The 70,900-nt window shown below is 43.3% G+C and overlaps 2 protein-coding genes and 1 long non-coding RNA gene across 8 annotated transcripts; 2 read left to right on the forward strand and 1 right to left on the reverse strand.

Moving 5' to 3' along the window:
• Positions 1-30,234: 30,234 nt before the first annotated feature.
• LOC136524629 (uncharacterized) lies at positions 30,235-34,719 on the forward strand. Its single transcript, XM_066517917.1, has 9 exons — positions 30,235-30,327; positions 30,425-30,492; positions 30,976-31,104; positions 31,216-31,281; positions 32,425-32,487; positions 33,053-33,115; positions 33,923-34,044; positions 34,126-34,287; positions 34,382-34,719. The coding sequence occupies exons 1-9, from the start codon at positions 30,235-30,237 to the stop codon at positions 34,399-34,401; spliced, it is 786 nt and encodes a 261-aa protein (XP_066374014.1). The 3' UTR covers positions 34,402-34,719.
• Positions 34,720-35,073: 354 nt separating this feature from the next.
• On the reverse strand, positions 35,074-40,588 carry LOC136522237 (protein APEM9-like). 6 transcript variants are annotated; one of them, XR_010775822.1, is made up of 4 exons: positions 40,165-40,582; positions 39,792-40,071; positions 35,353-36,499; positions 35,074-35,211 (listed from the first exon to the last, which is right to left on the reverse strand). XR_010775822.1 is itself a non-coding variant. In XM_066516041.1 (4 exons), exons 2-4 carry the CDS (start codon positions 40,209-40,211, stop codon positions 36,251-36,253), a joined length of 576 nt encoding a protein of 191 aa, XP_066372138.1. In that variant the 5' UTR covers positions 40,212-40,362; positions 40,503-40,542; the 3' UTR covers positions 35,097-36,250. The 6 variants fall into 6 exon arrangements, 5 of the variants coding, with proteins under 5 accessions (XP_066372138.1, XP_066372137.1, XP_066372140.1 ...); XM_066516041.1 differs by having other exon boundaries at positions 35,097-36,499; positions 40,165-40,362; positions 40,503-40,542; XM_066516043.1 differs by lacking the exons at positions 35,074-35,211; positions 39,792-40,071; positions 40,165-40,582 and adding exons at positions 37,116-37,205; positions 37,434-37,533; positions 38,846-39,769 and having other exon boundaries at positions 36,364-36,499.
• A 25,710-nt stretch (positions 40,589-66,298) lies between these two features.
• LOC136522239 (uncharacterized) lies at positions 66,299-68,786 on the forward strand. The gene is made up of 4 exons (XR_010775823.1): positions 66,299-66,698; positions 67,347-67,421; positions 67,587-67,652; positions 67,733-68,786. It is a non-coding gene; the product is annotated as an uncharacterized lncRNA (long non-coding RNA).
• Positions 68,787-70,900: the final 2,114 nt, after the last annotated feature.

Raw genomic sequence — 70,900 nt, forward strand, 5'->3', positions numbered from 1 at the left:
GTTTCGGGTGTTAGCTTCTGGCTACCCTCATCGGCGGGCTCAAGCGTCTTTTTAGCTATTTTGCTCTCGGCCGGGATGCTCAGGCATGTTTTCAGCCATTTTGCTTTTTGTTTCGGGTGTTAGCTTCTAGCTACCCTCATCGGTGGGCTCAAGCGTCTTTTCAGCTATTTTGCTCTCGGCCGGGATGCTCAGGCATGTTTTCAGCCATTTTGCTTTTTTGTTTCAGGAAAACAACTCGTTGAAAGTCATGACAAGACATGCTGTGGATGAATATCGTCTTTATTGATCATGAATATAAACTAATACATATGTTGTTGAAGAATATTGTCCTTCGTTGATTGTGAACGTTGGTCCCTTGTGGCTTGCATATCTGTTTTTTCTTGAGTTGTTTTTACGCGTAGAATCTTCTGAGCTGGCTGATGTGCCATGTATTGCTGACTTCTCTTCCATCTTCGGTTATTAACTTGTATGTGCCTAGTCTGGTGACTTTTGTGACAATGAACGGTCCTTCCCATGGACTGAGTAGCTTATGTCGTCCGTCAGTCTTTTGTATCCTTCTTAGCACTAAGTCTCCAACTTGTAATGATCGAGGATGGGTACTCTTGTTGTAGTGTCGTCTTAAACCTTGTAGGTATCTAGCTGACTGGAGGGTAGCATTTACTCTGACTTCTTCTGAGCTGTCGAGTTCTAATCTTCTTGTGTGTTCTGCTTCTCCTTCATCGTATTGTTCTATCTTTGGTGATGTCCAGATCAAGTCGGCAGGTAGTACGGCCTCTGACCCGTAAACTAGGAAGAAGGGTGAGTAGCCTGTTGCTCTGCTTATTTGAGTTCGTAGCCCCCATACTACTTTAGGTAATTCTTCAATCCATTTAGACCCATAGTCTACTAGTTCTTCGTATAACCTTGGTTTTAATCCGGCTAGTATGAGTCCATTAGCCCTTTCTACTTGTCCGTTGGCTTCTAGATGTGCAACAGACGCATAGTCTATACTGAAACCACAGTCTTGTGCCTAGCTTTTGAATTCTGTAGCTGTGAAGGGGGAGCCTAGATCCGTGATGATGCGATTGGGCATGCCGAAGCGGTGCATAATGTCTTGGATGAACTCGACTGCTTTGGCTGCGCTGTATTCGTGAGTGGTTTGTATTCAATCCACTTGGTGAACTTGTCAATTGCTACAAATATGTACTCGAAGCTGCCTTTTGCTTTCTTCAGAGGTCCTACTTGATCCAGCCCCCAGCAGGAAAAAGTCCAAGCGAGTGGGATGCAGATAAGATTGTGAGCTGGCACATGGGCTTGTCTTGCAAACATTTGGCAACCTTTGCATTTTCTGACAAGTTCTTCTACGTCTTTCAAAGCTGTTGGCCAGTAAAATCTGGTGCGGAATGCTTTGCCAACCAGTGTTCTTGAAGCGGTATGATTTCCACAGCAACCTGAGTGTATTTCGTCTAGGATTTCTTTGCCTTCTTCAAATGAAACACATTTTAGGAGTACTCCTGATGATGCTGCTCTTCTGTAAAGTCTATCTCCTACTAGAACGTAGTTTTTGCTTCTACGAACAACTTAGGTGGCTTCTGCTTTATCTGCTGGCAATTTATTTTCTTTGATATAGTCGATGAAAACTTGGCTCCATGAAGTATTGATTACCAAGATCTGAACGCTTTTAGCCTGAATTTCAGGGGTTGTCTCACCGGGTTGTTTGATAGAGGGAACTGATAGCTCTTCTATGAATACGTCGGGTGGAACCTTTGCTCTGTCTGATCTGAGCTTGGCGAGGACATCTGCTGCAATGTTGGAATCGCGCAGGACGTGTAGAATTTCTAATCCTTGGAAATGTTTTTCAAGTTTCCGTATTTCAGCACAGTAAGCACCCATGTTTTCTTTGGTGCAATCCCAATCTTTATTGACTTGGTTGATGACTACTGCTGAATCGCCGTATACGAGTAATCTCTTTATTCCGAGGGTAATTGCCACTCGTAACCCATGGATGAGGGCTTCATATTCTGCTTCGTTATTTGTAGCTTGCCACAATATCTGAAGGATGTACTTGAGTTGTTTTCCTTCTAGAGAAATGAGGAGAACGCCTGCGCCGGCTCCGCCTAGTTTGAGTGACCCATCAAAGTACATCTTCCAGTGGTCAAGGATTGTATCTGATAAAGGCTGTTGAATCTCTGTCCACTCAGCCACAAAATCAGCAAGGGCTTGAGATTTGATTGCTTTCCACGGGGTGAAATCGATGTTAAGAGCTCCGAGTTCAACTGCCCACTTTGATATGCGTCCCGTCGCATCTTTGTTGTGTAAGATGTCTCCGAGCGGGAAGTCTGTCACCACTGTGATCCGGTGGCTTTCAAAATAGTGGCAAAGCTTGCATGAAGTGATTAATAGGGCGTAGAGTAGTTTTTGTACATGCGGGTACCGTATTTTTGATTCAGATAATACTTCGCTGATGTAGTATACGGGTCGTTGTACTTTATACATGCGTCCTTCTTCTTCTCTTTCTACGACTGTTGCCGTGCTGACCATAGTAGTAGTCGCCGCAATGTATAGTATCATATCTTCGTCTTTCCTTGGGGGTGTGAGAATTGGTGAGGATGTGAGGTATGCCTTAAGTTTCTTGAAAGCTTCATCGGCCTCTTTTGTCCACTCAAACTTGTCTGTCTTCTTTAGTAGTTTAAAGAAAGGTAACCCCTTTTCACCGAGTTTTGATATGAAATGGTTGAGGGCTGCCATGCATCCTGTTAGTTTCTGCACATCTTTGATACTTCTAGGTGGGCCCATTTCTGTTATAGCTCGAATTTGCTTGGTGCTGGCTTCAATCCCACGCCGACTGACCAAAAATCCGAGTAGTTGTCCTAATGGAACTCCGAATACACATTTATTTGGGTTCAACTTCCATCTCCATCTCTTCAAGTTTTCAAAGGTTTGCTTTAAATTTTCAATCAGAGTGTCTGGGTTCTTTGTTTTTACCACTACATCATCCACGTATGCCTCCGCATTTTCACCGATTTGATCCCCAAGGCAAGTTTGGATAGCTCTTTGGTATGTGGCGCCAGCGTTCTTTAGTCTAAACGACATGGTCTTGTAACAGTAAGCACCGAACGGAGTGATGAAAGACGTCTTGCTCTAGTCTTGTTCTTTTAATGCGATCTGGTGATACCCTGAATAGCAATCAAGAAAGGATAATAGTGCAACCTGCTGTTGAGTTGACTATCTAGTCAATGCGTGGTAGCCCGAACGGATCTTTTGGGCAATGTTTGTTGAGATCTGTGTAGTCGACGCACATGCGCCACTCGTCCGTGTTCTTCTTTTGCATAAGGACCGGGTTTGCTAGCCAGTCTGGATGAAGGATTTCTCTGATGAATCCGGCTGCCATTAGTTTTGTGATTTCCTTTTTAATCGCTGCCTTTTTGTCAGGTGAGAATCGTTGTAGCCGTTGCTTTATAGGCTTGGAGCTTTCATTAACATCAATTCTGTGCTCAGCCAACTCTCTTGGGACACCTGGCATGTCGGCTGGCTTCCAAGCGAAGATATCTTTGTTGTCCCGAAGAAAGTTGGTGAGCGTGAGTTCCTATTTTGCCAAGAGGTGAGCACTGATGGTTGCTGTCTTGGAGGTATCGCCAGTACCTAGGTCGATCTGCTTGACGTCGGCTTCTTTCGATGGCGTGATGATGCTGGGCTTTTTAGCTGGTATTTCTAATTCTTCTTGGCTCATCTCTGTAGCAATTGTGGCTATTTCTTTTCTACTTTGATCATCTTGTGCTTTGGCTGCAATCTGGATTGCTTGAACATCGCAGTCAAAAGCGCGTTTCAAGTCACTTCGGAGGGAAAGTACTCCATTAGGTCCTGGCATCTTGAGCAGCAAATACGGGTAATGCGGTATCGCCATGAATTTTGCTAGTGCCGGTCGTCTGAGAATTGCGTGGTATGATGACTCAAAGTCCGCCACCTCAAATTTGATGAATTCTGTACGGTAGTTTGAGGGTGTTCCAAAAGTGACTGGTAGAGTAATTTGTCCAAGCGGCATGGCTGCTTTGCTGGGTACTATTCTGTAAAAAGGTGTGCTTGTTGGTGTGATCATCCCGGCGAGTTGTGGTCCCATCTTTCTTAGTGTTTCCGAAAAGATGATGTTGAGTCTGGCTCCCCGGTCGATTAGTACTTTGGTGATAGTCATACCGGCAATAGTTGGGTCTAGAACTAGTGGGTAATGGCCTGCGTTCCCTACACTAGTCCATTGGTCTTCTCTTGAAAATTAGATTGGATATTGTGACCAATTGAGATATCTTGGTGTAGCCGGTTCTGCTGTCATGATAGTCCGCAGTGCTAGTTTTTCTTGATGTTTGCTTCTGCAATCTGGAGCCCCTGAGAAGATCATTGCTACCGTTCCCCTGGGTTTTTGGAATCCTTTGTCCTCGTGATTGTCTTCATCTTTTTTCTGATTGTCCTCTTTGGTGTTCTCCTTACTATCTTTTCTTATGTATCGATCATTGAAAGTGTAGCAATTTCTGATGGTGTGCCTCCCATTAGGGTGCAATGGGCAACGTATGTTTTCAATGTCATCATATCTTCTGGGTTTGGAAAACTTCTTTGATTTGTCAGCCATTGCCTTGTCTGGTCTACGTTTTCTTTCTTGATGTATACTATTTCAATGATTTTGCTTGTCCGGGTTGTCCTGGTTGCTTCTATCCGGGAACCTCTCTCGTGTTTTTTCTTCTGCAGTAATCATCTTTTCCACTGTTCGCCTGAATTCTTCATTGTTTCTCGGATTTTCTTTGCAGAAATCTTGAAATTGCCACCTAGCCATGATTCCATGAGAGAAAGCTTCAATTACTTCTCGTTCGGTGATGTCATGCACTTGAGCCCGTAGTTCGCCAAATCATCGATAGTAATTTCTGAGACTTTCGCCTCCCTTTTGCTTGAGTCCTTTCAATTCTACATGAGTGATTGGGTGTGTAATGATTCCTGCGAAATTTTCACAAAAAGCTCTTTGCAAGTCCTCCCAATTTCTGATAGATCCTGGATTTAATTTGTCGAACCATTGGAGGGGCATAGTTTCTAGTGCCATGGGAAAGAATAGGGTTTTAATATCGTCGTCTCCTCCGGCTAGTTCAATTGATTGTGAATATATTATGAGCCATTGCCTTGGTTCAGTTTTGCCATCATACTTGGAGTGATTAGACGGTTTGAATTTGTGAGGTAATCGTACTGATGCAAGCCTATTCGCAAAACAGGGGAATCTGTCGTGCGTTCTGGCTTCTTTGAATTCGGATTCGGCACCTCCTTCTGGCCAAGCGTTGTTTTGATGGGAATAAGTCTGCGAGGCTGTCTGGGTAGGCACCCTACTCCTGGTCTTCCTTGGTTGTTCAAATTGGTGGCCTTGATTATGTTCCTTCCTACTTTCTCCGTTATGGCTTCCACCTGGCCCAAGTCTTTCGAAAGCGGACTTCTTTTGATTTTGATCTTCTTGCCTGTGGGTTGTTGACCTGGCGGGCAGTCTCGATCGGGCTCTCTCTTCATGCATTCTTGGGATCGTCGATCGAAGCAAGTCCTGGAGCTGTTCATACTTCTCTCTAGGATGCGAAGTTGCCCTGAGTTCTTCTAATGCTTCTCGAATCTTATCGTAAGGCGTATTTGTCGTGCGTCTTTCTTCGACTTCTTGTTGTGATTTTCTTCTGTCGTATTCAGCCAAATCTGACTCGTATCTGATCCAGGCTTCCCTGTGCTGCCTAGCACGGTGTTGGCGCCCTTGCTTCAACTTGTTTTTCCTTTCTCTAGCCTGTTTCTGACTCTCGGTTTCTCCATCGTAGCCTATGAGTACTTCCCATGCGTGAGCCATTCTGTTATTGGTGTTAGTCTTCATACTATCGGAGTTGCTGATGACTTTAGTAGACGCCTCGATGTCGCAGATCGAGTCTCCTTCTTGGTAAGGTAGAATAGTTGTTGTTGTTGTGCCGACTAGTTGGGTTCCGCTATCTTCAGGAACAGAACCTGGCCAGTGGATGATACAGTCTTGCGATGTTATCATTAGCACGAGACCCTCCTAGGCTCCTGTCAGTGGTATCCCAAGCATTGGATTGAAAGACCTTTTGAACTGTCCCTGATAGGATTTTGCCGTGTTGTCGAGCCCAAATAGAAAAGAACTCAATTTTTTGAAAGAACTCTGAGGGTAATCTGAGTTGTTTTGGGTTGTACTCTGGAATCCTGCCAAAAAAGAACTCGGTTTCTTAAAAGCACTCGAATAAGACTTCACCTTGGACATGGAACTTGAGTTTGAGTCGGATGCGCGTAGTCGTGAAATCTTATTCGAATCGGATATTATGAGCTGCGCGAATCTTCTGGTGAGCTGATCTGTCGTAGTTGTCGAAATAGGAAATTCTTCATGATGATCCGGATCTTTGAGGAGATGGCTTTGAAGCTTGCCATAGTTATCCGCCTCACAGATCCATGAGCCGAAGATGAAAGTTGATCACGTCGGGAAGATCATGTTATCGAGGTCCATCGAGCTCTCGGATGCAAAGTCGTCGAAAACCCCTACCTGGCGCGCCAGCTGTCGATGTTTTACCACCGATAGCCTGCCACGGGGGTACCCAGGGCAGTATTGTTCGGGCTTCAGCGTATTGCAAAACTCGACGGTGAACGCAAGAGACAAACAATTTATCCTGGTTCGGACCCTCGATCGTTGATCGAGTAACAGCCCTACGTCCAGTTGGCATTAGCCTTTGCGTTGGATTGATCGTGAAGAGTTGTGTTGTACCCTTGTTCTTCTTTCGTCCAGGAGCCCTGCCCTCCTTTATATAGTCAGGAGGCCAGAGTCCTAGTCGGTTTACAATGAAAGTTCCTAGTAGGATTACTGAATAGTACTACTACTAGGATTACAAGGGAAGAATCCTAGTTAGACTAGATCTTCTCTCTCCTTTGTGGGATATCTTGTGGGTCCCGTATCGACAAGTTCCTAGTAGGATTATAGAATAATACTACTTCTAAGATTACATGGGAAGAATCCTAGTTAGACTAGATCTTTTCCCTCCCTTGTGGGGTATCCCATGGGTCCCACACCGACAAGCCCCCAAGCACTTCATGGTTGAGCTCTGGAAGCCTCGTCTTGTTCCATTAGGTCTTGTCGAGCAGGAACAAGCGTCGTCTGAGTGCTTTCTTGAGTGAAACCATGTAGCGCTTCATGAGTTCTTCGCGTGGAGTGTACCTTTTTGAAGAAAAAAGTACTCCCATTTAGGTGTAGCCCCCTGAGCCTCTTGCTGTTTGGCACAAGGAGCTGGAGGGTCTTCTCTTGAAATCGCTCTGATTCTTCATCGAAGGGCTCCTGAGCATATACCCAGGGTTCTTTGTCAAAAGGAGCTCGGATATAGCTATGTACGGGTTCTTTTTGTCGTGTGGCCTTGAAGTGGTCTGTTTTGAAGAAGTCTTCTGAGTGATGTGCATTTTTTAAGGAAAAAGTACACTCACTGAGTGTAGCCCCTGAGCCTCTTGCTATTTGGAACAAAAAGTTGGAGGGTCTTGAATCTTATGTTTTTTTGAAAAACTGTTGTCTTGAGGAAGTCTTCTGAGTGATGTGCGCTTTTTTAAAGGAAAAAGTGCACTCATTGAGTGTAGCCCCCGAGCCTCTTGCTAGTTTCTTTTATCCAAAAAGAACTTGGATACAGGTTCTTGGCATGTTCTCTAGTAGTCTGCTGTTGTCAGATGTAGTTGTATGGTGGTGGTTGATAATAAATGTTGTTTGTTTATGAGTTGCATAGTGTTGGTATATTCTTCCGAATATGCTCAGTTCTTGATACTGCTCCTTCACGCCTAAGTCCTCTTTCATTGAATTCTATCTTTTCACTGTGTCCTTTGTTAGGTTTATTCCATTGGTGCTCCCGGTCCATGTGCACCGCTTCTTTGGCCTATAAATATCCTTCTTGTGTGTTGTTTTGATTCATCGAGTGTTTTGTTGCGTGGTCTGAAATTTTTGTAGTCATGAATATGGTAGTTTGTGAAGTAGAGCAGCCTCCGGGCGTATTTTGTAGTTCTTGTGTATCTTGCTATAGCTGGAGTGAGTCTTGTGATAGGGATTAGAGGTAGACTAATCCCGCAGCAGCATTGTACTTGGAAGTACGTGGCAGTAGTTGGAGGGAGTCTTATGACGTGGGATACGTTCCTTCATGTGGTAGTTCTGGGTTGATCCTCGTCGCCTACCCTGAGATTGTCCGGTGCAGATCAACACCATATCCAGGATCACATCGGACTTGGGTAGACAGATGCCTATCGGCCTTCTCTGCTCCATGTTGTCCCGCCATGCTACTGATTTCCGCCTTGGATGCACTGCGTCCGTCCTTTGAAGAAAACAGTGTAGCCGAGTGCGGTTTGTTCTACCAAGTAGCAATTTAGAACACGTAGTCGTTCCAGAGCCTAGTTGTGTTCGGGTTCCTCTTTGCTACATTGCTTGTCGTAGTACCGAGTTCAGTTGGGTCTTGTAAGATGTGTAATCTTCTATTTTTTGAAACCATTTATAATGGAAAGAATCTTGTCTTTTGAGTTGTCATTCTTTATTCTCCTGATGTCCCAGTTGTTTATGAGATTCCTAAGTTCTTTCTATAAGGATCGGGTTGTTGCGTTCCTTGTGAGGTAACCCTTCTTTGCTTCATGGTTGATGAGTTCTTTTTGTAGCAATATGATAACTCCACCGTGGTGTTGGATGGATAAGTCTGAAATCTGCCCATTGAACTATACCGTTGTGTGGATTTGTGCCATCCGTCATTTTAGCTGTGTTAGTAAATGGACCGTTGCGTCCTCATGCCATGTTAAAATGGGCATGGTGGGCCATGTTTTTACTGGTGTAAAATCTATTTAAGGGCCTTTCCTCTTCTTTTTCTTTACTGCCCTGATTTTCCCTTGAAACCCTAGTCTTCAAGCTTCCGCCACCACCATTGTTGCCGTCATCTGAGCGCTGCCGTTCGAATCATCATTGCCTCCTAGTTCTTTGTTGCTCTCGCTAGTATATGGGTAGGAAGAAATCAGCGAGCAAGTCCCAAGCAACCTTTGTAGACGAGGAGGCATCACTTTCTATGATTGAGAATCAAGAGTTTATGGCCATGAGGGCTGCTTAGAAGATTTGGCTAGCTTCGATGATGACTGAAGATCAGCTTCGCGAGCTTGTTAGCGATGGTCTAATTTAGAGCAAGGACATTGCTGATTGGAGAGCTCCAGGCGAGCATCGGGTCCCTACTCCAGGTCCTGGTGACATTATTCTTTTCGTCTCCATTATCCATGTCGGACTCTGCCTTCCTGCTTCTGCTTTTCTTCACCGATTTCTCAACTATTTTGGGATTAGCCTGAACCATCTTGCTTCCAATGCTATCCTTCATCTTTCTGTTTTCGTTCATCTTTGTGAAACTTTCCTTGGAATTCCTCCTTCTCTTTCTCTCTTTTGTTACTTCTTTCGTCTGAAGCCACAACCCCGCCGCGATGACACCAATGTTCTTGGTGGCTGCGGGATTCAGTTTCGCTAGGGTCTTAAGAGCAAATTCTTTGACTATAACCTGGTTGATTTTGTGAGGGATTGGCATGCCGACTGGTTTTATGCCGCCAATTTGATTCCTTCTCTTTTCATTCATTCTGGATCTGGTCCCTTGGTTAATGACCGATGGGAAAAGAACCCCCTGACAATGGATGAGAGCCAAGCGATCAAGCTGTTTCTTGAGAGGATATATACTCTGAAGCAGCATGGCTTAACCGGCTTTGGTATCGTCTCTAGTTTTCTTTGCTGTTGTGTTTAGCCTCTGAAGGAGCGGGAGAATTTTGGGTTTGAGTACTCTGGGTGGAGGACCCTTCTCGTATGGTCCCTGCCCTTGAGTTAACTGATGAGGAGGTGCTCAAGTGTCTTCAGAAGATGCTGAAAGGAGTAAGCGTCGTCCCGCTTGCTGTCCTTGAGTATAGTGCTAACAACCCGCCTCTTGCTGTGAGTTGTTTTTTCTTATGTGGGTACTTTTTATATTTCTTTTATTGTCTCCACTTTTTGCTTAGTCTTCCTTATCTTGTTGTTTTACTCTTTTATAGGAATTGGGGCGTAATTTCGCTGATCTGATTCCCATTGATGATTGCTCTGCAAATGTGGAGGCTAGGGATAGTCTTGCTGGGGCATCCTTGACCAGTAAGTTTTAAACCACCACAATATTTCCTGGCGTTTCTTCAGCAAACCTTGATGTATATGTAGAGTATGTTCCTCGTCCAGTTCCTCGAGCTCCTCGTACTATCGGAAAGAGGGGGCGAGCAGATAGTTCTTCTTCTGCTCTATCTGCTGCCAAGAAGTCTCGCCAGTCGAGTACTCATCCAGGTACTCTAGTTGTAGCTAGCATGCTCTTAGGTGAGCATATTAATACGCTCTGTCCTTTCGTTGTTTGTTTTTAACTTTGGCCGAGTACTTTTGTCCTTTTTTAGCTGGTGCTATGGTGGCCTTGGTCGAGAGTGAGGAAGAAGAGGATGACGATGCCGCCCTTGTTACTCATCGGTGAGTTGTTTTCTTGTTTTCCTGTTGTTGAACCCCTCTTTTTGTTTTGACTTTGGTCTTGTTCTCTTGTAGTAAGCGGTCATCGGGTTCGAGTTCTTCTGGGGCTCTAGTACTGGCCGTGCTGCTCCTATCACAAGGTGGCGGTGATGTTTTTGCCGCTATAGTTCCCCCTCTTAGGTCCTCTGTTGGTTTTCTGAAGAAGAGGGTAGCTGAGTGAGTGATTCCTTGTTATGCTTCTTTGCTTCTGTTTTCTTTTTCCTGACTCATATTCTTATCGTTGAGTTTTCTTATCATCTTGTAGACCCTTGCCTTCTCTTACTCCTTAGCCGCCCTCTTGTTAGTCCTCTGGTGCACCCCCGCGTACTGAGTCAAAGGACTCGGAAAGTATGGTTGGTGAGGTGGCTGTGAGGGATATGGGCCCCCTGGTGATCATGCTACTTCGGATCTGCTAACTTGTGGGTGACCATGGCCATGGGGGTGTATCCATCTGAGGAGGTAGCCGAGGCTTCCTAGGATATGGCCCTAGTTTTGCCTTCTTTGCCTGCGCCGGCTTCTCCTTCTGCCTCTCTTGGTACCGGTGCTCCGCGTTTGGATGATGATGTGTTGCATCAATTTGATGCTACTCATCAGTTGTCAGAGCTGACCACTGCCTGGGGACCTTGGCGACCTTTGTGACTTCTTTTGGGGAAAAGCTCCAGGTAAGTTTTTCTGAAGTTCTTTCTTTGGATGTTCGTCTTTCTTCTGTCCTTATGTCTTGTTTTTCTCTCTTTTTGCTTAGTCTTTTTCTCATGATCATACCAGCTTCTTTTTCTCGTCTGAAACCGAGAAAAAGTTATCTTCTGAGGTGAGTACCCTAAAGGCAGAGCTTGACCTCTGTTGGGCCGAGTTGGAGACCGAGCGTCAGACGCATCAGGAGGAGGAGAAGGCTCTCCGTGCCTAGGTGGTTGAGGTAGAAAAGCAGAGGGATGCAGCTACCTAGGAGGCCTTGAAAAATGTGGAGGCCATGAGGAAAGAGTGCACTAGTATTGCGAGTTCTTTTTTGTTTCCTTTTGTATTCAAATTTGCCTTTCTGCTGACTTGTTTTTTGTTGTCTGGTCTAGCTCTTCGAGTTGAAAAGCAGAAGCTCTCGGAGGGTATCGAGGAGATGAAAACACTTGTTCATACTAACCACAATAGGTCTGAGGAGGTAATTACTCGAGCTGAAGAAGAACTCGTGCTTGCTAAGTTGATTAGGCGTGGAGCTAACAGGGATCTTGTGCAGGCCCAAAAAACTATCGAAATCTTGTCTGGCAAGTTGGCAACAGCTACTAAGAACTGGAATGCTTTATGGAAATCCTTTCGGTTAGTAGCCGGTCTTCCCTAGACTTTAGTGGATGATGGTCAATCTTGGGCTCAGTTTATTCCCTAAGTGCTGACCCATTTCCAGGAGTTCGTGAAGAGGTGCGCCCAACTGTGTACCAGAAATGTTATTGCCTAGGTCCAAGTTCTTTCTCTGGAGTTTCCTTTATCCAAGGTTGCTGATGAAGCTGAGAGTCAAGAATATCTAGATGCTGTTGAGAAGGTGGAGCCTAAGGTCGAAGATTTAGCCAGGAGGATTGTTGATAATCTTAACATTGATATTTCTTCTCCTAATGATAATGCTTGATGTAATTGACCTTTGTACTCCAGCTTCTGTAATAGAACACTAAACTTCTTTTTGAATGAAGATTGAATGAAGATTCTTTATTTTTTTGTTGATGTCTTCTTTGCCTGTATTTCTTCATCTTGTAAACAACCCAGTTTAGGTAGATCGTTGTCTTGACAAACTTTCTTGATCTGTTGAGTGCTTTTCTGGCTTTTGTTTGTGCCATGTAAACAACTCGGTATATGTAGATTGTTGTCTTAACAAACTTTGTGTTCTTGTTAGTACTTAAAAGACTTAGGACCGGCGATCTCAAGTATCTTTAGCTTCTTCTTTTCGGCTTAACTCAGGATGTGGTCAGCATCTGGTCCTTTCCCTGGTTGCAAAAACATCCTAGGATCGACAAGCCCCCGAGCACTTCCTAGTTGAGTTATGGAGCCTCGTCTTGTTCCTTCAGGTCCTGTCGAGTAGGTACAAGCGTTATCTGAGTGCTTTCCTGAGCGAAACCATGTAGCGCTTCTTGGGATCTTCTGATTGTAGCCCCCGAGCCTCTTGCTATTTGGAACAAGGAACTGGAGGGTCTTGTCTTGAAATTGCTCTGATTTATTCTCAGGCTTAGTTTTAGTCATTTTGCTTTTTGGTTCGGGTGTTAGCTTATTAGCTACCCTTATCGGTGGGCTCAAGCATCTTTTCAGCTCTTTTGCTCTCGACCGATATGCTTAGGCGTATTTTCAGCCATTTTGCTTTTTGGTTCGGGTGTTAGCTTATTAGCTACCCTCATCGGCAGGCTCAAACATCTTTTTAGCTCTTTTGCTCTCGGCCAGTATGCTCAGGCGTATTTTCAACCATTTTGCTTTTTGGTTCGGGTGTTAGCTTATTAGCTACCCTCATCAGCGGGCTCAAGCATCTTTTCAGCTCTTTTGCTCTCGGCCGGTATGCTCAGGCGTATTTTTAGCCATTTTGCTTTTTGGTTTGGGTGTTAGCTTATTAGCTACCCTCATTGACAGGTTCAAGCATCTTTTCAGCTCTTTTGCTCTCGGCCGGTATGCTCAGGCGTATTTTCAGTCATTTTGCTTTTTGGTTCGGGTGTTAGCTTATTAGCTACCCTCATCGGCGGGCTCAAGCATCTTTTCAGCTCTTTTGCTCTCGTCCGGTATGCTCATTCGAAACAACTCGGGGAAAGCCATAATAAGACATATGTTGTCGAGAAAGAACCATCTTTATTGATCATGAACATTGATAAGTCATAATAGTACATATGTTGTCGAGGAGCACCATCTTTATTGATCATGAACATTGATCTCTTGTGGCTTGTATATATATTCTTCCTTGAGTTGTTTTCATGCGTAGAATCTTCTTAGCTGGCTGATGTGCCATGTATTGTTGACTTCTTTTTCGTCTTCAGTTATCAACTTGTATGTGCCTAGTCCGGTGACTTTTGTGACGATAAAAGGACCTTCCCATGGACTGAGTAGTTTATGGCGTCCGTCAGTTTTTTGTATTCTTCTTAGTACTAGGTCTCCGACTTATAGTGATCGAGGCTGTGTATTCTTGTTGTAGTGGCGTCTTAATCCTTGGAGGTATCTTGCTGATTGAAGGGTAGTGTTTACTCTGATTTCTTCTGTACTGTCGAGTTCTAATCTTCGGGTGTGTTCTACTTCTCCTTCGTCATATTGTTCTATCCTTGGTGACATTCAGATCAAGTCGGCAGGTAGTATGGCTTCTGATCTGTAAACTAGGAAGAAAGGTGAGTATCCGGTGGTTCTGCTTATTTGAGTTCGTAGCCCCCATATGACCTTGGGTAATTCTTCAATCCATTTTGATCCATAGTCCACTAGTTCTTCATACAATCTTGGTTTTAATCCGGCTAGTATGAGTCCATTAGCCCTTTCTACCTGTCTGTTGGCCTCTGGATGTGCGACTGATGCATAATCTATGCTGAAGCCATAGTCCTATGCCCAACTTTGGAATTCTATGGCTGTGAAGGGAGAACCCAAATCTGTGATGATTCGATTGGGCATACCGAAGCGGTGCATAATGTCTTAGATGAACTCGACTGCTTTGGCTGCGCTGTATTTTTTGAGTGGTTTGTATTCAATCCACTTGGTGAACTTGTCAATTGCTATGAAGATGTACTCGAAACCGCCTTTTGCTTTCTTGAGAGGTCCTACTTGATCTAGCCCCCAGCAGGAGAAGGGCCAAGCGGGTGGGATGCAGATGAGATTGTGTGCTGGCACATGAGCTTGTCTTGCGAACATTTGACAACCTTTGCATTTTCTGACAAGTTCTTCTGCGTCTTTCAAAGCGGTTGGCCAGTAGAACCCGGTATAGAATGCCTTGCTGACCAGTGTTCTTGAGGCGGTAAGATTTCCACAGCAACCAGAGTGTATTTTGTCTAGGATCTCTTTGCCCTCTTCAAATGAGACACATTTTAGGAGTACTCCTGATGACGCGGCTCTTCTGTAGAGCTTGTCCCCTACTAGGACATAGTTCTTGCTTCTGCGAACAACTCGGGCAGCTTCCTCTTTATCCGCTGGCAACTTATTCTCTTTGATGTAATCAATAAAAACCTGGGTCCATGAAGTGGTGATTACTAAAATCTGGGTGCCTTTAGCTGAGATTTCAGGGGTTATCTCACCGGGTTATTTGATAGAGGGAGCTGATAACTCCTCTATGAATACACCGGGTGGGACCTTCGCCCTATCCGATCCAAGCTTGGCGAGGACAGTCTGCCGCAATATTAGAATCGCGCAGGATATGTAGAATTTCTAATCCTTGAAAATGTTTTTCTAGCTTTCGTATTTCAGCATAGTAAGTGCCCATGTTTTCTTTGGTGCAGTCCTAATCTTTGTTGACTTGATTGATGACTACTGCCGAATCGCCGTATACGAGTAAACGCTTGATTCCGAGGGTAATTGCCACTCGTAGCCCGTGGATGAGGGCTTCGTATTCTGCTTCATTGTTTGTAGCTTGCCATAATATCTGAAGGACATACTTGAGTTGTTTTCCATCTAGAGAAATGAGGAGAACGCCTATACCGGTTCCGCCTAGCTTGAGTGATCCATCAAAGTACATCTTCCAATGATCAAGGATGGTATTTGACATAGGTTATTGAATTTCTGTCCACTCGGCAACAAAATCGGCCAGGGCTTGAGATTTAATTGCCTTCCGTGGGGTGAAATCGATATTGAAAGCACCAAGTTCAACTGCCCACTTAGATATGCGCCCTGTTGCGTCTCTATTATGTAGGATGTCTCCAAGTGGGAAATCTGTCACCACGGTAATCTTGTGGCTTTCAAAATAGTGGCGAAGCTTGCGTGAAGTGATCAAGAGGGCATAGAGTAGTTTTTGCACATGCAGGTACTAGATTTTTTATTCTGATAGTACTTCACTGATGTAGTATATGGGGCATTGTACTTTATATACACGCCCTTCTTCTTCTCTTTCTACGACAATAGCTGTGCTAATCACAGTAGAAGTTGCCGCAATGTACAATATCATGTCTTCGTATTTCTTTGGAGGTGTGAGAATGGCGAGGAGGTGAGGTATGCCTTGAGCTTCTTGAAAGCTTCATTGGCTTCTTCTGTCCACTCGAACTTGTCTGTCTTCTTTAGTAGTTTAAAGAAAGGTAACCCTTTTTCGCCCAGTCTTGATATGAAACAATTGAGGGCCGCCATACAGCCTGTTAGTTTGTGCACATCTTTGACACTTCGAGGAGGGCCCATCTCTGAGATGGCTCGAATTTGCTTGGCACTGGCTTTGATTCCACGATGACTGACCAAGAATCCGAGTAGTTGTCCCGAAGGAACTCGGAATACACACTTGTTTGGGTTCAATTTCCACCTCCATCTTTTCAGGTTTTCGAATGTTTGCTTTAAGTCTTCAATTAGTGTATCCAGGTTCTTTGTCTTTACTACTACGTCATCCACGTATGCCTCTATGTCTTCGCCGATCTGATCACCAAGGCACGTTTGGATAGCTCTTTGGTAAGTGGCACCAGCATTCTTGAGTCCAAATGACATGGTTTTGTAGCAGTAGGCACCGAATGGAGTGATGAAAGATGTCTTGCTCTAGTCTTGTTCCTTTAATGCGATCTGGTGATATCCTAAATAGCAATCAAGGAAGGATAATAGGGTAGGTCTTGCTGTTGAATCAACTATCTGATCAATGCGTGGTAGCCCGAACAGATCTTTCGGGTAGTGTTTGTTGAGATCTGTGTAGTCGACACACATGCGCCACTCGTCCGTATTCTTTTTCTGTACTAGAACAGGGTTTGCTAGCCAATCTAGATGGAGGATTTCTTTGATGAATCCGGCTGCCATTAGCTTTATGATTTCTTTTTTAATTGATGCCTTCTTGTTGGGTGAGAATCGTCGTAGTCGTTGCTTCATAGGCTTGGAGCCTTCATTGATATCAATTATGTGCTCAGCCAACTCTCTTAGGACACCTGGCATGTCGGTAGGCTTCCAAGCGAAGATATCTTTGTTGTCCCAAAGAAAGTTGGTGAGCGCGAGTTCCTGATTTTGCCAAGAGGTGGGCACTGATGGTTGCCATTTTGGAGGGATCACCGGTGCCTAGGTCGATTTGCTTGACGTCGTCTTCTTTTGGTGGTGCGAGGATGCTGGGTTTTTTAGCCGATATCTCTAGCTCTTCTAGGCTCATTTCTGCTGCTGATAGTGGCAATTTCTTTTCTTCCAGTCGGCTGGCTTGTGCTTTTGCTACAATTTGGATTGCCTGAACATCGCAGTCAAAAGTGCGCTTCAAATCACTCCAAAGAGAAAGGACACCATTAGGCCCTAGCATCTTAAGCAACAGGTATGGATAATGCGGTATCGCTATGAATTTTGCTAGTGCTGGGCGCCCGAGGATTGCAGTGATATGATGAATCGAAGTCTGTAACTTCAAACTTGATGAACTCTATACGGTAGTTCAAGGGAGTCCCAAAAGTAATTGGTAGAGTGATTTGTCCAAGTGGCATAGCTGCCTTGCTAGGTACTATTCCATAAAAAGGGGTGCTTGTTGGTGTAATCATCTCGTCGAGTTGTAGTCCCATCTTCCTTAGTGTCTCTGAAAAGATAATGTTGAGTCCGGCTCCCACATCAATTAGTACTTCAGTGACAGTCATGCCAGTGATAGTTGGATCTAGAACCAGTGGGTAATGGCCCGCGTTTCCTATGCTAGTCCATTGGTCTTCTCTTGAAAATTGGATTGGATATTGTGACCAATTGAGATATCTTGGAGTAGCCGGTTCTGCTGCCATGATGGTTCATAGAGCTAGCTTTTCTTGATGTTTACTTCTGGAATCTAGGGCTCCAGCGAAGATTACTGCTACTGTCCCCCTGGATTTTTGGAATCCTTTGCCTTCATGGTTGTCTTCATCCTTTTTCTGATTGTCTTCCTTAGTGTTTACCTTATTATCTTTTCTCGTGTATCGCTCGTTGAAAGTGTAGCAATTTCCAAGTGGTGTGATTTCCTTTAGGATGCAAAATGCAACATATGTTTTCAATATTGTCATACTCTCTGGGTTTGGAAAACTTTCTTGATTTATCAGCCATCACCACGGTGTTGTCAAGTCCACTGTTTTCTTTCCTGATGTCTGACATTTCGATGATTTCGCTTGTTCGGGTAGTCTTGATTGTTTTTATCCGGGAACCTTTCTCGTGTCTTTTCCTCTACAGTAATCATCTTTTCTACCGTGTGTCTGAATTCTTCATTGCTTCTCGGGTTTTCTTTGCAGAAGTCTTGAAATTGCCACCTAGCCATAATTCCGTGAGAGAAAGCTTCGATTACTTCCTGTTCTGTGATGTCATGTACTTGAGCACGTAGTTCGCCAAATCGTCGATAGTAATTTCTGAGAGTTTCGCCTCCTTTCTGCTTGAGTTCTTTTAATTCTGCGTGGGTGATGGGGTGCGTGATGATCCCCGTGAAATTTCCACAAAAAACTCTTTGCAAGTCTTCCCAATTTCTGATTGACCCTAGGATTTAATTTGTAGAACTATTGGAGGGGCATGGTTTCCAATGCCATGGGAAAGAATAATGTCTTGATATCGTCGTCTCCTCTGGCTAGTTCAATCAATTGCTAGTAAATCCTGAGCCACTGCCTTGGTTCGGTCTTGCCATCATACTTGGAGTGGTTGGACGGCTTGAACTTGTGAGGCAGTCGTATTGAAGCAAGTCTGTTTGCAAAATAGGGGAATCTATCATGCGTTCTGGCTTCTATGTATTCTGATTCAGCACCCCCTTCTTGCCAACTGTTGTCTTGGTGAGAGTAGTTTCGTGTGGCTAGTCCAAGTAGGTGCTTTACTTCTGTCCTTTCTTGGTTGTTCGACTCGGTCATTTTGACTATGGTTTCTTCTACTTTCTCTGTTATGACTTCCACTTGGTCCAAGTCTCTCGAAAGCGGACTTCCTTTGATTTTGATCTTCCTGCTCATGAGATGTTGACCTGGCAGGTAGTCTTGAGCGGGTCCTTCCATCATGCGTCCTTAGGACTGTTGATCGGAGAAAGTCCCGGAGCTGTTCTTGTTTTTCACTGGGATGTGAAGTCGCCCTGAGTTCTTCTAGTGCTTCTCGGATCTTATCGTAGGGTGTATTCACCGCTCGTCCTTCTTCGACCTCTCACTCTGATTTTCTTCTATTGTACTCGGCTAGATCTGACTCATATCCGATCCAAGCTTCCTTGCACTGCCTAGCACGACTGTTGACGTCCTTGTTTCAATTTGTTCTTTCTCTCTCTGGCTTGCCTCTGACTCTCGATCTCACCATCGTGCCCCTAGGTAAAGGGTGATATGTTGGACTTAGATTTATCCGATGACCTAACGTCGGGCGCTTCTGGGGGGACCAATGGTGATCGAGGCCGGCGAACCATGAATACTTCTCGTGCGTGAATTGCTCCGCTATCGGCGTTGGTTTCCACACTGTCGGAGTAGTTGATAACCTTAGTAGAGGCTTCAAGGTCGCAGATTGAGTCTCCTTCTTGGTAGGGTAGAATTGCTGTTGTCATATTGTCGACTAGTTGGGTGCCGCTATCCTTAGGAACGAAACCTGGCCAGTGGACGATGCAGTCTTGAGATGTTATAGTTAACACGAGACCTTCCTGGGCTCCTTTCAGTGGCATTCTAAGCACCGGATCGAGGAATCCTTCGAGCCGTGTTTGATAAGACGTTGCCATGTTGTGGAGTCCGAACGAAAAAGGACCCGACTTCTTGAAAAGACTCTGAGTGTACTCTGAGTTGTATTCTTGATAGGCCAAGGCCGCGTTCTTAAGCCCCATCAGAAAAGAACTCGGTTTCTCGAAAGAACTCAGGTAAGACTCCATTTCGGATGCGGAGCCTGAGTTTGAGTCGGATGCGCAAAGTCACGAAATCTAAGTTGGATCGGACATCGCAAGCTACGCGAATCTTCCAGCAAGTTGATCTGTCGTAGTCGCCGAAATAGAATGGTCTTCATGGTGATCCGAATTTTTGAGGAGACGGCTTTGGAGCTTGCCATTATCACCTGGCTCGTAGATCCATGAACCAAAGATGAAGGTTGATCCCATCGAGAAGATCATGTTGTCGAGGTCCGTCGAGCTCTCGGATACAAAGTCGCCGAAAGCCCCTACCTAGCGCACCAGCTATCGATGTTTCACCACTGATAGCCTACCACGGGGGTACCCAGGGTAGTTTTGTTCAGGCTTCAGCGTATGCAAAACTCGATGGTAAACGCAAGAGACAGTTGATTTATCCTGGTTTAGGCCCTCGACCGTGATCGAGTAATAGCCCTACGTCCAGTCGGCGTTAGCCTTTGCGTTGGATTGATTGTGAAGTGTTGTGTTGTTCAAAATCCTATCTCTAGGAACCCTGCCCTCCTTTAAATAGTTAGGAGGTCAGAATCCTAGTCGGTTTACAATGAGAGTTCCTAGTAGGATAACAGAATAATACTACTTCTAAGATTACATGGGAAGAATCCTAGTTAGACTAGATCTTCTCCCTCCCTTGCGGGGTATCCCGTGGGTCCCGCACCGACACTCACACCTTGGCTAAGGCCTATGGTGGTAAGGACCGCTTGCTTATGTGCTTGGGTAGCCAAAGAGCTTCTCTACAAAGAGGGATTGGGCTATACCCCCAAGAAAGGCAAGGCGGCTTTTGCTCCTCATAAAATTAGTTTTGTGAAGAACAATGGTCGGTTTTGCACTAGTTGTAAGCAAGTTGGTCATGAAGAGCAAAAGTGCATGAAAAGGAAGCCACAAGCTAATGTATCCTCCATTAAGCTTGATTCTTTCTATGTACTTACAAAGGGTGCAAATGGTGTAAATGCTAAGTTCATTGGTAAACCATGGATGGGCTCAAAAAGAAAGCCATTTGGGTACCAAAGAGCTTAGTGACTAACCTTCAAGGACCCAAGCAAGTTTGGGTACCTAAAAAGAATTGATCTTCTTTTGTAGATAAATTACAAAGCCGGAGGAAGGCATTGGGTTCTTGATAGTGGGTGCACTCAACACATGACCAAAGATGCAAGAATGTTCAACTCAATCAACACCAATGGCAATGATGGTTATGATAGTATCACATTTGGTGACAATAGCAAAGGCAAGGTCAAAGGACTTGGTAAGATTGCAATATCCAATGACATGAGCATATCCAATGTATTGCTAGTCGAGAGCTTAAATTTCAATTTGCTATCCGTGGCTCAATTGTGTGATCTTGGATTCAAATGCATATTTGGGGTAGATGATATAGAAATCATAAGTGTAGATGGCTCTAACTTTATCTTCAAAGACTTTAGATATAAGAATCTATACTTGGTTGATTTTAATGCTAATGAAGCTAGATTATCTACATGCTTATTCACTAAGTCTAGCATGGATTGGTTATGGCATAGAAGGCTTGGTCATGTTGGAATGAAATAATTGAGTAGATTAGGTTAAGCATGACTTGGTCAAAGGCTTGAAAGATGTTGTGTTTGAAAAGGATAAGCTTTGTAGCTCTTGTCAAGCCGGGAAACAAGTTGGAAACACCCATCCTAAGAAAAACATGATGAGCACTAGTAAAGCATTTGAGTTATTGCATATGGACTTGTTTGGGCCAACACAATACACTAGCATTGGTGGAAACAAATATGGATTTATGATAGTGGATGACTACACTAGATACACATGGGTATTCTTTCTAGTGGACAAAAGTGATGTGTTTGCAACTTTCAAATCATTTGTCAAAGGCATTCATAATGAGTTTGAAACAACCATCAAGAGAGTTAGGAGTGACAATGGTAGTAAGTTCAAGAACACTAGAATTGATGAGTTATGTGATGAATTTGGAATTAGACATCAATTCTTCGGCCAAGTACACACCACAATCAAATGGCCTTATTGAGAGAAAGAATAGAACACTCATTGATATGGCAAGGTCTATGCTTAGTGAGTACAATGTGAGTCAATCCTTTTGGGCCGAAGCTATCAACATGGCTTGCTATTGTAGCAACCGCCTCTATTGTCACCCATTAAAAGAGAAAACACTATATGAGCTCTTGAATGGTAGAAAGCCCAACATAGCATATTTTTGGGTCTTTGGTTGCAAATGCTATATCTTGAAGAAAGGTACTAGATTGGGCAAGTTTGATAAGAAATACGATGAAGGATACCTACTTGGTTATTCCACTACAAGCAAAGCATATAGAGTTTGGAATTTGGATAGTGGTACTCTTGAGAAAGTTCATGATGTTGAATTTGATGAAACCAAGGGTTCACAAGTAGAGAATGAGAACTTGGAAGATGTTAGAGGCATTCAACTTTCAAATGCCATGAAGAACATGGATATTGGTGAATTGAGGTATAGGCAAGTGAATGATGATGAAGATGATCAAGTGCAAGTGCTCTCTAACTCAAATTTGCAAGATGATGCAAATCAAGCTAGTACAAGTGGATCTCATGATATTGAGCAAGATCAAGCGGCTAGTACATCATCTCAACCCAATGATCAAGCAAGTGCAAGCAATCAAATTCCAATGCTCCAACCAACCAATATTGCAAGGGATCATCCATTGTACACTATCATTGGTGATATTTCAAGAGGTGTACAAACAAGGTCAAGATTGACTTCATTTTGTGAGCATTTCTCATTTGTGTCATTCATTGAACCAAAGAAGATAGATGAAGCATTGAAGGATGTTGATTGGGTGAATGCTGTGCATGAAGAATTGAATAACTTCACAAGAAATCAAGTATGGGAATTGGTAGAAAGACCAAAGGGACACAATGTGATTGGAACCAAATGGGTCTTTAGAAACAATCAAAATCAAGATGGGATGGTAGTAAGGAACAAAGCAAGATTGGTAGCACAAGGCTATACACAAGTTGAAGGTCTTGACTTTGGAGAAACATATGTCCCGGTTGCTAGATTGGAAGCAATTAGAATCTTGCTAGCCTATGCTTGTGCCCACAACATCAAGCTCTATCAAATGGATGTTAAGAGTGCATTTCTCAATGGCTACATCAATGAAGAAGTATATGTTGAGCAACCTCCCGGTTTTGAAGATAATGATAAGCCCAACCATGTGTACAAGTTGAAGAAGGCATTGTATGGGTTGAAACAAGCACCTAGAGCATGGTATGAGAGATTGAGAAACTTCCTACTCTCTAAAGGGTTCACAATGGGCAATGTTGACACCACTCTTTTCATCAAGAAGATTGGAAAAGATCTATTTGTGTTGCAAATCTATGTTGATGATATCATATTTGGATCAACCAATCAAGATTTTTGTGAAGAATTTGGAAAGATGATGACTAATGAGTTTGAGATGTCCATGATTGGAGAGTTGAGTTACTTCCTTGGTCTTCAAATCAAGCAATTAAAGAATGGTACATTTGTGAGTCAAGGCAAGTATATCAAGGACATGATCAAGAAGTTTGGCATGAGTGATAGCAAATCCATTAGCACACCAATGGGAACAAATGGCAACTTGGATAGTGATGCAAGTGACAACATGGTGGATCAAAAATTGTATCAGTCTATGATTGGAAGTCCTACTCTATGTGACCGCATCAAGGCCGGATGTCATGTTTAGTGTATGCATGTGTGCAAGATTTCAAGCCTCACCAAAAGAAAGTCATTTGAAGGCTACAAAGAGAATATTGAGGTACTTGAAGCATACACCAAATGTTGGTTTGTGGTATCCTAAAGGAGCAAAGTTTGAGTTAGTTGGTTACTCTGACTCGGATTATGCAGGATGCAAGGTTGAAAGGAAGAGCACCTTGGGCACATTTCAATTGTTGGGAAGATCACTTGTTTCATGGTCATCAAAGAAGCAAAATAGTGTTGCATTATCAACCATCGAAGCCGAATACATATCCACCGGTAGTTATTGTGCACAAGTACTTTGGATGAAGGCCACTTTGAGTGATTTTGGAATCAAGTTCAAAAAAGTACCATTGCTATGTGACAATGAGAGTGCAATTAAGTTGACCAATAATCCGGTTCAACATGCAAGAACAAAGCACATTGATGTCCGCCACCATTTCATAAGAGATCACCAACAAAAAGAGGACATTTGCATTGAGAGTGTAGGCACCAAAGATCAACTTGCCGATATATTCACCAAGCCATTGGATGAGAAAATATTTTGCAAGCTAAGGAATGAGTTGAACATATTGGATTTCTCAAATATGTGTTGATGGACCCCCCCCACTTATATGACATGCCTCTCCTTCAAGCAATCCAAGGTAAAAGTTGATTGGCATAGGCATACATCCTTGTTAAGGACATGATTTGTGCATCTAGACATCTTTCACATTCATTAGGCTCATTCATGAAAATCAAATGAATTTGACGTCTATGTGGTACCACTATTGCTTCTATGCTTGACTTGATCTAGTGGTAGCATATGACATGTTTGTGGGCTTATAAACCTAGTGTTTAATCTAGAAAATGAGCTCTAAGTGTTTAACTCAACATGGTACAAGATAACCCTTATTTAGGAGGTGTGAAGAAGCTTGTCCTTGGATCAAACCGAGTTAAATATCTTTGGCAAATATTCTAGTTTGAACCAAATTTGAGAATATGATCCTCACCCCATTGATTGACATTGATAATTTCCACCTATCTACATTTTGAACCTTTATGGTCATTGATGACAAAGGGGGAGAAATTAGTGTACAAAAATAGTGGGAGAAAAACAAAGATATTAGTACATGGGAAAATAGTGTACAAAGACAACAAAGGGGGAAAGAAATAAAGAGATAAGTAATAAGGGAGAATTTGACAAAGGAAAGAGATCAATTAAAAATTTGAGCACACAAGTAGGGAGAGCAAGCTCATGAACTTGTATGATGCATTTGAATGTGCATTTCATATGTTTGCTTGCATAGCACAAGTTTTAAATTTAAATATCCATGCTTGTGTGATGTATGCTAGTTATAAGATTGAATGATAAAATAAAAATCTAGCATGTATAGGTTAACTAGTGATTTCATTTCCAAGTATTTCCAAGTGGTATCTAGTTAACCATGATACTAAGGATGGTATAATGATGCACTCATATTGGTATCACGCTTCAAAGGTCCATCTTTTATACCTTAGCATCATTTGGTAGACATTGTCTCCTATATTTCCTATCTAATCATATGTGCAAGCTACAATCCAAACTCTTAACACATATGTAGGGGGAGCAATTACTACCATATGGAGTTCATGAAACTTGTCCATATCCTTTTACACATGGTAAATATGCTTGGGCAAGCAACATGAATTCAATTGAATTTTAATTCATATCTTTATATAAGGGTTGCCATCAATTACCAAAAAGGGGGAGATTAAAAGCTCTAGTTTGGTTTTGGTGAATTGATGAACCCTAAGTGCTAACCTAGTTTATCAAAGTGATCATGAGATAGGTAGCACACCCCAAGTAGTGAAGCAAATAAAGATCATAGCATGATGATGATAATGATGCCATGGTGATGATCAAGTGCTTAGACTCGGAAAGAAGAAAGAGAAAAACAAAAAGCTCAAGGCAAAGGTATAAATTGTAGGAGCTATTTTGTTTTAGTGATCAAGACACTTAGAGAGTGTGATCACATTTAGGTTTGATAGCCGTACTATTAAGAGGGGTGAAACTCGTATCGAAATACGGTTATCAAAGTGACACTAGATGATTTAACTCATTGCATATGCATTTAGTATCTAGTGGAATACTAACACCCTTGAAAATGTTTGTAAAAATATGCTAACACATGTGCACAAGGTGATACACTTGGTGGTTGGCACATTTGAGAAAGGGTGAAGAAGATAGAGGTGAAAAGGAGTTAGTCTCGCTGGTCACGTAGTGACCGGACGCTGGTCTCAGAGGGATCGACGCGTCCGATCAGTTGCAGCAGCGAAAACGCTAGTGTTGGTCAACTGACCGGACGCTGGATGGCTGTGTCCGGTCCAGCTGACGTGGCAACACAGTGGTCAGGGTGACTGACCGGACGCTGGCTATGTCCGGTCAAGGGCGACCGGACGCGTTCGGTCGTGAAAAATCATTTCTAGAAGCTTACTGGAAATGACCGGACGCTGGAGGCTCAGCGTCCGATCACCTGTAGCTGCAGCGTCCAGTCAGTTTCTGACCGTTGAGATCGGGCGCATAGTATTTGAAGAGGGGGACACGTGTAAAGGCCTAATGCTAGAGGGGGGGTGAAGCATAATTTCTACACAACATTACAAAGGTTAACATTATGAGGCGATTGTTGGCTATCCACTAAAAGCAGCCTCCTACCACAATCTAGTTAATAGTGTCCATAGCAAGTCCTAGTAGGTGCTCTCAAAGACTACTGAGCCACACCAACCAAGAGCAAGCTCTCACAACTAGCTCATAAAGAGCTGTTAACTAGTTCAAGTAAGAGATGTTGGATAGTTTCCGCCGTGTAATGAAGAACCATCATCACAAAGATGAATAACAATGAAGACCAATCACCTCGGAATCAATGATGAACACAATGATTTTTACCGAGGTTCACTTGCTTGCTGGCAAGCTAGTCCTCGTTGTGGCGATTCACTCACTTGGAGGTTCACGTGCTAATTGGCTTCACACGCCAAACCCTCAATAGGGTGCCGCACAACCAACACAAGATGAGGATCACACAAGCCACGAGCAATCCACTAGAGTACCTTTTGGCGCTCCACCGGGGAAAGGTCAAGAACCCCTCACAATCACCACGATCAGAGCCGGAGACAATCACCACCTCCGCTCGACGATCCTCGCTGCTCCAAGCTGTCTAGGTGGCGGCAACCACCAAGAGTAACAAGAGAAATCCGCAGCGAAACACGAACATCAAGTGCCTCTAGATGCAATCACTCAAGCAATGCACTTGGATCACTCCCAATCTTACTATGATGATGAATCAATGATGTAGATGAGTGGGAGTCCTTTGGCTAGGCTCACAAGGTTGCTATGTCAATGAAAATGTGCAAGAGAGCTCCCTTGAGCCGGTCATGGGGCTATAAATAGAGCCCCAAACAAATAGAGCCGTTATACCCCTTCACTGGGCAAAACACGCTCTGACCGGACGCTCCGGTCATACTGACCGGACGCTGGCCCTCAGTGTTCGGTCCACAGATGGACGCCACATGTCATCGCCTTCAAACGCTGTTTGTCAGATTCCAACGGCTATGACGTTGACCGGACGCAGCAGCTTCAACTGACCGGACGCTGAACCCCCAGCGTCCGGTCGTTTCCAGTAAGGTACCGACCTCGACCGGACGTGTCCGGTTAAAATTAACCGGACGCTGGAACCTCAGCGTCCGGTCAAGTACAGTAAGGGTCGAAACCTGGTTTTCCTCGACCGGACACGTCCGGTCCACCTCGACCGGACACAGCCAGCGTCCGGTGGTAAACCCTAGCCACTGTACCGACAGTCAACGCGATCGGACGCAGGTAGTCAGCGTCTGGTGCTTCTGGATTCAGCGTCCGGTCACTGGACCGACGCTGGCATCAGCTCTATTCTCACTTCTATCTTCTCCACCCTTGCTCCAATGTGCCAACCACCAAGAATTTGCATCCGGCGCAATAGAAAATAGGCATTTCATTTTCCCGAAAGCGTCGAATCCCGAGGGACCCAAACCCATCTCAACCCTGCAACCACCTTGTGCACATGTGATAGCATATTTTCACAAATATTATCAAGGGTGTTAGCACTCCACTAGATCCTAAATGCATATGCAATGAGTTAGAGCATCTAGTGGCACTTTGATAACCGCATTCCGATACGAGTTTTACCCCTCTTAATAGTACGGCTATCAAACCTAAATGTGATCACACTCTCTAAGTGTCTTGATCACCAAAACAAAATAGCTCCTATGGTTTATACCTTTGCCTTAAGCTTTTTGTTTTTCTCTTTCTTCATTTCAAGTTTAAGCCCTTGATCATCGCCATGCCATCACCATTGTCATGCTATGATCTTCATTAGCTTCTTCTACTTGAAGTGTGCTACCTATGTCATGATCACTTGATAAACTAGGTTAGCACTTAGGGTTTTATCAATTCACCAAAACCAAACTAGAGCTTTCAACGTGGCATGCATCATGTGACCGGACACTGAGGTCCAGCATCTGGTCAGTATGACCGAAGCATCCGGTCACCCCGCATTATGCCTAGTGAAGGGGTACAACGTCTCTATTTCATGGGGGCTTCTATTTAAGCCTCATGGCCTGTTCAAGCTCACTCTCTTGGCTATTTGCATTGACATAGCAACCTTGTGAGCTTAGCCAAAGCCCTCCCACTCATCTCCATCATTGATTCATCATCTTTGTGAGATTGAGAGTGAATCCAAGTGCATTGCTTGAGTGTTTGCATCTAGAGGCACTTGGTGTTCGTGTTTTGCTGCGGGATTTGCTTGTTACTCTTGGTGGTTGCCACCACCTAGACAGCTTAGAGCAGCGAGGATCGTCGAGCGGAGGTTGGTGATTGTCTCCGACTCCGATCGTGGTTATTGTGAGGGGTTCTTGACCTTTCCCCGGTGGAGAGGCAAAAGGTACTCTAGTGGATTGCTTGTGGCTTGTGTGATCCTCATCTTGTGTTGGTTGTGAGGCACCCTATTGAGGGTTTGGCATGTGATGCCAATTAGCGCGTGAACCTCCAAGTGAGTGAATCGCCACAACGAGGAGTAGCTTGCCGACAAGCAAGTGAACCTTGGTAAAAATCATTGTGTTTATCATTTGATTCCGAGGTAATTGGTCTTCATTGTTATTCATTCTTGTGATTGATTGGTTCCTTCCTCGATACGGCAGTATAACCTTCTTGCTCACTCTCTATACATTACCGCAAACTAGTTGTCAAGCTCTTTAGTGTAGCTAGTTGTGAGAGCTTGTTAGTTTGGTTGGTGTGGCTTTTTAGTTAGCTTTTGAGAGCACACTAACTTAGTGTAGTGTCATAGCTATTGTGTGGATAGATATTATCTAAACTAGAATTGTGATAGGTGGCTTGTATTTTTAGTAGGCTAGCGCAACACTTGCTTTGCCTCATAATTGTCTAACCGATTTTCTAAGTGTTGTTGTAGAAAATTTTATTAGGCTACTCACCCCCCTCTAGCCATTAGGACCTTTCAGTTGACGAGGTCGTCCAGCGTCGTGCAGGTTGGCTAGGAGCCCAGAAGGCAGAAAACTCACCTTGGCCGGCGCCTTCGCCGGTGCCGCAGCCTTGTCCTTCGCTACCGCTGTCACCGCTGCAGCGGCGGCGTCCTTAAATTTGGCCAGCGATGTGTCCTCGATGGGGGTGGCGAGATCCCCGCGACCACTGGCGCGCGGCAGGTACCCTTCCACGGCTGCCTTGGCGACGACATACTCCTCCCCTTCGATCCCATTCTCCACGCAAGTGGTGCCCTCGCAGCCGGCGTCCTCCATCGCACGGGCGTGATTGGGGGGAGATGGCCGCGATATGTGGCGGCGGGGGGAGGATGGAGTGGAGCGCGTGATGCAGGTATCGCAAGGGGGAGTCGTGGACCGACGGAGCGACGATTGTCGCACGAAACGGTGGTCTTACTTTCTTTCTTTTTAGTTGTAGGAGATTTGGTTGCCTATCGCCAATCTTTTATATTTAGTTTATTAAATTTATGATAACTTTTTTACCTAGTTTTGACTTGCCAAATCTTTGACATGGCAAATTTTAGTCGTAAACAAATCATGCCCTGATTTCGAGCCGAGTGACGGGGCGGCGGATGTCAGCACTTAGCAGGGCGGCAGATGCTCAAATAAGTTTGATTTTGGTAAACCGAGACTATAGGGTTGTAAATCAATACATTTCCAAAAAGAGTCTTGTTTCATCAGAAGCAGTATAAATTTCTTTTGTGAAGGAAGGTTTATAGTTGGATTTATTTAGCTAAAGTTTAGCGGGCCAAATTATTTAGCCGCTAGAGATCAAGATGGGACGGCTAAAATTAAGCTAAACTTTAGCTATAGGCAAATGTACATAATTCATTTAGTCGTTTCAACTTAGTTAAACCCAACTGAAGCATGGATAAACACAAAATGGCCCCTCTGTTTTTTCTATTCACATCGTGTTCAACAAAAGTAATAGCAACATGGTAAATAAATATCAATAAGCCAGAGGATCCAAATAGTCACAACTAAACTTTAGTGGGCCAAATTATTTAGCTAAGGTTTAGCTAAGCTGAATCCAACGGGACATATATATAATTATATAGCAGCAATATAGATTTTTTTATAAACGGCACAAATTGAAAAACTAGGCACCGTCACTGACCTCTGGGTCCTACTACCTATATAACTGCACACAACATTTTCTAATGTGCGAACGCATAATAGACCGGCCGGCCGTTCCTATCCTACACTGTATAATAATGAGAAGCCAAAGGGGCATGAGTGCATGACCCTGATAGGATCGGATCCATCACAGCCACATCCTAGACTCCCACATCTTTCGCCGCCTGGGTGGCCTCTCCTGGCCGGCCTTGTCGCCGGCTCCACATCCTCTACCATGGCCGCCGCCCAGAGAAGGTTCAGGAACCTCTCTACCCTCTCCTCTACCATGGCCGCCGCCGCCCAGAGAAGGTTCAGGAACCTCTCTACCCTCTCCTCTACCATGGCCGCCGGCCCAGAGAAGGTTCAGGATGACCGAGGGGCTGCCGGCGTGAGGCATCGCCGCCTTAGGCGATGCCGCCACCGGTGAAAGGTCTCGCCTTGCTCCCCGTCCTCGTCGCAGCTGCTTCGTCGCTGTTTCAGATTCAGATCCGCAGCATAAGTCCGGTAAGATCAGGTCTAGCTGTGGCCACAACACACTCCCCCAATTCCCCATCTGGGCCTATATGGGCCGCGATTTGATTTTCCGGTTTTTTGAAACTAGCAATCCGCCGATTCGTTCAGCAACCTTTTATTTGAAGAGTTCAAAATCGTTCCCTCTCCAGCATTTTGGTTTCATTCTTTAGTTTTAGTCCCGTACCGCTCGGGAACGCAGAGCTATGGAAAATCAGGCTCTATAAAACACGGGGGCCCTTCCCCTTCTTCCAATCACCCTAAAAATCGATTCCACGCGAGCCCAGGCATAACCCAGCGCTTCCGGAGGACTTCGTCGGTTAAGGGCTCTTTTCTCGAGAAGGGAAGCGATGGACGGAAACGGGTAATTTTTTTTCGCAAAATATGACAATTTTTTTCGCATGTAACATATTTTTTTTATGTCGGGTAGGTATTTCGGGTTGTCGATAATTAGGTCTAGTTCTTCGCTTAGGGTTTATTGTGTTTTGATAATTAGGTTTCGCTTTGTTTTTAATTTCTTCTCGTAATGGTACCCAAAAAAAACTCGTCGGGCAGCAATTTGTCTTTCTTTGACGTGATGGATAGCTGCGCTTGTCTTTTTTCGACGGGTCTGTAATTCTTAATCCTCTACTGTTTCTGCAGTTTCTACGTTGGTTCCATGTTCGTCCCGTTCCTGGTTCGAGATGGCGATGAGTCGCCAGATCGTGTTGACCTCAGGTTCGAGCTCAACAAAACCTTCCCTACCCTATCTGAATGTTTGATGGTTTCTTGGTATCTTCATTTCTGTACTCTGTTGAAGTTTGCTCTTACCAGACTGTCCTATATTGTTACCTGTTAAAAAATTTATTATTAATGGTGCAATTCGGTATTATACTTATGCAGTCTGGCCTTTGATATTGGAGAGGATTCTGACGTCCCTCGTGTCCCTCTCTTCGATGACAGTGAAAGGTGGCAGCAGTTCACGAACTTTATTTTTATTTGTCTTATACACATTATCATTGACCTCTAACTAGCTTCCTCGTTACCAGGAGTCGTTTCACACCACTTAGTCCCAATGGTAACATCAGTTCCCACATGTGCTGAGAAATCTTTATTTGCTTGGCGAAGCGTGTTTGTAATTTGGGTGCTATTCATTATCTGGCTTCCGTTGTCTTAGTTGACTAGATTATGCTGTCTACTATTTATTGCGTCCACAGCTGTTCTCATTTTGAATCACCTTTCATTTAGCTTCTATACTGTTATACAATATATAATTCTGCTTTTTACCACTATATACAATATTTCTGCAACTTATCAAATCGTCTGTTGATTTACTACAATTCTAAAATCTGTAACTGACTTAGGGCCTCTTTGGCACGGCTTATGCCGGCTTTGGCTTCATCTATTTTGCGCAAATCGAGGCACTGTAGCGTGAAGCCGTTTTGTAAGCCGGGGTTAAAATGAACTAGAAGCCGGGAAAAGCCAGTTTTTCTGGCTTCACCAGCTTTGGCTTCACCGGTGAAGCTGTTTTGGATGAGCCGTGCCAATGGGGGCTTTACCATTTGCTTTTCTTTTTCTTTTTAAGCAGTCTGGTCTAACATCTGTATTTTATTTAATAGTTAATGATGCGATTTGATTGCATGTTCTATTGTCTACATTATTATTATCCTCTAACTAGCCCTTGTTACCAGGAGTCATTTCAGAGCACCTAGTCCCAATGGTTACACGAGTTCCTATTTCGTTCTATGCACTTACGTGTGCAATTTTTGCACAAGTTTCTACTTTTTTGTATATTTGTATGGATGTTTTTCTCTAAATAATGGCCTACTCCTACTCCCTCTGTTCCAAATGGCAAGATGCATAAGATAATAATATAGTTCTGCCTTAGTTGCTTCATAAATGTTGTGAAATGGCACAATGCTAGATTCCAGTCGTAAGTTACTTTTGGAAGTACTCTCTCTTTATTTCTGAATTAACAAGTGCTATCTGGATCTATGATAATTGCTCGCCACTTCCTTGTTACAGCTTCTGAAGTTTGATCTTATTATTTTGAATTGTTCTACTTAAGATCCATTATTAATGATGCAACTTTGAATTGTTCTACTTAAGCAGTTTAGCTTCAATTGGCAAGGAGTCCAACTTTGCTCCTGAATCTTACTCAGAAGATGACAAAAGGTGACATCAATATCTGAAGTATTCCATTTTTATTTATTCATCTTATGCATTATTTTCCTTTTAATAACTAGCTTCCTTGTTAACAGGATTCTTTCACATCGCTTAGTCCTATTTTGGATTTTTGGTACTATAATATGCTCTTACATGTGCTGAGAAATCTTTACATGGACATTTCTCATCACTTGTCCCCAATGGTTTCTGTTTTGTTATTTATAAAATTATGTTGTCTAGTAAGTGAGCTGATCTATAATAATGGCTCACCACTTCCCTGTTACAGCTTCTGAAGTTTGATCTTATTATTTTGAATTGTTCTACTTAAGATCCATTATTAATGATGCAATATTGAATTGTTCTACTTAAGCAGTTTAGCTTCAATTGACAAGGAATCCAACAAAAGGTGACATCAATATCTGAAGTATTCCATTTTTATTTATTCATCTTTGCATTATTTTCCTTTAATAACTAGCTTCCTTGTTAACAGGATTCTTTCTATTTAAGCAGATCGGTCTGAAATATTTATTGTTTTAGTCGTTGAATGATGCAATTTGATTTTGTATTTATGCAGTTTGGATAATGTGATTGCAACTTCATGTGGTCTGACAGCACCACCTGTAGGCCAAGGAAGAAGGTTGACACCTGATTTACTCTAGTTTTAGTTTTTTTTGTTTAATACTTTGTGCTGGTCTCCTGTTTTAGTCTACTCTGCTGGGTAAGGCCCATCACTTTGTGCAGCAGTTTTGTATGTTTGTAATTTTCATGCTGCTTGACAATTTTGTTTTACTATATATTCTGAGTTACTGTATGATTGCTAGATTATTGTCTTTTGGGAGCACTTCAGAGTTTCTTTATGAGTTATTACCCTTCGCATTTTTGTATGGATGCCTTTTTCTACCTAATGGCCTACCCTTACTCCTTTTCAAATTGCAAGCCATTTTGGCCTTTTTTTTAGATATACATAATTTTTACTATGCATCTAGACATGGCATATATCTAGGCGCCTAGTTAAAGCTACATATGTATCTAGAAAAGCCAAAGCGACTTAAAATTTGTGGCAGATACTTCTCATTCTAGTTCGTTTTTTCTGTCTGTTTTTTTTGAAAAATATATGTGTCTAAGTTTTTAAATGAAATGCACAAATCAAAACATATTTCGTGTAGGCTTCAATAAATTGTTTTTCATGTGTAGGCTTCATCAGTAGTATGGCCTTCTTGTAACTGTGCTGCTTTGGTTCTTGGTAGCTTGTAATTTGGGTGATGTTAAATATTTGGTTTCTTTCTTAAATCAGTTGATACTTTCTGCACCATTTTCTATGCTGCTTATTTTCATGCTTTTATGCAGTTTTTCTTTTCCTATTCTATGTTAGTTTATCATTATTAAAAAGCCTGTTTTAAGCGTCCTGTATGTCCTTATTGTTTTATTCTCTTTATGTTTTAAGCAATCTGTATCCTACCATTGAGGAAGTTAGGCTGATGATGGAAAGGACAGCTATAAATCAGATGAACAGAGCACATGCTCAAGCCAGACAGATTTTTAGGCTTAAAGAAGCCCGATCTAAAGGTATGCTCTTAGAATCAGTTTTTTTTTATGTTTTCTTGTTTGATTCAATTTAGTGCTGTAGTGATTTTTTTGAACTGTCAGATAACAGAAGGCATAAGGAGAGGGACGCTGAACTGATGAGACAGCGCGAGGTGCTTGATGTGACGTTCATTGGTGGAAGTCGCAAATCTAGAAAGCACATCGCCAAGGGCGGACTAATCGGTGACAAGGATGGAATCGCTCGTCCTGTTTCTTTTATCCGAGGTATATATCTATCATTGTTCTCGTTACAGAAATCCATTTTGGTGTGAGTTCAGTTATGATTGTTTTAGTTTCTGATTAATATTTGTCGTTTCAGCTCTACCTGCGCGCAAGTGAGAGCACCCATATGGGAGATTTGTCTACGATTGCAAACTGGATCTTGGGTTTTCTGGATGTTTTTGGGACATCTTTTGATCAGTTTACTTCTGGATGTTTTTGGGACATCTTCTGATCAGTTTGCTTACGATCGGCTTGCAATCAGACATTGTGGATGTAACAGATGTGTACGATAGCAAACTAATCTCGGGTTTTCTGGATGTTTTTGGGACATCTTGTCTGATCAGTTTTATTCTCGATGTTGAAGGGTCATCTAACAGATGTACGTTAGTATCTGGATCACAAGTTTTTCTGGATGTTTTGGGGAAATCAATTTTATTCTGGATGTTCATTAGGTTGGCTTTACTTGATTGCTTGTACCTGCAGAGTTTTGAGAATTTTTTTGACAAATTTATTAAAAATGTAGTGATTGTGGCTCCTGTCTCGTTAACGGTTGATTGATGTCAATGGGCAAGTGATTATGAGAATTCCTGAGCTAGAGAGCAGTACTTTACTCCGTAAACACGAATTTGCAGGGAAAGCACTCGCCAACCTCTAGGTCCACGTGCCTGAAATGAAGAAGCCCCAAGATCATTATCATGCTGCATTAAGCGCAGTTTATTTACATTTTCCACGACACAAAATCTGATCATCTGACTTATTTCAATTGAGTTATAATGTTAGTGGCATAAAGAACTACATCATAACCAGCTTCCTCGAGGGGCTTGTGGCACTTGTTGGACAGCAGCTAGAGGGTTCGTCTGGACAGAGAACGCAAGCCGAAGTGCATCAACGAATGCTCGTCGTGGAGAAGCTTGCTTGAACACAGTCCTGTTCAGCAGATTCATACACAGAAAGTTCACTTTTGACTGTTGAAGTCGTGCCTTGGATAACATTAAAGTCAACTGAGAGTTTTCTTTCGGAGCACGTACATGGTTGAGAACAGCAGCGAGAACAGAAACATTAACTTACCGCTTGGTAGACCAATATGTATTTTTTCCAAACTTCAGGCAAATCGAATGAAATCACCAGAACAATGGATCAAATTGATTTGCAACATGCTGGGATGGTTGAGCGGACTTTTCTTTCGAAAGATCCGTAGCAACTAATTACAAGTGTTTTGGCACAAGAGGCGCCCCTTTTTTGCATGGCTTCACCAATTCAGTGATGCCACACCACCCCTATAGTTTATGATCAGCTTCCACAACGATTGTAACAGGCCATTCCTTGACAAGGTAATCATCTAAACTATCTGGCTAGCTGGCGCATTGCCCTGCTGCTGCGCCGTCGACAGAATTATCATCTCGATGCCTCTGTTACCTGCACGTATCCACATTTTTGCTTCATCCTGGATTGCGCTGAAGAGCTGTTCAGGTGTCCCGCAATTGAAAACTCAATTGTTTCTTTCTTTCCAGATTTACCAAACGGTTAGCATGGTCATGGATCGAACGCCATCCCTCTTGGCACCCTGGCCACTGTTGCCCATGTCGATGAACCACTGACCGAAATCTTCCGTCTGGCCCCAGTTTACCGGCTTCAAAGCTGCTGCTGAGATCCATGAACCAACTTTGTCCCAAATCAATCTGGAGAAGCAGCACTCCTGGAGCAGGTGACAGATCGTCTCAAGATTCCTAAATGCATAATGGACAGAAGTAATCATTCGGCCATCCCCTGATTTGTAAGCGCACAGCCATCCAAACTCTGTTCTGGAGCATCAACCAAGAGAAGAAGCGGCATTTCGGTGGCGCCTTTGTTCCCCATGTAATTTCAGCTGTCATGGACTTAGTCCTTCCAATGAACTGCAAGTGACAAGCAGACTTTGCAGTATACTGACCATCCGGAGTGTGGAGCCAAGTTATTGTGTCCTCCTCTAATGGCCGCAACACAATGCCTTGTAACCTTCCCCATAAGGCCACAGATTTGGTTGAGCGGACTTCACTAGGACCTTTTTGAGCCCGTCGCACACAGGAGCTATCTTTGGAGGATCCTCATGTGACAATGGTGTTGAGCCATTTGTTGAAGTAGATAGGTTCCTCTCTGCTGTTTGTTTTACCCCTTCAACAGTGGACAGCTTTTTATTTGCAGCTAATCGTACTGCATGAAGCTTTTTTAGTAGGTCCTGTAGAAAAAAAAAAAGAAACAGCTTGATGAAAAAAAGAATGCAACAGTAAAGCTTACTGAGAAAAGCAAGAATAATGGGAATTCAGAAAACAAATGGTTTTGGAAATATAATAGAGAGAATTCTGTATTTGGCACTGGAACAAATCGCTCTTCCGTATTTGGCACTGGAAATTTTGAACTTCCTTATCTAGCATCAACTTGAAAATTCCTTCCGTATATGGCACTTCCGTCCATTTGATGCAAGTAACGGTGTCAAGTGCCACCTAAAATGATATATATGCCCTTCTATGTACCAACAACATGCAGTGCCAGATAGAAAAAGAATAAATGGATATAATGTCAAATAAGGAAAGCACAAATATCACAAATATACTTGTGAATGAAACATAGCATTTTGATAATTGAAGAGTGGCAATAATAATCAATAAATTTGATGCACAAGCTTCACAAATCTGACCACATTGTCAGCATACTTAAAAAAAAAATGTAAACACCTTGCACACCTCACATTAGCTCAACAAATCCATACAATAGGGGTCTAAGTTCACATGTCCAGGTTCATAAATATGCATACATTACCAGGTTCATAAACATAAACACATGAAGGTTCATACATAGGGGGTCTAAGTTCACGTTACAGAATTCTGTGCCTGCCTTTGGCGATTCTCCGGGTAATCACCTTGCGCCCACCCTTGGTCGATTTACTACAGAACCAATGTGACAAGGACATCAGGGCACTGAACCACGATCATGCCAGGTAAACTAATTTCCTAATCTAAATGAGGTGCGAAAAGTGAACATGAACGGAAACGCATATACAAAACTTGATAATTCCAACTTGAAACCCATCTTCCTTTTTGGACGAGGGATGAGGGAAGCAAAAGCACCCAGTTGAACTGGATAACAGGATAAGGGAAGCTAGAGAGACAGACCGTGTAAGAAATCCATGGGTTCTTTTCCGCTTGATGGTACTGGGCTGGTAAGTTCTTTTCGGAAGCAACTGAAGGGGGTCATTAGCAACAGGATCCTCAACTACAAATAGCAGAACACAAGCAACGGATTAGCAAAGACATCAAACTCACAAAAATAATAATTTGATCCTAGCTCCCAAGTCATAATCAAAAGCCTACAAGTCATAACCAAGACTGTATCATTCACCTAATAACTACGAATATTTTCAGCATCAGACGTAGCAAGGAACAGTAACTGTTTGGGACCATGCAAGTAAACAATCCAGGAACAGCAAGATGAACTCCGCATGTACTTGAGTATTTGTCACTTGTCAGACACTTTCTACCCAATTTCAGGACAATCAGCAGCAGATGGAACAAGCCACGGTCACCATTTGGCACCATGCAAGTAAACAATCTTAGGATAGCAAAAAGAAACATGTGTAGTTGAGTATTTCTAGTGCACTTTCTACCAAATGTAGGACTTAATAGAAATCATATGTTTATAAGAGGGAGACCTCCCCAAGCTCCACGCAATCTCAGTTTTAGGCTTTCAAATGATCACACACAATAATGCAGCGTATCAAGCTTTGGATTCTACTACCTATTCAAGGTAGAAAAGGGCATACAGGGAACATTAAATAGTGCATAATGTATTGCAAGCAACGTGCTCTTCTATGCATAAGAGTATCAATCACACTACATACATGGCTTTTCTCAAGGTTGATCAACCACTTGTTAACTTTCAACACAAACCAAACAACACAGATTTTGAAGCCCTAACGCTTGTGAATCATAAAGACAGCACAGGCACTAAAGATTTATTTGTCAAGCACACACTCATTAGTGGGCCAGACACACCCACAAATCATCACTTTTGTGCTTCTTCAGAATATTGCAGCAATACAACACCACTTAGAGTTACTAGAGGACATGAAAGTCAGGCAACATCTGCAGACCCCCTCGAGCTACAACTAGCTAATAAAACAAGCGCTGACACATAACAGTATAACACAGGTAATAGTAGCACTTCGCCATTGAGGAAGACAACCATGAGATTTCAGAAAACAATGTCCCCGGAATGAATGAATGAAGCATACCTGTGCGAAATCATGGCAATTCTTCCCAATCCCGCACAAAGCAAGGGTTAACAGTGTAATGGTATAACTACAAATCACAGAAATTGGGCAGCAGATCAGAAATCATGAGTTTCAAGAGGTCACACGCAACAATCTCTATATACAATGTACGCTATGACAACATTGCTCCCAAGTCCCCCCCTTTTCCCCATTTCCAAACCAAGCAGTGACTAGCGATCCGAGCCCAACTGTAAAACTCAATCGCGGCCCAATTCATTCATGAGTGCGTGTGTGTGTGAGAGAGAGAAGCGGAACCGTCTTCGATGAAGAAGCGGAGCGACGGGAGGCCGCAGGGGAAGGAGATCTCGCCGGGGAGCGAGCTCAGCCTGGAACCATCGCCAGGGGAGGCCGCTCCACGGCCTCTACGCGAGGACCTCGCCCCGCCGCGCAGCTTCCTGGAACCAGCCCCAGCAGGCCAGGCCGCCCCGCCGCGCCCAGCGAGCCCGCCCCGCTGCCGCGTCCCCTGCCGGAAGCTCGGCCCGCCCCGCTGCCGCGACCCCTGCTGGACCCGCGCGTCGATCTGCCACCATGGGGAGACCTCGGCTGAGGGACCGGCGCCTCTAGCTGAAGGAAGGGCGCCGTGATTTCCTGGGCACCGGCGGCCGACGGCTCCTCCGCCCCCATCCTCATCTCCTCCGGCTTCCATCTAGGGTTTTGTTTTTTTTTCACAGGAAGAGAAGACTGACGGGGGAAGAAGGGGAGCGAGCGTGCGAGTTTCGCCCGTAGCGACTACCGAGCAGGTGTGTGCCACCAAATTACATAGAGGGGTATTTTGGTACTTATTAAGAAAAACTGACATGGTCAAGGAAGTCAACAAACGGATGGATGGCTAAAATGGACGGAAGTGCCATATACGGAAGAAATTTTCAAGTTGATGCTAGATAAGGAAGTTCAAAATTTCTAGTGCCAAATACGAAAGAGTGATTTGTTTCAGTGTCAAATACAAAATTCTCCCAATATAATAAGGAGTCCTAGTTTAGCATGAAAATTATTTGCAAATGAGAAAAACAAGCATACTGTAGTTGAGATTCATTCAGAAAGAATTAGTTTTGCAAATATAAGGAATCCTAGTTTAGCATGATGAAAATTATTTGAAAACCTATAAGATCCCAAGGTGGTATGGACCTTAGTTGGCATAATAGAACATTCGGATTCGGTGTGCTGTTGTAGAATTATTAACCAATGTTTACAAGAAAAATACCTGTCGGCTTTGCTCAGTCAGATCAGCTTTTTCTGCCCATGAGATAGCAGTTTCACTATCATGAGAGACAATACAGATGAATGTTACTGTATACAATTCTGCCAACTGAAAATACTGCCCAGTTGACATAACAGATGTAACAACAAAACCATTTGAAGTGCTGCCATGCTCTCCGTCCAAAACATAAACCTCATCATTTGTATATCTCCAATTGGTAAGGTACTCCTCAAAGATTGGTCTGAGGTCACATACAGATCCTGCTGCCATTTGAATGGTAGCTCTATGAGGAGAAATATAGTGGTCATTGATACAGAAAAATGATGGACACAATACAGGTAGTACTAAGTATATGAGACTTCAGAGTAGCAATTACCCTGTAAGGAAAACTCTAGCAGGTACTGATGGCACTGAACCAAACATTGTCTTAAGGAAATGTTTTCAGGACGGCTGGTCGAGCCTGGACGCCTGAGGACCGTCCAGGACGTCCAGGACGATTAGTCGTCGTCCAGGATGATTAATCGACCCTGGACAAGTCCCCTGGTCGTCCCGGTCGTCCCCCTACATATGGGGACTGATATATACCATATATATATATTATATAGTTATATATACAGTATAAAATATATACCATATATATATACACACACACACTAGTATACTACATGTTCTAGGCTCTACTGCTCTAGATAGATAGGTCAGCTGGCCACTTACCTGGCTGCTGCAGAGCCCTTTCTTGTCTTGTTGGCTGCTGCTGCCAAACTGAAATTATAGAAAAATAAAGCACATTAACAAAGGCAATTAGGTGAAAGGCAATGAAGTGATCAACAAAGCAAATTAACACAGTAAAGCATATAATTTAAACCAGTCCAGAACTGCATAGTGCATAGTGGCACACTGCCACTGCCATAGTGCATACTGCATAGTGCATACATCAAGTCCAGTACATAAATAGGCAAAAGATAATACTTCGCTGATGTAGTATATGGGTCGTTGTACTTTATACACGCGTCCTTCTTCTTCTCTTTCTATGACTGTTGCCGTGCTGACCACAGTAGTAGTCGCCGCAATGTATAGTATCATATCTTCGTCTTTCCTTGGGGGTGTGAGAATTGGTGAGGATGTGAGGTATGCCTTAAGTTTCTTGAAAGCTTCATCGGCCTCTTTTGTCCACTCAAACTTGTCTGTCTTCTTTAGTAGTTTAAAGAAAGGTAACCCCTTTTCACCGAGTTTTGATATGAAATGGTTGAGGGCCGCCATGCATCCTGTTAGTTTCTGCACATCTTTGATACTTCTAGGTGGGCCCATTTCTGTTATAGCTCGAATTTGCTTGGTGCTGGCTTCAATCCCGCGCCGACTGACCAAAAATCCGAGTAGTTGTCCTGATGGAACTCCGAATACACATTTATTTGGGTTCAACTTCCATCTCCATCTCTTCAAGTTTTCGAAGGTTTGCTTTAAATCTTCAATCAGAGTGTCTGGGTTCTTTGTTTTTACCACTACATCATCCACGTATGCCTCCACATTTTCACCGATTTGATCCCCAAGGCAAGTTTGGATAGCTCTTTGGTATGTGGCGCCAGCGTTCTTTAGTCCGAACGACATGGTCTTGTAACAGTAAGCACCGAACAGAGTGATGAAAGACGTCTTGCTCTGGTCTTGTTCTTTTAATGCGATCTGGTGATACCATGAATAGCAATCAAGAAAGGATAATAGTGTAGACCTTGCTGTTGAGTCGACTATCTGGTCAATGCGTGGTAGCCCGAACGGATCTTTTGGGCAATGTTTGTTGAGATCTGTGTAGTTGACGCACATGCGCCACTCGTCCGTGTTCTTCTTTTGCACAAGGACCGGGTTTGCTAGCCAGTCTGGATGAAGGATTTCTCTGATGAATCCGGCTGCCATTAGTTTTGTGATTTCCTTTTTAATCGCTGCCTTTTTGTTGGGTGAGAATCGTCGTAGCCGTTGCTTTATAGGCTTGGAGCTTTCATTAACATCAATTCTGTGCTCAGCCAACTCTCTTGGGACACCTGGCATGTCGGCCGGCTTCCAAGCGAAGATATCTTTGTTGTCCCGAAAAAAGTTGGTGAGCGCGAGTTCCTATTTTGCCGAGAGGTGAGCACTGATGGTTGCTGTCTTGGAGGTATCGCCAGTACCCAGGTCGATCTGCTTGACGTCGGCTTCTTTCGATGGCATGATGATGCTGGGCTTTTTAGCCGGTATTTCTAATTCTTCTTGGCTCATCTCTGCAGCAATTGTGGCTATTTCTTTTCTACTTTGATCATCTTGTGCTTTGGCTGCAATCTGGATTGCTTGAACATCGCAGTCAAAAGCGCGTTTCAAGTCACTTCGGAGGGAAAGTACTCCATTAGGTCCTGGCATCTTGAGCAGCAAATACGGGTAATGCGGTATCGCCATGAATTTTGCTAGTGCTGGTCGTCCGAGAATTGCGTGGTATGATGACTCAAAGTCCGCCACCTCAAATTTGATGAATTCTGTACGGTAGTTTGAGGGTGTTCCAAAAGTGATTGGTAGAGTAATTTGTCCGAGCGGCATGGCTGCTTTGCCGGGTACTATTCCATAAAAAGGTGTGCTTTTTGGTGTGATCATCCCGGTGAGTTGTGGTCCCATCTTTCTTAGTGTTTCCGAAAAGATGATGTTGAGTCTGGCTCCCCCGTCGATTAGTACTTTGGTGACAGTCATACCGGCAATAGTTGGGTCTAGAACTAGTGGGTAATGGCCTGCGTTCCCTACACTAGTCCTTTGGTCTTCTCTTGAAAATTGGATTGGATATTGTGACCAATTGAGATATCTTGGTGTAGCCGGTTCTGCTGTCATGATAGTCCGCAGTGCTAGTTTTTCTTGATGTTTGCTTCTGCAATCTGGAGCCCCTGAGAAGATCACTGCTACCGTTCCCCTGGGTTTTTGGAATCCTTTGTCCTCGTGATTGTCTTCATCTTTTTTCTGATTGTCCTCTTTGGTGTTCTCCTTACTATCTTTTCTTGTGTATCGATCATTGAAAGTGTAGCAATTTCCGATGGTGTGCCTCCCATTAGGGTGCAATGGGCAACGTATGTTTTCAATGTCATCATATCTTCTGGGTTTGGAAAACTTCTTTGATTTGTCGGCCATTGCCTTGTCTGGTCTACGTTTTCTTTCTTGATGTCTACTATTTCGATGATTTTGCTTGTCCGGGTTGTCCTGGTTGCTTCTATCCGGGAACCTCTCTCGTGTTTTTTCTTCTGCAGTAATCATCTTTTCCACTGTTCGCCTGAATTCTTCATTGTTTCTCAGATTTTCTTTGCAGAAATCTTGAAATTGCCACCTAGCCATGATTCCATGAGAGAAAGCTTCAATTACTTCTCGTTTGGTGATGTCATGCACTTGAGCCCGTAGTTCGCCGAATCGTCGATAGTAATTTCTGAGACTTTTGCCTCCCTTTTGCTTGAGTCCTTTCAATTCTGCATGAGTGATTGGGTGTGTAATGATTCCTGCGAAATTTTCACAAAAAGCTCTTTGCAAGTCCTCCCAATTTCTGATAGATCCTGGATTTAATTTGTCGAACCATTGGAGGGGCATAGTTTCTAGTGCCATGGGAAAGAACAGGGTTTTGATATCGTCGTCTCCTCCGGCTAGTTCAATTGATTGTGAATATATTCTGAGCCATTGCCTTGGTTCAGTTTTGCCATCATACTTGGAGTGATTAGACGGTTTGAATTTGTGAGGTAATCGTACTGATGCAAGCCTGTTCGCAAAACAGGGGAATCTGTCGTGCGTTCCGGCTTCTTTGAATTCGGATTCGGCACCTCCTTCTGGCCAAGCGTTGTTTTGATGGGAATAAGTCTGCGAGGCTGTCTGGGTAGGCACCCTACTCCTGGTCTTCCTTGGTTGTTCAAATTGGTGGCCTTGATTATGTTCCTTCCTACTTTCTCCGTTATGGCTTCCACCTGGCCCAAGTCTTTCGAAAGCGGACTTCCTTTGATTTTGATCTTCTTGCCTGTGGGTTGTTGACCTGGCGGGCAATCTCGATCGGGCTCTCTCTTCATGCGTTCTTGGGATCGTCGATTGAAGCAAGTCTTGGAGCTGTTCATACTTCTCTCCGGGATGCGAAGTTGCCCTGAGTTCTTCTAATGCTTCTCGAATCTTATCGTAAGGCGTATTTGCCGTGCGTCTTTCTTTGACTTCTTGTTGTGATTTTCTTCTGTCGTATTCAGCCAAATCTGACTCGTATCTGATCTAGGCTTCCCTGCGCTGCCTAGCACGGTGTTGGCGCCCTTGCTTCAACTTGTTTTTCCTTTCTCTAGCCTGTTTCTGACTCTCGGTTTCTCCATTGTAGCCCATGAGTACTTCCCGTGCGTGAGCCGTTCTGTTATTGGTGTTAGTCTTCATACTGTCGGAGTTGCTGATGACTTTAGTAGACGCCTCGATGTCGCAGATCGAGTCTCCTTCTTGGTAAGGTAGAATAGCTGTTGTTGTTGTGCCGACTAGTTGGGTTCCGCTATCTTCAGGAACGGAACCTGGCCAGTGGATGATACAGTCTTGCGATGTTATCGTTAGCACGAGACCCTCCTAGGCTCCTGTCAATGGTATCCCAAGCATTGGATTGAAAGACCTTTTGAACTGTCCCTGATAGGATTTTGTCGTGTTGTCGAGCCCAAATAGAAAAGAACTCGATTTTTTGAAAGAACTCTGAGGGTAATCCGAGTTGTTTTGGGTTGTACTCTGGAATCCTGCCAAAAAAGAACTCGGTTTCTTAAAAGCACTCGAATAAGACTTCATCTTGGACACAGAACTTGAGTTCGAGTCGGATGCACGTAGTCGTGAAATCTTATTCGAATCGGATATTATGAGCTACGCGAATCTTCTGGTGAGCTGATCTGTCGTAGTTGTCGAAATAGGAAATTCTTCATGATGATCCAGATCTTTGAGGAGATGGCTTTGAAGCTTGCCGTAGTTATCCGCCTCGCAGATCCATGAGCCAAAGATGAAAGTTGATCCCTTCGGGAAGATCATGTTATCGAGGTCCATCGAGCTCTCGGATGCAAAGTCGCCGAAAACCCCTACTTGGCGCGCTAGCTGTCGATGTTTTACCACCGATAGCCTGCCACGGGGGTACCCAGGGCAGTATTGTTTGGGCTTCAGCGTATTGCAGAACTCGACGGTGAATGCAAGAGACAAACAATTTATCCTGGTTCGGACCCTCGATCGTTGATCGAGTAACAGCCCTACGTCCAGTCGGCGTTAGCCTTTGCGTTGGATTGATCGTGAAGAGTTGTGTTGTACCCTTGTTCTTCTTTTGTCCAGGAGCCCTGCCCTCCTTTATATAGTCAGGAGGCCAGAGTCCTAGCTGGTTTACAATGAAAGTTCCTAGTAGGATTACTGAATAGTACTACTACTAGGATTACAAGGGAAGAATCCTAGTTAGACTAGATCTTCTCTCTCCTTTGTGGGATATCCTGTGGGTCCCGTATCGACAAGTTCCTAGTAGGATTATAGAATAATACTACTTCTAAGATTACATGGGAAGAATCCTAGTTAGACTAGATCTTTTCCCTCCCTTGCGGGGTATCCCGTGGGTCCCACACCGACAAGCCCCCGAGCACTTCATGGTTGAGCTCTGGAAGCCTCGTCTTATTCCTTCAGGTCTTGTTGAGCAGGAACAAGCATCGTCTGAGTGCTTTCTTGAGTGAAACCATGTAGCGCTTCATGAGTTCTTCACGTGGAGTGTACCTTTTTGAAGAAAAAAGTACTCCCATTTAGGTGTAGCCCCTGAGCCTCTTACTGTTTGGCACAAGGAGCTGGAGGGTCTTCTCTTGAAATTGCTCTGATTCTTCATCGAAGGGCTCCTGAGCATATACCCGGGTTCTTTGTCAAAAGGAGCTCGGATATAGCTATGTACGGGTTCTTTTTGTCGTGTGGCCTTGAAGTGGTCTGTTTTGAAGAAGTCTTCTGAGTGATGTGCATTTTTTAAGGAAAAAGTGCACTCACTGAGTGTAGCCCCTGAGCCTCTTGCTATTTGGAACAAAAAGTTGGAGGGTCTTGAATCTTATGTTTTTTTGAAAAACTGTTGTCTTGAGGAAGTCTTCTGAGTGATGTGCGCTTTTTTAAAGGAAAAAGTGCACTCACTGAGTGTAGCCCCCCGAGCCTCTTGCTGGTTTCTTTTATCCAAAAAGAACTTGGATACAGGTTCTTGGCATGTTCTCTAGTAGTCTGCTGTTGTCAGATGTAGTTGTATGGTGGTGGTTGATAATAAATGCTGTTTGTTTATGAGTTGCATAGTGTTGGTATATTCTTCCGAATATGCTCATTCTTGATACTGCTCCTTCACGCCTAAGTCCTCTTTCATTGAATTCTATCTTTTCACTGTGTCCTTTGTTAGGTTTATTCCGTTGGTGCTCCCGGTCCATGTGCACCGCTTCTTTGGCCTATAAATATCCTTCTTGTGTGTTGTTTTGATTCATCGAGCGTTTTGTTGCATGGTCTGAAATTTTTGTAGTCATGAATATGGTAGTTTGTGAAGTAGAGCAGCCTCCGGGCGTATTTTGTAGTTCTTGTGTATCTTGCTATAGCTGGAGGGAGTCTTGTGATAGGGATTAGAGGTAGACTAATCCCACAGCAGCATTGTACTTGGAAGTACGTGGCAGTAGTTGGAGGGAGTCTTGTGACGTGGGATACGTTCCTTCATCTGGTAGTTCTGGGTTGATCCTCGTCGCCTGCCCTGAGATTGTCCGGTGCAGATCAACACCATATCCAGGATCACATCGGACTTGGGTAGACAGATGCCTATCGACCTTCTCTGCTCCATGTTGTCCCACCGTGCTACTGATTTCCGCCTTGGATGCACTGCGTCCGTCCTTTGAAGAAAACAGTGTAGCCGAGTGCGGTTTGTTCTACCAAGTAGCAATTTAGAACACGTAGTCGTTCCAGAGCCTAGTTGTGTCCGGGTTCCTCTTTGCTACATTGCTTGTCGTAGTACCGAGTTCATTGGGTCTTGTAAGATGTGTAATCTTCTATTTTTTGAAACCATTTATAATGGAAAGAATCTTGTCTTTTGAGTTGTCATTCTTTATTCTCCTGATGTCCCAGTTGTTTATGAGATTCCTGAGTTCTTTCTATAAGGACCGGGTTGTTGCGTTCCTTGTGAGGTAACCCTTCTTTGCTTCATGGTTGATGAGTTCTTTTTGTAGCAATATGATAACTCCACCGTGGTGTTGGATGGATAAGTCTGAAATCTGCCCGTTGAACTATACCGTTGTGTGGATTTGTGCCATCCATCATTTTAGCTGTGTTAGTAAATGGACCATTGCGTCCTCATGCCGTGTTAAAATGGGCCTGGTGGGCCATGTTTTTACTGGTGTAAAATCTATTTAAGGGCCTTTCCTCTTCTTTTTCTTTACTGCCCTGATTTTCCCTTGAAACCCTAGTCTTCAAGCTTCCGCCACCACCATTGTTGCCGTCATCTGAGCGCTGCCGTCCGAATCATCATTGCCTCCTAGTTCTTTGTTGCTCCTGCTAGTATATGGGTAGGAAGAAATCAGCGAGCAAGTCCCAAGCAACCTTTGTAGATGAGGAGGCATCACTTTCTGTGATTGAGAATCAAGAGTTTATGGCCATGAGGGCTGCTTAGAAGATTTGGCTAGCTTCGACGACGACTGAAGATCAGCTTCACGAGCTTGTTAGCGATGGTCTGATTTAGAGCAAGGACATTGCTGATTGGAGAGCTCCAGGCGAGCATCGGGTCCCTACTCCAGGTCCTGGCGACATTATTCTTTTCGTCTCCATTATCCATGCCAGACTCTGCCTTCCAGCTTCTGCTTTTCTTCACCGATTTCTCAACTATTTTGGGATTAGCCTGAACCATCTTGCTTTCTAATGCTGTCCTTCATCTTTCTGTTTTCGTTCATCTTTGTGAAACTTTCCTTGGAATTCCTCCTTCTCTTTCTCTCTTTTGTTACTTCTTTCGTCTGAAGCCACAACCCCGCCGTGATGACACCAATGTTCTTGGTGGCTGCGGGATTCAGTTTTGCTAGGGTCTTAAGAGCAAATTCTTTGACTATGACCTGGTTGATTCTGTGAGGGATTGGCGTGCCGACTGGTTTTATGCCGCCAATTTGATTCCTTCTCTTTTCGTTCATTCTGGATCTGGTCCCTTGGTTAATGACTGATGGGAAAAGAACCCCCTGACAATGGATGAGAGCCAAGCGATCAAGCTGTTTCTTGAGAGGATATATACTCTGAAGCAGCAGGGCTTAACCGGCTTTGGTATCGTCTCTAGTTTTCTTCGCCGCTGTGTTCAGCCTCTGAAGGAGCGGGAGAATTTTGGGTTTGAGTACTCTGGGCAGAGGACCCTTCTCGTATGGTCCCTGCCCTTGAGTTAACTGATGAGGAGGTGCTCAAGTGTCTTCAGAAGATGCTGAAAGGAGTAAGCGTCGTCCCGCTTGCTGTCCTTGAGTATAGTGCTAACAACCCGCCTCCTGCTGTGAGTTGTTTTTTCTTATGCGGGTACTTTTTATATTTCTTTTATTGTCTCCACTTTTTGCTTAGTCTTCCTTGTCTTGTTGTTTTACTCTTTTATAGGAATTGGGGCGTAATTTCGCTGATCTGATTCCCATTGATGATTGCTCTGCAAATGTGGAGGCTGGGGATAGTCTTGCTGGGGCATCCTTGACCAGTAAGTTTTAAACCACCACAATATTTCCTGGTGTTTCTTCAGCAAACCTTGATGTATATGTAGAGTATGTTCCTCGTCCAGTTCCTTGAGCTCCTCGTACTATCGGAAAGAGGGGGCGAGCGGATAGTTCTTCTTCTACTCTATCTGCTGCCAAGAAGTCTCGCCAGTCGAGTACTCGTCCAGGTACTCCAGTTGTAGCTAGCATGCTCTTAGGTGAGCATATTAATACGCTCTGTCCTTTCGTTGTTTGTTTTTAACTTTGGCCGAGTACTTTTGTCCTTTTTCAGCTGGTGCTATGGTGGCCTTGGTCGAGAGTGAGGAAGAAGAGGATGACGATGCCGCCCTTGTTACTCATCGGTGAGTTGTTTTCTTGTTTTCCTGTTGTTGAACCCCTCTTTTTGTTTTGACTTTGGTCTTGTTCTCTTGTAGTAAGCGGTCATCGGGTTCGAGTTCTTCTAGGGCTCTAGTACTGGCCGCGCTGCTCCTATCACAAGGTGGCGGTGATGTTTTTGCCGCTATAGTTCCCCCTCTTAGGTCCTCTGTTGGTTTTCTGAAGAAGAAGGTAGCTGAGTGAGTGATTCCTTGTTATGCTTCTTTGCTTCTGTTTTCTTTTTCCTGACTCATATTCTTATCGTTGAGTTTTCTTATCATCTTGTAGACCCTCGCCTTCTCTTACTCCTTAGCCGCCCTCTTGTTAGTCCTCTGGTGCGCCCCCGCGTACTGAGTCAAAGGACTCGGAAAGTATGGTTGGTGAGGTGGCTGTGAGGGATACGGGCCCCCTGGTGATCATGCTACTTCGGATCTGCTAACTTGGGGGTGACCATGGCCATGGGGGTGTATCCATCTAAGGAGGTAGCCGAGGCTTCCTAGGATATGGCCATAGTTTTGCCTTCTTTGCCTGCACCGGCTTCTCCTTCTGCCTCTCTTGGTACCGGTGCTCCGCATTTGGATGATGATGTGTTGCATCAATTTGATGCTACTCATCAGTTGTCAAAGCTGACCACTGCCTGGGGACCTTGGCGACCTTTGCGACTTCTTTTGGGGAAAAGCTCCAGGTAAGTTTTTCTGAAGTTCTTTCTTTGGATGTTCGTCTTTCTTCTGTCCTTATGTCTTGTTTTTCTCTCTCTTTTTGCTCAGTCTTTTTCTCATGATCATACCAGCTTCTTTTTCTCGTCTGAAACCGAGAAAAAGTTGTCTTCTGAGGTGAGTACCCTAAAGGCAGAGCTTGACCTCTGTTGGGCCGAGTTGGAGACCGAGCATCAGACGCATCAGGAGGAGGAGAAGGCTCTCCGTGCCTAGGTGGTTGAGGTAGAAAAGCAGAGGGATGCAGCTGCCCAGGAGGCCTTGAAAAATGTGGAGGCCATGAAGAAAGAGTGCACTAGTATTGCGAGTTCTTTTTCATTTCCTTTTGTATTCAAATTTGCCTTTCTGCTGACTTGTTTTTTGTTGTCTGGTCTAGCTCTTCGAGTTGAAAAGCAGAAGCTCTTGGAGGGTATCGAGGAGATGAAAACACTTGTTCATACTAACCACAATAGGTCTGAGGAGGTAATTACTCGAGCTAAAGAAGAACTCGTGCTTGCTAAGTTGATTAGGCGTGGAGCTGACAGGGATCTTGTGCAGGCCCAAAAAACTATCGAAGTCTTGTCTGGCAAGTTGGCGATAGCTACTGAGAACTGGAATGCTTTATGGAAATCCTTTCGGTTAGTAGCCGGTCTTCCCTAGACTTCAGTGGATGATGGTCAATCTTGGGCTCAGTTTATTCCCTAAGTGCTGACCCGTTTCTAGGAGTTTGTGAAGAGGTGCGCCCAACTGTGTACCAGAAATGTTATTGCCCAGGTCCAAGTTCTTTCTCCGGAGTTTCCTTTATCCAAGGTTGCTGATGAAGTCGAGAGTCAAGAATATCTAGATGCTGTTGAGAAGGTGGAGCCTGAGGTCGAAGATTTAGCCAGGAGGATTGTTGATAATCTTAACATTGATATTTCTTCTCCTGATGATAATGCTTGATGTAATTGACCTTTGTACTCCAGCTTCTGTAATAGAACACTAAACTTCTTTTTGAATGAAGATTGAATGAAGATTCTTTATTTTTTTGTTGATGTCTTCTTTGCCTGTATTTCTTCATCTTGTAAACAACCCAGTTTAGGTAGATCGTTGTCTTGACAAACTTTCTTGATCTGTCGAGTGCTTTTCTGGCTTTCGTTTGTGCCGTGTAAACAACTCGGTATATGTAGATTGTTGTCTTGACAAACTTTGTGTTCTTGTTAGTACTTAAAAGACTTAGGACCGGTGATCTCAAGTATCTTTAGCTTCTTCTTTTCGGCTTAACTCAGGATGTGGTCAGCATCTGGTCCTTTCCCTGGTTGCAAAAACATCCTAGGATCGACAAGCCCCCGAGCACTTCCTGGTTGAGTTATGGAGCCTCGTCTTGTTCCTTCAGGTCCTGCCGAGTAGGTACAAGCGTCATCTGAGTGCTTTCCCGAGCGAAACCATGTAGCGCTTCTTGGGATCTTCTGATTGTAGCCCCCGAGCCTCTTGCTATTTGGAACAAGGAACTGGAGGGTCTTGTCTTGAAATTGCTCTGATTTATTCTCAGGCTTAGTTTTAGTCATTTTGCTTTTTGGTTCGGGTGTTAGCTTATTAGCTACCCTTATCGGTGGGCTCAAGCATCTTTTTAGCTCTTTTGCTCTCGACCGATATGCTTAGGCGTATTTTCAGCCATTTTGCTTTTTGGTTCGGGTGTTAGCTTATTAGCTACCCTCATCGGCAGGCTCAAACATCTTTTTAGCTCTTTTGCTCTCGGCCAGTATGCTCAGGCGTATTTTCAACCATTTTGCTTTTTGGTTCGGGTGTTAGCTTATTAGCTACCCTCATCGGCGGGCTCAAGCATCTTTTCAGCTCTTTTGCTCTCGGCCGATATGCTCAGGCGTATTTTTAGCCATTTTGCTTTTTGGTTTGGGTGTTAGCTTATTAGCTACCCTCATTGACGGGTTCAAGCATCTTTTTAGCTCTTTTGCTCTTGGCCGGTATGCTCAGGCGTATTTTTAGTCATTTTGCTTTTTGGTTCGGGTGTTAGCTTATTAGCTACCCTCATCGGCGGGCTCAAACATCTTTTCAGCTCTTTTGCTCTCGTCTAGTATGCTCATTGGAAACAACTCGGGGAAAGCCATAATAAGACATATGTTGTCGAGAAAGAACCATCTTTATTGATCATGAACATTGATAAGTCATAATAGTACATATGTTGTCGAGGAGCACCATCTTTATTGATCATGAACATTGATCTCTTGTGGCTTGTATATATATTCTTCCTTGAGTTGTTTTCATGCGTAGAATCTTCTTAGCTGGCTGATGTGCCATGTATTGTTGACTTCTTTTTCGTCTTCAGTTATCAACTTGTATGTGCCTGGTCCGGTGACTTTTGTGACGATAAAAGGACCTTCCCATGGACTGAGTAGTTTATGGCGTCCGTCAGTTTTTTTGTATTCTTCTTAGTACTAGGTCTCCGACTTGTAGTGATCGAGGCTGGGTATTCTTGTTGTAGTGGTGTCTTAATCCTTGGAGGTATCTTGCTGATTGAAGGGTAGTGTTTACTCTGACTTCTTCTGTACTGTCGAGTTCTAATCTTCGGGTGTGTTCTGCTTCTCCTTCGTCATATTGTTCTATCCTTGGTGACATTCAGATCAAGTTGGCAGGTAGTATGGCTTCTGATCCGTAAACTAGGAAGAAAGGTGAGTATCCGGTGGTTCTGCTTATTTGAGTTCGTAGCCCCCATATGACCTTGGGTAATTCTTCAATCCATTTTGATCCATAGTCCACTAGTTCTTCATACAATCTTGGTTTTAATCCGGCTAGTATGAGTCCATTAGCCCTTTCTACCTGTCTGTTGGCCTCTGGATGTGCGACTGATGCGTAATCTATGCTGAAGCCGTAGTCCTGTGCCCAACTTTGGAATTCTATGGCTATGAAGGGAGAACCCAAATCTGTGATGATTCGATTGGGCATACCGAAGCGGTGCATAATGTCTTGGATGAACTCGACTGCTTTGGCTACGCTGTATTTTTCGAGTGGTTTGTATTCAATCCACTTGGTGAACTTGTCAATTGCTACGAAGATGTACTCGAAACCGCCTTTTGCTTTCTTGAGAGGTCCTACTTGATCCAGCCCCCAGCAGGAGAAGGGCCAAGCGGGTGGGATGCAGATGAGATTGTGTGCTGGCACATGAGCTTGTCTTGCGAACATTTGACAACCTTTGCATTTTCTGACAAGTTCTTCTGCGTCTTTCAAAGCGGTTGGCCAGTAGAACCCAGTGTAGAATGCCTTGCTGACCAGTGTTCTTGAGGCAGTAAGATTTCCACAGCAACCAGAGTGTATTTTGTCTAGGATCTCTTTGCCCTCTTCAAATGAGACACATTTTAGGAGTACTCCTGATGACGTAGCTCTTCTGTAGAGCTTGTCCCCTACTAGGACGTAGTTCTTGCTTCTGCGAACAACTCGGGTAGCTTCCTCTTTATCCACTGGCAACTTATTCTCTTTGATGTAATCAATAAAAACCTGGGTCCATGAAGTGGTGATTACTAAAATCTGGGTGCCTTTAGCTGAGATTTCAGGGGTTATCTCACCGGGTTGTTTGATAGAGGGAGCTGATAACTCCTCTATGAATACACCGGGTGGGACCTTCGCCCTATCCGATCCAAGCTTGGCGAGGATGTCTGCCGCAATATTAGAATCGCGCAGGATATGTAGAATTTCTAATCCTTGAAAATGTTTTTCTAGCTTTCGTATTTCAGCATAGTAAGTGCCCATGTTTTCTTTGGTGCAGTCCTAATCTTTGTTGACTTGATTGATGACTACTGCCGAATCGCCGTATACGAGTAAACGCTTGATTCCGAGGGTAATTGCCACTCGTAGCCCGTGGATGAGGGCTTCGTATTCTGCTTCATTGTTTGTAGCTTGCCATAATATCTGAAGGACATACTTGAGTTGTTTTCCGTCTAGAGAAATGAGGAGAACGCCTACACCGGTTCCGCCTAGCTTGAGTGATCCATCAAAGTACATCTTCCAATGATCAAGGATGGTATTTGACATAGGTTATTGAATTTCTGTCCACTCGGCAACAAAATCGACCAGGGCTTAAGATTTAATTGCCTTCCATGGGGTGAAATCGATATTGAGAGCACCAAGTTCAACTGCCCACTTAGATATGCGCCCTGTTGCGTCTCTATTATGTAGGATGTCTCCAAGTGGGAAATCTGTCACCACGGTAATCTTGTGGCTTTCAAAATAGTGGCGAAGCTTACGTGAAGTGATCAAGAGGGCATAGAGTAGTTTTTGCACATGCAGGTACCGGATTTTTTATTCTGATAGTACTTCACTGATGTAGTATATGGGGCATTGTACTTTATATACACGCCCTTCTTCTTCTCTTTCTACGACAATAGCTGTGCTAATCACAGTAGAAGTTGCCGCAATGTACAATATCATGTCTTCGTATTTCTTTGGAGGTGTGAGAATGGGCGAGGAGGTGAGGTATGCCTTGAGCTTCTTGAAAGCTTCGTTGGCTTCTTCTGTCCACTCGAACTTGTCTGTCTTCTTTAGTAGTTTAAAGAAAGGTAACCCTTTTTCGCCCAGTCTTGATATGAAACAATTGAGGGCCGCCATACAGCCTGTTAGTTTATGCACATCTTTGACACTTCGAGGAGGGCCCATCTCTGAGATGGCTCGAATTTGCTTGGCGCTGGCTTCGATTCCACGATGACTGACCAAGAATCCGAGTAGTTGTCCCGAAGGAACTCGGAATACACACTTGTTTGGGTTTAATTTCCACCTCCATCTTTTCAGGTTTTCGAATGTTTGCTTTAAGTCTTCAATTAGTGTATCCAGGTTCTTTGTCTTTACTACTACGTCATCCACGTATGCCTCTATGTCTTCGCCGATCTGATCACCAAGGCACGTTTGGATAGCTCTTTGGTAAGTGGCACCAGCATTCTTGAGTCCAAATGACATGGTTTTGTAGCAGTAGGCACCGAATGGAGTGATGAAAGATGTCTTGCTCTAGTCTTGTTCCTTTAATGCAATCTGGTGATATCCTAAATAGCAATCAAGGAAGGATAATAGGGTAGATCTTGCTGTTGAATCAACTATCTGATCAATGCGTGGTAGCCCGAACAGATCTTTCAGGTAGTGTTTGTTGAGATCTGTGTAGTCGACACACATGCGCCACTCGTCCGTATTCTTTTTCTATACTAGAACAGGGTTTGCTAGCCAATCTAGATGGAGGATTTCTCTGATGAATCCGGCTGCCATTAGCTTTATGATTTCTTTTTTAATTGATGCCTTCTTGTTGGGTGAGAATCGTCATAGTCGTTGCTTCATAGGCTTGGAGCCTTCATTGATATCAATTCTGTGCTCAGCCAACTCTCTTAGGACACCTGGCATGTCGATAGGCTTCCAAGCGAAGATATCTTTGTTGTCCCAAAGAAAGTTGGTGAGCGCGAGTTCTGATTTTGCCAAGAGGTGGGCACTGATGGTTGCCATTTTGGAGGGATCACCGGTGCCTAGGTCGATTTGCTTGACGTCGGCTTCTTTTGGTGGTGCGAGGATGCTGGGTTTTTTAGCCGATATCTCTAGCTCTTCTAGGCTCATTTCTGCTGTGATAGTGGCAATTTCTTTTCTTCCATCGGCGGCTTGTGCTTTTGCTACAATTTGGATTGCCTAAACATCGCAGTCAAAAGTGCGCTTCAAATCACTCCAAAGAGAAAGGACACCATTAGGCCCTAGCATCTTAAGCAACAGGTATGGATAATGCGGTATCGCTATGAATTTTGCTAGTGCTGGGCGCCCGAGGATTGCATGATATGATGAATCGAAGTCTGCAACTTCAAACTTGATGAACTCTATACGGTAGTTCAAGGGAGTCCCAAAAGTAATTGGTAGAGTGATTTGTCCAAGTGGCATAGCTGCCTTGCCAGGTACTATTCCATAAAAAGGGGTGCTTGTTGGTGTAATCATCTCGTCGAGTTGTAGTCCCATCTTCCTTAGTGTCTCTAAAAAGATAATGTTGAGTTCGGCTCCCCCATCAATTAGTACTTTAGTGACAGTCATGTCAGCGATAGTTGGATCTAGAACCAGTGGGTAATGGCCCGCGTTTCCTACGCTAGTCCATTGGTCTTCTCTTGAAAATTGGATTGGATATTGTGACCAATTGAGATATCTTGGAGTAGCCGGTTCTGCTGCCATGATGGTTCGTAGAGCTAGCTTTTCTTGATGTTTACTTCTGGAATCTAGGGCTCCAGCGAAGATTACTGCTACTGTCCCCCTGGATTTTTGGAATCCTTTGCCTTCATGGTTGTCTTCATCCTTTTTCTGATTGTCTTCCTTAGTGTTTACCTTATTATCTTTTCTCGTGTATCGCTCGTTGAAAGTGTAGCAATTTCCAGTGGTGTGATTTCCTTTAGGATGCAAAATGCAACATATGTTTTCAATATTGTCATACTCTCTGGGTTTGGAAAACTTTCTTGATTTATCAGCCATCACCACGGTGTTGTCAAGTCCACGTTTTCTTTCCTGATGTCTGACATTTCGATGATTTCGCTTGTTCGGGTAGTCTTGATTGTTTTTATCCGGGAACCTTTCTCGTGTCTTTTCCTCTGCAGTAATTATCTTTTCTACCGTGCGTCTGAATTCTTCATTGCTTCTCGGGTTTTCTTTGCAGAAGTCTTGAAATTGCCACCTAGCCATAATTCCGTAAGAGAAAGCTTCGATTACTTCCTGTTCTGTGATGTCATGTACTTGAGCACGTAGTTCGCCAAATCGTCGATAGTAATTTCTGAGAGTTTTGCCTCCTTTCTGCTTGAGTTCTTTTAATTCTGCGTGGGTGATGGGGTGCGTGATGATCCCCGTGAAATTTCCACAAAAAACTCTTTGCAAGTCTTCCCAATTTCTGATTGACCCTAGATTTAATTTGTCGAACTATTGGAGGGGCATGGTTTCCAATGCCATGGGAAAGAATAATGTCTTGATATCGTCGTCTCCTCTGGCTAGTTCAATCAATTGCTAGTAAATCCTGAGCCACTGCCTTGGTTCGGTCTTGCCATCATACTTGGAGTGGTTGGACGGCTTGAACTTGTGAGGCAGTCGTATTGAAGCAAGTCTGTTTGCAAAATAGGGGAATCTATCATGCGTTCTGGCTTCTATGTATTCTGATTCAGCACCCCCTTCTTGCCAACTGTTGTCTTGGTGAGAGTAGTTTCGTGTGGCTATCCAAGTAGGTGCTTTACTTCTGTCCTTTCTTGGTTGTTCAACTCGGTCATTTTGACTATGGTTTCTTCTACTTTCTCTGTTATGACTTCCACTTGGTCCAAGTCTCTCGAAAGCGGACTTCCTTTGATTTTGATCTTCCTGCTCATGAGATATTGACCTGGCAGGTAGTCTTGAGCGGGTCCTTCCATCATGCGTCCTTAGGACTGTTGATCGGAGAAAGTCCCGGAGCTGTTCTTGTTTTTCACTGGGATGTGAAGTCGCCCTGAGTTCTTCTAGTGCTTCTCGGATCTTATCGTAGGGTGTATTCACCGCTCGTCCTTCTTCGACCTCTCACTCTGATTTTCTTCTATTGTACTCGGCTAGATCTGACTCATATCCGATCCAAGCTTCCTTGCACTGCCTAGCACGACGTTGACGTCCTTGTTTCAATTTGTTCTTTCTCTCTCTGGCTTGCCTCTGACTCTCGATCTCACCATCGTGCCCCTAGGTAAAGGGTGATATGTTGGACTTAGATTTATCCGATGACCTAACGTCGGGCGCTTCTGGGGGGACCAATGGTGATCGAGGCCGGCGAACCATGAATACTTCTCGTGCGTGAATTGCTCCGCTATCGGCGTTGGTTTCCACACTGTCGGAGTAGTTGATAACCTTAGTAGAGGCTTCAAGGTCGCAGATTGAGTCTCCTTCTTGGTAGGGTAGAATTGCTGTTGTCATATTGTCGACTAGTTGGGTGCCGCTATCCTTAGGAACGGAACCTGGCCAGTGGACGATGTAGTCTTGAGATGTTATAGTTAACACGAGACCTTCCTGGGCTCCTTTCAGTGGCATTCTAAGCACCGGATCGAGGAATCCTTCAGGCCGTGTTTGATAAGACGTTGCCATGTTGTGGAGTCCGGACGAAAAAGGACCCGACTTCTTGAAAAGACTCTGAGTGTACTCCGAGTTGTATTCTTGATAGGCTAAGGCCGCGTTCTTAAGCCCCATCAGAAAAGAACTCGGTTTCTCGGAAGAACTCGGGTAAGACTCTATTTCGGATGCAGAGCCTGAGTTTGAGTCAGATGCGCAAAGTCACGAAATCTAAGTTGGATCGGACATCGCGAGCTGCGCGAATCTTCCAGCAAGTTGATCTGTCGTAGTCGCCGAAATAGAATGGTCTTCATGGTGATCCGAATTTTTGAGGAGACGGCTTTGGAGCTTGACATTATCACCTGCCTCGTAGATCCATGAACCGAAGATGAAGGTTGATCCCGTCGAGAAGATCATGTTGTCGAGGTCCGTCGAGCTCTTGGATGCAAAGTCGCCGAAAGCCCCTACCTAGCGCACCAGCTATCGATGTTTCACCACCGATAGCCTACCACGGGGGTACCCAGGGTAGTTTTGTTCAGGCTTCAGCGTATGCAAAACTCGATGGTAAACGCAAGAGATAGTCGATTTATCCTGGTTTAGGCCCTCGACCGTGATCGAGTAATAGCCCTACGTCCAGTCGGCGTTAGCCTTTACGTTGGATTGATTGTGAAGTGTTGTGTTGTTCAAAATCCTATCTCTAGGAACCCTACCCTCCTTTAAATAGTTAGGAGGTCAGAATCCTAGTCGGTTTACAATAAGAGTTCCTAGTAGGATTACAGAATAATACTACTTCTAAGATTACATGGGAAGAATCCTAGTTAGACTAGATCTTCTCCCTCCCTTGCGGGGTATCCCGTGGGTCCCGCACCGACACTCACACCTTGGCTAAGGCCTATGGTGGTAAGGACCGCTTGCTTATGTGCTTGGGTAGCCAAAGAGCTTCTCTACAAAGAGGGATTGGGCTATACCCCCAAGAAAGGCAAGGCGGCTTTTGCTCCTCATAAAACTAGTTTTGTGAAGAACAATGGTCGGTTTTGCACTAGTTGCAAGCAAGTTGGTCATGAAGAGCAAAAGTGCATGAAAAGGAAGCCACAAGCTAATGTATCCTCCATTAAGCTTGATTCTTTCTATGTACTTACAAAGGGTGCAAATGGTGTAAATGCTAAGTTCGTTGGTAAACCATGGATGGGCTCAAAAAAGAAAGCCATTTGGGTACCAAAGAGCTTAGTGACTAACCTTCAAGGACCCAAGCAAGTTTGGGTACCTAAAAAGAATTGATCTTCTTTTGTAGATAAATTACAAAGCCGGAGGAAGGCATTGGGTTCTTGATAGTGGGTGCACTCAACACATGACCAAAGATGCAAGAATGTTCAACTCAATCAACACCAATGGCAATGATGGTTATGATAGTATCACATTTGGTGACAATAGCAAAGGCAAGGTCAAAGGACTTGGTAAGATTGCAATATCCAATGACATGAGCATATCCAATGTATTGCTAGTCGAGAGCTTAAATTTTAATTTGCTATCCGTGGCTCAATTGTGTAATCTTGGATTCAAATGCATATTTGGGGTAGATGATGTAGAAATCATAAGTGTAGATGGCTCTAACTTTATCTTCAAAGACTTTAGATATGAGAATCTATACTTGGTTGATTTCAATGCTAATGAAGCTAGATTATCTACATGCTTATTCACTAAGTCTAGCATGGATTGGTTATGGCATAGAAGGCTTGGTCATGTTGGAATGAAATAATTGAGTAGATTAGTTAAGCATGACTTGGTCAAAGGCTTGAAAGATGTTGTGTTTGAAAAGGATAAGCTTTGTAGCTCTTGTCAAGCCGGGAAACAAGTTGGAAACACCCATCCTAAGAAAAACATGATGAGCACTAGTAAAGCATTTGAGTTATTGCATATGGACTTGTTTGGGCCAACACAATACACTAGCATTGGTGGAAACAAATATGGATTTATGATAGTGGATGACTACACTAGATACACATGGGTATTCTTTCTAGTGGACAAAAGTGATGTGTTTGCAACTTTCAAATCATTTGTCAAAGGCATTCACAATGAGTTTGAAACAACCATCAAGAGAGTTAGGAGTGACAATGGTAGTAAGTTCAAGAATACTAGAATTGATGAGTTATGTGATGAATTTGGAATTAGACATCAATTCTCGGCCAAGTACACACCACAATCAAATGGCCTTATTGAGAGAAAGAATAGAACACTCATTGATATGGCAAGGTCTATGCTTAGTGAGTACAATGTGAGTCAATCCTTTTGGGCCGAAGCTATCAACATGGCTTGCTATTGTAGCAACCGCCTCTATTGTCACCCATTAAAAGAGAAAACACTATATGAGCTCTTGAATGGTAGAAAGCCCAACATAGCATATTTTCGGGTCTTTGGTTGCAAATGCTATATCTTGAAGAAAGGTACTAGATTGGGCAAGTTTGATAAGAAATACGATGAAGGATACCTACTTGGTTATTCCACTACAAGCAAAGCATATAGAGTTTGGAATTTGGATAGTGGTACTCTTGAGAAAGTTCATGATGTTGAATTTGATGAAACCAAGGGTTCACAAGTAGAGAATGAGAACTTGGAAGATGTTAGAGGCATTCAACTTTCAAATGCCATGAAGAACATGGATATTGGTGAATTGAGGTATAGGCAAGTGAATGATGATGAAGATGATCAAGTGCAAGTGCTCTCTAACTCAAATTTGCAAGATGATGCAAATCAAGCTAGTACAAGTGGATCTCATGATATTGAGCAAGATCAAGCGGCTAGTACATCATCTCAACCCAATGATCAAGCAAGTGCAAGCAATCAAATTCCAATGCTCCAACCAACCAATATTGCAAGGGATCATCCATTGTACACTATCATTGGTGATATTTCAAGAGGTGTACAAACAAGGTCAAGATTGACTTCATTTTGTGAGCATTTCTCATTTGTGTCATTCATTGAACCAAAGAAGATAGATGAAGCATTGAAGGATGTTGATTGGGTGAATGCTGTGCATGAAGAATTGAATAACTTCACAAGAAATCAAGTATGGGAATTGGTAGAAAGACCAAAGGGACACAATGTGATTGGAACCAAATGGGTCTTTAGAAATAAGCAAAATCAAGATGGGATGGTAGTAAGGAACAAAGCAAGATTGGTAGCACAAGGCTATACACAAGTTGAAGGTCTTGACTTTGGAGAAACATATGCCTCGGTTGCTAGATTGGAAGCAATTAGAATCTTGCTAGCCTATGCTTGTGCCCACAACATCAAGCTCTATCAAATGTATGTTAAGAGTGCATTTCTTAATGGCTACATCAATGAAGAAGTATATGTTGAGCAACCTCCCGGTTTTGAAGATGATGAGAAGCCCAACCATGTGTACAAGTTGAAGAAGGCATTGTATGGGTTGAAACAAGCACCTAGAGCATGGTATGAGAGATTGAGAAACTTCCTACTCTCTAAAGGGTTCACAATGGGCAATGTTGACACCACTCTTTTCATCAAGAAGATTGGAAAAGATCTATTTGTGTTGCAAATCTATGTTGATGATATCATATTTGGATCAACCAATCAAGATTTTTGTGAAGAATTTGGAAAGATGATGGCTAATGAGTTTGAGATGTCCATGATTGGAGAGTTGAGTTACTTGCTTGGTCTTCAAATCAAGCAATTAAAGAATGGTACATTTGTGAGTCCAGGCAAGTATATCAAGGACATGATCAAGAAGTTTGGCATGAGTGATAGCAAATCCATTAGCACACCAATGGGAACAAATGGCAACTTGGATAGTGATGCAAGTGACAACATGGTGGATCAAAAATTGTATCAGTCTATGATTGGAAGCCTACTCTATGTGACCGCATCAAGGCCGGATGTCATGTTTAGTGTATGCATGTGTGCAAGATTTCAAGCCTCACCAAAAGAAAGTCATTTGAAGGCTACAAAGAGAATATTGAGGTACTTGAAGCATACACCAAATGTTGGTTTGTGGTATCCTAAAGGAGCAAAGTTTGAGTTAGTTGGTTACTCCGACTCGGATTATGCAGGATGCAAGGTTGAAAGGAAGAGCACCTCGGGCACATTTCAATTGTTGGGAAGATCACTTGTTTCATGGTCATCAAAGAAGCAAAATAGTGTTGCATTATCAACCATCGAAGCCGAATACATATCCACCGGTAGTTATTGTGCACAAGTACTTTGGATGAAGGCCACTTTGAGTGATTTTGGAATCAAGTTCAAGAAAGTGCCATTGCTATGTGACAATGAGAGTGCAATCAAGTTGACCAATAATCCAGTTCAACATGTAAGAACAAAGCACATTGATGTCCGCCACCATTTCATAAGAGATCACCAACAAAAAGAGGACATTTGCATTGAGAGTGTAGGCACCGAAGATTAACTTGCCGATATATTCACCAAGCCATTGGATGAGAAAATATTTTGCAAGCTAAGGAATGAGTTGAACATATTGGATTTCTCAAATATGTGTTGATGGACCCCCCCCCACTTATATGACATGCCTCTCCTTCAAGCAATCCAAGGTAAAAGTTGATTGGCATGGCATACATCCTTGTTAAGGACATGATTTGTGCATCTAGACATCTTTCACATTCATTAGGCTCATTCATGAAAATCAAATGAATTTGACGTCTATGTGGTACCACTATTGCTTCTATGCTTGACTTGATCTAGTGGTAGCATATGACATGTTTGTGGGCTTGTAAACCTAGTGTTTAATCTAGAAAATGAGCTCTAAGTGTTTAACTCAACATGGTACAAGATAACCCTTATTTAGAGGTGTGAAGAAGCTTGTCCTTGGATCAAACCGAGTTAAATATCTTTGGCAAATATTCTAGTTTGAACCAAATTTGAGAATATGATCCTCACCCCATTGATTGACATTGATAATTTCCACCTATCTACATTTTAAACCTTTATGGTCATTGATGACAAAGGGGGAGAAATTAGTGTACAAAAATAGTGGGAGAAAAACAAAGATATTAGTACATGGGAAAATAGTGTACAAAGACAACAAAGGGGGAAAGAAATAAAGAGATAAGTAATAAGGGAGAATTTGACAAAGGAAAGAGATCAATTAAAATTTTGAGCACACAAGTAGGGAGAGCAAGCTCATGAACTTGTATGATGCATTTGAATGTGCATTTCATATGTTTGCTTGCATAGCACAAGTTTTAAATTTAAATATCCATGCTTGTGTGATGTATGCTAGTTATAAGATTGAATGATAAAATAAAAATCTAGCATGTATAGGTTAACTAGTGATTTCATTTCCAAGTATTTCCAAGTGGTATCTAGTTAACCATGATACTAAGGATGGTATAATGATGCACTCATATTGGTATCACGCTTCAAAGGTCCATCTTTTATACCTTAGCATCATTTGGTAGACATTGTCTCCTATATTTCCTATCTAATCATATGTGCAAGCTACAATCTAAACTCTTAACACATATGTAGGGGGAGCAATTACTACCATATGGAGTTCATGAAACTTGTCCATATCCTTTTACACATGGTAAATATGCTTGGGCAAGCAACATGAATTCAATTGAATTTTAATTCATATCTTTATATAAGGGTTGCCATCAATTATCAAAAAGGGGGAGATTAAAAGCTCTAGTTTGGTTTTGGTGAATTGATGAACCCTAAGTGCTAACCTAGTTTATCAAAGTGATCATGAGATAGGTAGCACACCCCAAGTAGTGAAGCAAATGAAGATCATAGCATGATGATGATGATGATGCCATGGTGATGATCAAGTGCTTAGACTCGGAAAGAAGAAAGAGAAAAACAAAAAGCTCAAGGCAAAGGTATAAATTGTAGGAGCTATTTTGTTTTAGTGATCAAGACACTTAGAGAGTGTGATCACATTTAGGTTTGATAGCCGTACTATTAAGAGGGGTGAAACTCGTATCGAAATACGGTTATCAAAGTGATACTAGATGCTTTAACTCATTGCATATGCATTTAGTATCTAGTGGAATACTAACACCCTTGAAAATATTTGTAAAAATATGCTAACACATGTGCACAAGGTGATACACTTGGTGGTTGGCACATTTGAGAAAGGGTGAAGAAGATAGAGGTGAAAAGGAGTTAGTCTCGCTGGTCACGTAGTGATCGGACGCTGGTCTCAGAGGGATCGACGCGTCCGGTCAGTTGCAGCAGCGAAGACGCTGGCGTTGGTCAACTAACCGGACGCTGGATGGCTGCGTCCTGTCCAGCTAACGTGGCAACACAGTGGTCAGGGTGACTGACCGGACGCTGGCTATGTCCGGTCAAGGGCGACCGGACGCGTTCGGTCGTGAAAAATCATTTCTAGAAGCTTACTGGAAATGACCGGACGCTGGAGGCTCAGCGTCCGATCACCTGTAGCTGCAGCGTCCAGTCAGTTTCTGACCGTTGAGATCGGGCGCATAGTATTTGAAGAGGGGGACACGTGGCATGCATCACGTGACCGGACACTGAGGTCCAGCGTCCGGTCAGTATGACCGGAGCGTCCGGTCACCCCGCATTATGCCTAATGAAGGGGTACAACGTCTCTATTTCATAGGGGCTTCTATTTAAGCCTCATGGCCTGTTCAAGCTCACTCTCTTGGCTATTTGCATTGACGTAGCAACCTTGTGAGCTTAGCCAAAGCCCTCCCACTCATCTCCATCATTGATTCATCATCTTTGTGAGATTAAGAGTGAATCCAAGTGCATTGCTTGAGTGTTTGCATCTAGAGGCACTTGGTGTTCGTGTTTTGCTGTGGGATTTGCTTGTTACTCTTGGTGGTTGCCGCCACCTAGACAGCTTAGAGCAGCGAGGATCGTCGAGCGGAGGTTGGTGATTGTCTCCGGCTCCGATCGTGGTTATTGTGAGGGGTTCTTGACCTTTCCCCAGTGCAGAGGCAAAAGGTACTCTAGTGGATTGCTTGTGGCTTGTGTGATCCTCATCTTGTATTGGTTGTGCGGCACCCTATTGAGGGTTTGGCATGTGATGCCAATTAGCGCGTGAACCTCCAAGTGAGTGAATCGCCATAACGAGGAGTAGCTTGCCGACAAGCAAGTGAACCTTGGTAAAAATCATTGTGTTTATCATTTGATTCCGAGGTAATTGGTCTTCATTGTTATTCATTCTTGTGATTGATTGGTTCCTTCCTCGATACGGCAGTATAACCTTCTTGCTCACTCTCTATACATTACCGCAAACTAGTTGTCAAGCTCTTTAGTGTAGCTAGCTGTGAGAGCTTGTTAGTTTGGTTGGTGTGGCTCTTTAGTTAGCTTTTGAAAGCACACTAACTTAGTGTAGTGTCATAGCTATTGTGTGGATAGATATTATCTAAACTAGAATTGTGATAGGTGGCTTGTATTTTTAGTAGGCTAGCGCAACACTTGCTTTGCCTCATAATTGTCTAACCGATTTGCTAAGTGTTGTTGTAGAAAATTTTATTAGGCTACTCACCCCCCTCTAGCCATTAGGACCTTTCAGTTGGCGAGGTCGTCCAGCGTCGTGCAGGTTGGCTAGGAGCCCAGAAGGCAGAAAACTCACCTTGGCCGGCGCCTTCGCCGGTGCCGCAACCTTGTCCTTCGCTACCGCTGTCACCGCTGCAGCGGCGGCGTCCTTAAATTTGGCCAGCGATGTGTCCTCGATGGGGGTGGCGAGATCCCCGCGACCACTGGCGCGCGGCAGGTACCCTTCCACGGCTGCCTTGGCGACGACATACTCCTCCCCTCCGATCCCATTCTCCACGCAAGTGGTGCCCTCGCAGCCGGCGTCCTCCATCGCACGGGCGTGATTGGGGGGAGATGGCCGCGATATGTGGCGGCGGGGGGAGGATGGAGTGGAGCGCGTGATGCGGTATCGCAAGGGGGAGTCGTGGACCGACGGAGCGACGATTGTCGCACGAAACGGTGGTCTTACTTTCTTTCTTTTTAGTTGTAGGAGATTTGGTTGCCTATCGCCAATCTTTTATATTTAGTTTATTAAATTTATGATAACTTTTTTATCTAGTTTTGACTTGCCAAATCTTTGACATGGCAAATTTTAGTCGTAAACAAATCATGCCCTTGGATTTCGAGCCGAGTGACGGGGCGGCGGATGTCAGCACTTAGCAGGGCGGCAGATGCTCAAATAAGTTTGATTTTGGTAAACCGAGATTATAGGGTTGTAAATCAATACATTTCCAAAAAGAGTCTTGTTTCATCAGAAGCAGTATAAATTTCTTTTGTGAAGGAAGGTTTATAGTTGGATTTATTTAGCTAAAGTTTAGCGGGCCAAATTATTTAGCCGCTAGAGATCAAGATGGGACGGCTAAAATTTAGCTAAACTTTAGCTATAGGCAAATGTACATAATTCATTTAGTAAACACAAAATGGCCCCTCTGTTTTTTCTATTCACATCGTGTTCAACAAAAGTAATAGCAACATGGTAAATAAATATCAATAAGCCAGAGGATCCAAATAGTCACAACTAAACTTTAGTGGGCCAAATTATTTAGCTAAGGTTTAGCTAAGCTGAATCCAACGGGACATATATATAATTATATAGCAGCAATATAGATTTTTTTATAAACGGCACAAATTGAAAAACTAGGCACCGTCACTGACCTCTGGGTCCTACTACCTATATAACTGCACACAACATTTTCTAATGTGCGAACGCATAATAGACCGGCCGGCCGTTCCTATCCTACACTGTATAATAATGAGAAGCCAAAGGGGCATGAGTGCATGACCCTGATAGGATCGGATCCATCACAGCCACATCCTAGACTCCCACATCTTTCGCCGCCTGGGTGGCCTCTCCTGGCCGGCCTTGTCGCCGGCTCCACATCCTCTACCATGGCCGCCGCCCAGAGAAGGTTCAGGAACCTCTCTACCCTCTCCTCTACCATGGCCGCCGCCCAGAGAAGGTTCAGGAACCTCTCTACCCTCTCCTCTACCATGGCCGCCGGCCCAGAGAAGGTTCAGGATGACCGAGGGGCTGCCGGCGTGAGGCATCGCCGCCTTAGGCGATGCCGCCACCGGTGAAAGGTCTCGCCTTGCTCCCCGTCCTCGTCGCAGCTGCTTCGTCGCTGTTTCAGATTCAGATCCGCAGCATAAGTCCGGTAAGATCAGGTCTAGCTGTGGCCACAACACACTCCCCCAATTCCCCATCTGGGCCTATATGGGCCGCGATTTGATTTTCCGGTTTTTGGAAACTAGCAATCCGCCGATTCGTTCAGCAACCTTTTATTTGAAGAGTTCAAAATCGTTCCCTCTCCAGCATTTTGGTTTCATTCTTTAGTTTTAGTCCCGTACCGCTCGGGAACGCAGAGCTATCGAAAATCAGGCTCTATAAAACACGGGGGCCCTTCCCCTTCTTCCAATCACCCTAAAAATCGATTCCACGCGAGCCCAGGCATAACCCAGCGCTTCCGGAGGACTTCGTCGGTTAAGGGCTCTTTTCTCGAGAAGGGAAGCGATGGACGGAAACGGGTAATTTTTTTTCGCAAAATATGACAATTTTTTTCGCATGTAACATATTTTTTTTATGTCGGGTAGGTATTTCGGGTTGTCGATAATTAGGTCTAGTTCTTCGCTTAGGGTTTATTGTGTTTTGATAATTAGGTTTCGCTTTGTTTTTAATTTCTTCTCGTAATGGTACCCAAAAAAAACTCGTCGGGCAGCAATTTGTCTTTCTTTGACGTGATGGATAGCTGCGCTTGTCTTTTTTCGACGGGTCTGTAATTCTTAATCCTCTACTGTTTCTGCAGTTTCTACGTTGGTTCCATGTTCGTCCCGTTCCTGGTTCGAGATGGCGATGAGTCGCCAGATCGTGTTGACCTCAGGTTCGAGCTCAACAAAACCTTCCCTACCCTATCTGAATGTTTGATGGTTTCTTGGTATCTTCATTTCTGTACTCTGTTGAAGTTTGCTCTTACCAGACTGTCCTATATTGTTACCTGTTAAAAAATTTATTATTAATGGTGCAATTCGGTATTATACTTATGCAGTCTGGCCTTTGATATTGGAGAGGATTCTGACGTCCCTCGTGTCCCTCTCTTCGATGACAGTGAAAGGTGGCAGCAGTTCACGAACTTTATTTTTATTTGTCTTATACACATTATCATTGACCTCTAACTAGCTTCCTCGTTACCAGGAGTCGTTTCACACCACTTAGTCCCAATGGTAACATCAGTTCCCACATGTGCTGAGAAATCTTTATTTGCTTGGCGAAGCGTGTTTGTAATTTGGGTGCTATTCATTATCTGGCTTCCGTTGTCTTAGTTGACTAGATTATGCTGTCTACTATTTATTGCGTCCACAGCTGTTCTCATTTTGAATCACCTTTCATTTAGCTTCTATACTGTTATACAATATATAATTCTGCTTTTTACCACTATATACAATATTTCTGCAACTTATCAAATCGTCTGTTGATTTACTACAATTCTAAAATCTGTAACTGACTTAGGGCCTCTTTGGCACGGCTTATGCCGGCTTTGGCTTCATCTATTTTGCGCAAATCGAGGCACTGTAGCGTGAAGCCGTTTTGTAAGCCGGGGTTAAAATGAACTAGAAGCCGGGAAAAGCCAGTTTTTCTGGCTTCACCAGCTTTGGCTTCACCGGTGAAGCTGTTTTGGATGAGCCGTGCCAATGGGGGCTTTACCATTTGCTTTTCTTTTTCTTTTTAAGCAGTCTGGTCTAACATCTGTATTTTATTTAATAGTTAATGATGCGATTTGATTGCATGTTCTATTGTCTACATTATTATTATCCTCTAACTAGCCCTTGTTACCAGGAGTCATTTCAGAGCACCTAGTCCCAATGGTTACACGAGTTCCTATTTCGTTCTATGCACTTACGTGTGCAATTTTTGCACAAGTTTCTACTTTTTTGTATATTTGTATGGATGTTTTTCTCTAAATAATGGCCTACTCCTACTCCCTCTGTTCCAAATGGCAAGATGCATAAGATAATAATATAGTTCTGCCTTAGTTGCTTCATAAATGTTGTGAAATGGCACAATGCTAGATTCCAGTCGTAAGTTACTTTTGGAAGTACTCTCTCTTTATTTCTGAATTAACAAGTGCTATCTGGATCTATGATAATTGCTCGCCACTTCCTTGTTACAGCTTCTGAAGTTTGATCTTATTATTTTGAATTGTTCTACTTAAGATCCATTATTAATGATGCAATTTTGAATTGTTCTACTTAAGCAGTTTAGCTTCAATTGGCAAGGAGTCCAACTTTGCTCCTGAATCTTACTCAGAAGATGACAAAAGGTGACATCAATATCTGAAGTATTCCATTTTTATTTATTCATCTTATGCATTATTTTCCTTTTAATAACTAGCTTCCTTGTTAACAGGATTCTTTCACATCGCTTAGTCCTATTTTGGATTTTTGGTACTATAATATGCTCTTACATGTGCTGAGAAATCTTTACATGGACATTTCTCATCACTTGTCCCCAATGGTTTCTGTTTTGTTATTTATAAAATTATGTTGTCTAGTAAGTGAGCTGATCTATAATAATGGCTCACCACTTCCCTGTTACAGCTTCTGAAGTTTGATCTTATTATTTTGAATTGTTCTACTTAAGATCCATTATTAATGATGCAATATTGAATTGTTCTACTTAAGCAGTTTAGCTTCAATTGACAAGGAATCCAACAAAAGGTGACATCAATATCTGAAGTATTCCATTTTTATTTATTCATCTTTGCATTATTTTCCTTTAATAACTAGCTTCCTTGTTAACAGGATTCTTTCTATTTAAGCAGATCGGTCTGAAATATTTTGTTTTAGTCGTTGATGATGCAATTTGATTTTGTATTTATGCAGTTTGGATAATGTGATCGCAACTTCATGTGGTCTGACAGCACCACCTGTAGGCCAAGGAAGAAGGTTGACACCTGATTTACTCTAGTTTTAGTTTTTTTTGTTTAATACTTTGTGCTGGTCTCCTGTTTTAGTCTACTCTGCTGGGTAAGGCCCATCACTTTGTGCAGCAGTTTTGTATGTTTGTAATTTTCATGCTGCTTGACAATTTTGTTTTACTATATATTCTGAGTTACTGTATGATTGCTAGATTATTGTCTTTTGGGAGCACTTCAGAGTTTCTTTATGAGTTATTACCCTTCGCATTTTTGTATGGATGCCTTTTTCTACCTAATGGCCTACCCTTACTCCTTTTCAAATTGCAAGCCATTTTGGCCTTTTTTTTAGATATACATAATTTTTACTATGCATCTAGACATGGCATATATCTAGGCGCCTAGTTAAAGCTACATATGTATCTAGAAAAGCCAAAGCGACATAAAATTTGTGGCAGATACTTCTCATTCTAGTTCGTTTTTTCTGTCTGTTTTTTTTGAAAAATATGTGTCTAAGTTTTTAAATGAAATGCACAAATCAAAACATATTTCGTGTAGGCTTCAATAAATTGTTTTTCATGTGTAGGCTTCATCAGTAGTATGGCCTTCTTGTAACTGTGCTGCTTTGGTTCTTGGTAGCTTGTAATTTGGGTGATGTTAAATATTTGGTTTCTTTCTTAAATCAGTTGATACTTTCTGCACCATTTTCTATGCTGCTTATTTTCATGCTTTTATGCAGTTTTTCTTTTCCTATTCTATGTTAGTTTATCATTATTAAAAAGCCCGTTTTAAGCGTCCTGTATGTCCTTATTGTTTTATTCTCTTTATGTTTTAAGCAATCTGTATCCTACCATTGAGGAAGTTAGGCTGATGATGGAAAGGACAGCTATAAATCAGATGAACAGAGCACATGCTCAAGCCAGACAGATTTTTAGGCTTAAAGAAGCCCGGTCTAAAGGTATGCTCTTAGAATCAGTTTTTTTTTATGTTTTCTTGTTTGATTCAATTTAGTGCTGTAGTGATTTTTTTGAACTGTCAGATAACAGAAGGCATAAGGAGAGGGACGCTGAACTGATGAGACAGCGCGAGGTGCTTGATGTGACGTTCATTGGTGGAAGTCGCAAATCTAGAAAGCACATCGCCAAGGGCGGACTAATCGGTGACAAGGATGGAATCGCTCGTCCTGTTTCTTTTATCCGAGGTATATATCTATCATTGTTCTCGTTACAGAAATCCATTTTGGTGTGAGTTCAGTTATGATTGTTTTAGTTTCTGATTAATATTTGTCGTTTCAGCTCTACCTGCGCGCAAGTGAGAGCACCCATATGGGAGATTTGTCTACGATTGCAAACTGGATCTTGGGTTTTCTGGATGTTTTTGGGACATCTTTTGATCAGTTTACTTCTGGATGTTTTTGGGACATCTTCTGATCAGTTTGCTTACGATCG

This window comes from Miscanthus floridulus, chromosome 18 (genome assembly GCF_019320115.1).
Source record: "Miscanthus floridulus cultivar M001 chromosome 18, ASM1932011v1, whole genome shotgun sequence".
Taxonomy (NCBI): Eukaryota; Viridiplantae; Streptophyta; class Magnoliopsida; order Poales; family Poaceae; genus Miscanthus; species Miscanthus floridulus.

Bases quoted from the DNA above. Each gene is read 5' to 3' on its own strand.
- LOC136524629 (XM_066517917.1), top strand. From the start codon at position 30,235: ATGCCGCCACCGGTGAAAGGTCTCGCCTTGCTCCCCGTCCTCGTCGCA. The intron at 30,328-30,424 runs GTAAGATCAGGT...TTTTGAAACTAG, and splicing joins AGATCCGCAGCATAAGTCCG to CAATCCGCCGATTCGTTCAG. The intron at 31,282-32,424 runs GTGGCAGCAGTT...CTACTTAAGCAG, and splicing joins CTCTTCGATGACAGTGAAAG to TTTAGCTTCAATTGGCAAGG.
- LOC136522237 (XM_066516040.1), bottom strand. From the start codon at position 40,211: ATGTTTGGTTCAGTGCCATCAGTACCTGCTAGAGTTTTCCTTACAGG. The intron at 40,072-40,164 runs GTAATTGCTACT...TTCTCCTCATAG, and splicing joins GCTAGAGTTTTCCTTACAGG to AGCTACCATTCAAATGGCAG. The intron at 36,500-39,791 runs GTATTTTTCTTG...TTTTTTCTACAG, and splicing joins TGACTGAGCAAAGCCGACAG to GACCTACTAAAAAAGCTTCA.